At 33.1% G+C, this 70,671-nt stretch overlaps 6 protein-coding genes and 1 pseudogene across 10 annotated transcripts; 2 read left to right on the top strand and 5 right to left on the bottom strand.

Moving 5' to 3' along the window:
• Positions 1-18,472: 18,472 nt before the first annotated feature.
• On the bottom strand, positions 18,473-21,183 carry LOC107949875 (uncharacterized). The gene is made up of 2 exons (XM_016884643.1): positions 20,455-21,183; positions 18,473-18,637 (listed from the first exon to the last, which is right to left on the bottom strand). The coding sequence occupies exons 1-2, from the start codon at positions 21,181-21,183 to the stop codon at positions 18,473-18,475; spliced, it is 894 nt and encodes a 297-aa protein (XP_016740132.1).
• Positions 21,184-24,672: 3,489 nt separating this feature from the next.
• Positions 24,673-27,150, bottom strand: LOC107949877 (coiled-coil domain-containing protein 102A-like). The gene is made up of 4 exons (XM_016884644.1): positions 26,883-27,150; positions 26,466-26,783; positions 25,122-25,211; positions 24,673-24,824 (listed from the first exon to the last, which is right to left on the bottom strand). Exons 1-4 carry the CDS (start codon positions 27,148-27,150, stop codon positions 24,673-24,675), a joined length of 828 nt encoding a protein of 275 aa, XP_016740133.1.
• A 7,140-nt stretch (positions 27,151-34,290) lies between these two features.
• On the top strand, positions 34,291-35,878 carry LOC121215507 (bidirectional sugar transporter SWEET10). Its single transcript, XM_041090210.1, has 6 exons — positions 34,291-34,425; positions 34,522-34,558; positions 34,637-34,847; positions 34,932-35,093; positions 35,180-35,299; positions 35,381-35,878. The coding sequence occupies exons 1-6, from the start codon at positions 34,383-34,385 to the stop codon at positions 35,642-35,644; spliced, it is 837 nt and encodes a 278-aa protein (XP_040946144.1). The 5' UTR covers positions 34,291-34,382; the 3' UTR covers positions 35,645-35,878.
• Positions 35,879-41,386: 5,508 nt separating this feature from the next.
• Positions 41,387-56,108, bottom strand: LOC107949602 (RNA pseudouridine synthase 7). Of its 4 annotated transcripts, none has more exons than XM_016884321.2 (12): positions 55,946-56,108; positions 55,789-55,832; positions 55,591-55,668; positions 54,992-55,092; positions 54,637-54,724; positions 54,370-54,448; positions 54,154-54,236; positions 53,760-53,825; positions 45,722-45,778; positions 44,355-44,480; positions 43,679-43,911; positions 41,387-41,678 (listed from the first exon to the last, which is right to left on the bottom strand). In XM_016884321.2, the coding sequence occupies exons 1-12, from the start codon at positions 56,064-56,066 to the stop codon at positions 41,576-41,578; spliced, it is 1,179 nt and encodes a 392-aa protein (XP_016739810.2). In that variant the 5' UTR covers positions 56,067-56,108; the 3' UTR covers positions 41,387-41,575. The 4 variants fall into 4 exon arrangements, with proteins under 4 accessions (XP_016739810.2, XP_040946141.1, XP_016739811.2 ...); XM_041090207.1 differs by having other exon boundaries at positions 55,789-55,862; positions 55,946-56,081; XM_016884322.2 differs by lacking the exon at positions 45,722-45,778.
• Positions 56,109-56,283: 175 nt separating this feature from the next.
• LOC107949603 (membrane-anchored ubiquitin-fold protein 3) lies at positions 56,284-59,428 on the top strand. Its single transcript, XM_041090209.1, has 5 exons — positions 56,284-56,400; positions 56,476-56,708; position 56,936; positions 57,545-57,715; positions 59,005-59,428. Exons 2-5 carry the CDS (start codon positions 56,580-56,582, stop codon positions 59,058-59,060), a joined length of 357 nt encoding a protein of 118 aa, XP_040946143.1. The 5' UTR covers positions 56,284-56,400; positions 56,476-56,579; the 3' UTR covers positions 59,061-59,428.
• A 904-nt stretch (positions 59,429-60,332) lies between these two features.
• On the bottom strand, positions 60,333-63,222 carry LOC121215506 (glutamate-1-semialdehyde 2,1-aminomutase 2, chloroplastic). 2 transcript variants are annotated; one of them, XM_041090205.1, is made up of 3 exons: positions 62,809-63,222; positions 62,095-62,268; positions 60,333-61,701 (listed from the first exon to the last, which is right to left on the bottom strand). In XM_041090205.1, the coding sequence occupies exons 1-3, from the start codon at positions 62,995-62,997 to the stop codon at positions 60,634-60,636; spliced, it is 1,431 nt and encodes a 476-aa protein (XP_040946139.1). In that variant the 5' UTR covers positions 62,998-63,222; the 3' UTR covers positions 60,333-60,633. The 2 variants fall into 2 exon arrangements, with proteins under 2 accessions (XP_040946139.1, XP_040946140.1); XM_041090206.1 differs by lacking the exon at positions 62,809-63,222 and adding an exon at positions 62,359-62,788.
• Positions 63,223-64,057: 835 nt separating this feature from the next.
• LOC107949604 (omega-hydroxypalmitate O-feruloyl transferase-like) lies at positions 64,058-66,727 on the bottom strand (annotated as a pseudogene).
• Positions 66,728-70,671: the final 3,944 nt, after the last annotated feature.

Genomic DNA, 70,671 nt, shown 5'->3' with positions numbered 1-70,671 from the left:
ATAGTATAAAATCGCTTCTAGCAGGATGCTATTTGAGAAGAATTTATGAAATCGCGTCCTCGTGGACGCGCTTTTGCTACAATAGGTCCTGGAAAAATAATTTTGACTTGACGTTTTTGAGCAAATAGTATAAAATCACTTCTAGCAGGATGCTATTTGAGAAGAATTTGTGAAATCGCACCCTCGTGGACGCGCTTTTGCTACAGTAGCATGTTAGGGTTGAGGCTGTAAATTAGGTAAAAAATGTTCTCAGAATGCATAAGTCACAACAGAAACAATTTAGAGAGGCTAAGAAGGTTAGAGTTTCAAATATGAGTGAACGTATTAGAGCTATTATTTACTACGATGGTGAGGTTTTCCACACCGAGAATGGTGTTGTTTTTTTGTCGGAGAATACGATACGACTGGTTTTTAACCAGAACATAAATTTGACAGAACTTCGTAAAAGAATTAGGCGTAAAATTTTCAGAATGAAAGTTCTGTCTATTACGTATCGATTTTGTTCTTCTGTTGATCCGGTGACATATGACTCGTTCGACATAAAAGGTGCTCGTAGCTTGGAGGCAATTGTGCAGACTCATCTTGCTAGTGGAGCACCTTATATTGAGTTATATGTACAATTTACATCACCAAATGATGTACTTGCCACCGGTGTTCGAGATGTATACACGACCCCTGGCCGACATTCGGTTAGCGGGTTACAAAACACGGAACAGCCCATGTTTGGTAGCGGTGTTGAATGCACATCCCCCGCAAGACACTCTATCGGTGGATGGGACATGTACGTCGGTGGCTCGATGTTTAATACTGGAAATACGTACTGGGGAACGGCATCAAGTTCTAGTGGTTGGCAATCTACATCCAATTGGGGACGTTATGAAATACCCAGAAGAAGGGATGATGTACTCCCTACGATGTCAAACGGTGAGGGGACCTTATACACTGCAGATGATTGTAGGTTAGAAGATGACTCCGATGTGGATCCACCTCGAGAGCCCGGGCCCAGTAGTGTAGAGGTTGGCTTATTTTCTAAACCGGAGCCTATTCCAATAGAACCTGAAGATACTGAAAGGAGTTTAGATGAAGAAAAAAATCCACGATTCAAAGCATACTCACCTCCAGCCCACATGTATAATGTCGATCTATCTGCAGATGATGTGTTAGAGTTTCCAGATCTATCACACTGGTTGCGTGATCGTACAAGTTCAGGGCTAGACTCAGGTGAATTTGAAGTTGGTAATCAGTTTACCAACAAGGATAGTTTTATTGGTGCTTTGAAACAATATAGCATCAAAAATGGCGTTAACTACCACGTCGTTAAATCCAAATCTGATAAGTTTGAGGCGAAGTGTGCGATGCAAGACGACACATGTTCATGGAAAATCTACACCTCGCTAAGGAAAAGGACAGGGTTGTGGAAGATTAAAAAGTACAAAGGTCCACATACATGTGCTGCAGGTACAGTATTGACGGTATCTGAATAACACTTTTATTATGTAATGTTGCATTATTTAATGTACTCCGTTTATAGGTGTTTCGCAAGATCATCCCAAGATGGATTCAGCTATGTTAGCTAGCTTGATACCGCCCACGGTAAAAGCAGATCCTACGACTTCAGTGCCGGTGTTAATTGCCAATATTCGTAGCCAAATAGGGTACACGCCCTCTTACTGCAAGGCTTGGATAGCTAAGCAAAAGGCGTTGGAGAAGATGCATAGTGGGTGAGATGCCTCATATAATGAAATATGGCAGTGGTGTCAAGTGCTAGAGAGATACGTCTCAGGTGCCATCACAGACCTTGAAACAGAACATGCGTACTACAACGGTTGATTGCTACGTGGATGTTGAGTGTTCAAACGCCTGTTTTAGACCTTTAAGCAATGCCGAAACGCATTTTCATACTGCAAGCCATTGGTACAAATTGATGGTACCTTTATGTTTGGTAGGTATACTCATCGGCTATTGCTTGTAGTAGCATAGGATGGTGGTGGGAGAATTCTTCTAATTGCATTTGCAATAACACCGGGAGAGTCGTCTGATGACTGAGATTTCTTTCTCTCTAAGTTAAGGAGACATGTATGCCCCCAACCTGATATCTGTGTTATTTTAGATCGAGACGCCGGTATACTAGCTGCATTTGATCGACAGGGAAGCTTATGACAGCGCACACACCATCGATATTGCCTAAGATACGTTGCTTCCAACTACTACAGGAAATATCCATCTAAGAGCGAATGATGACAAGTGACCAACATGGGTATTTAGTCCATATCTGTGTTATTTTGTTTGTCAATTTGAATTAGTTTTATTGGTAGAATTGGTATGTAATATTCGCTATGAACTTATATTGGCAGGGTATGAAATAAATAAAGACTGTTTTCACGAGATGTTGACAGTTTTACGTTCAATTAACGGAGAAGGGGCGGATTACCTTTGTAACATACGTTTCGAACAGTGGGCACAAGCATACGACGGTGGCCTGCGATATGGCCATATGACGTCAAACTTGGCTGAATGCATAAATTCTGTTCTTAAAGGAACGCGTCATCTACCGATAACATCGGTTGTGCGAGAGACATATTTTCGTTTGGCGGCGCTATTTCTAGAGCGAGCAGCAAGTTATGTAGGCCAGATGTAGGGAGGCCATGTATGGTGCAGTAAGGTAGTTCAAGAAATTAACAAGGCCAAGGCGCAGGCAAACACCATGCACACAGTGTGTCATGATCGAAACAACTTATGGTTTTGTGTCACAGAGTTTGACAGACCGCACCAAGGTGTTGTTGGCGGGAAATATCGTGTACACTTGCGAAATAGGACTTGCGACTATGGGATGTTTGATGCACTTCGTTATCCATGCGCTCATGTTATTGCAACTTGACAGAATCTCCGTCTGGATCCGATTAGTTATGTGGACGAAGTGTACAAATTAGAAAACATGTACAACATCCGGAGACACGTCTTCCTACCGGTCCCAGATGAACGTAAGTGGCCGTCCGTATCTCTTTCTCCTTTTAAGCTATTACCGGATAGAGAATTGCGTCGCAAACTAAAGGGTCGACCTTGTTCGACTAGAATACGCAACAATTTGGATATTCGAGAAACAGCCAGTCAACAGAAGTTGTGCTGATGGTGTAGGAATCCAAGCCATACAAGTCGATCATGCCCTAATCGCAATAGTTAAATGTAATTGTAAAAAAATTATATTTGTAAAATTATTAATTGATAAATTGTATTAATGGTTAGTAAAATTATCAAATTATTAATTGTTAGTACCAGTCAAAATTTTTTTCCAAATCTAACATTATGTGAATGTAAAATTATTAACTAATAATTGTATTAATGGTTAGTAAAAACCTTAAGGTTTTTAAGTTAAGGGTTTAGGGTTTTTAAGTTAAGGGTTTAGGGTTTTTAAGTTAAGGTTTAGGGTTTTTAAGTTAAGGGTTAGGGTTATTAAGTTAAGGTTTAGGGTTTTTAAGTTAAGGGTTATGGTTTTTAATTTAAGAGTTAGGGTTTTAAATTTAATGGTTAGGGTTAGGGTTTTTAAGTTAAAGGTTTATAGTTTTTAATTTAAGGGTTTAGGGTTAATAATTTAAGGGTGAGGGTTTTTAATTTAATGGTTTAGGGTTTTAAGTTAAGGTTTAGAGTTTTTAATTTAAGGGTTAGTGTTTTTAAGTTTAGGGTTAGGGTTTTTAATTTAAGGTTTAGGATATAATTGTATTAAGGTTTTAGGGTTTTTAATTTAAGGGTTAGGGTTTTTAAGTTAAGGGTTTATGGTTTTTAAGTTAAGGTTTAGGGTTTTTAATTTAAGGGTTAGGGTTTTTAAGTTAAGGGTTAGGGTTTTTAAGTTAATGGTTTAGGGTTTTTAAGTTAAGGTTTAGAGTTATTAAGTTAAGGTTTAAGGTTTTTAATTTAAAGGTTAGGGTTTTTAAGTTAATGGTTAGGGTTTTTAATTTAAGGGTTAGGGTTTTTAATTAAGGGGTATTGTTTTTAAGTTAAGGGTTACGATTTTTTAGTTAAGGTTTAGGGTTTTTAATTAAGGTTTAGGGTTTTTAAGTTAAGGATTTAGGGTTTTAAGTTAAGGTTTAGGGTTTTTAATTTAAGGGTTAGTGTTTTTAAGGTAAGGGTTTAGGGTTTTTAATTTAAGGTTTAGGGTTTTAATTTAAGAGTTAAGGTTTTTAAGTTAAGGGTTAGGGTTTTTAAGTTAAGGTTTAGGATTTTTAATTTAAGGGTTAGGGTTTTTAATTAAGGGTTAGGGTTTTAAGTTAAGAGTTAGGGTTTTTTGTTAAGGGTTTAAGGTTTGTCAATTAAATGATATATTTAATTATAATTTATAAATTTATAAATTTTTAATAAGGTAAGGGTTTAGGGTTTTTAAGTAATAACTCAAAAAAATTTCTATTTTATTACATCAAAAATATTAAAATATTCAAAATATTTGAACAAATAAATTTAAATACAAAAATCCAAGCAATACAAGTCGATCATGCCCTAATCGCAATAGTTGAATGTAATTGTAAAAAAATTATATTTGTAAAATTATTAATTGATAAATTGTATTAATGGTTAGTAAAATTATCAAATTATTAATTATTAGTACCAGTCAAAATATTTTTCCAAATCTAACATTATGTGAATATAAAATTATTAACTGATAATTGTATTAATGGTTAGTTAAATTATCAAATTATATCAAATTATTAGTTGTAAGTACTAGTCAAATTTTTTTTCCAAATCTAACATTATGTGAATGTAAAATTCTTAACTGATAATTGTATTAATGGTTAGTAAAAACCTTAAGGTTTTTAAGTTAAGGGTTTAGGGTTTTTAAGTTAAGGTTTTAGGGTTTTAAGTTAAGGTTTAGGGTTTTTAATTTAAGGGTTAGTGTTTTTAAGTTAAGGGTTAGGGTTTTTAATTTAAGGTTTAGGATTTTTAATTTAATGGTTAGGTTTAGGGTTTTAAGTTAAAGGTTTAGGGTATAATTGTATTAAGGGTTTAGGGTTTTTAAATTAAGGATTAAGGTTTTTAATTAAGGGTTAGGGTTTTTTAAGTTTAAGGTTTAGGGTTTTTAAGTTAAGTTTTAAGGTTTTTAATTTAAGGGCTATAGTTTTTAAGTTAAGGGTTAATGTTTTTAAGTTAAGGGTTTAGTGTTTTTAAGTTATGGTTTAGGGTTATTAAGTTAAAGTTTAGGGTTTTTAATTTAAGAGTTAGGGTTTTAAAGTTAAGGGTTAGGGTTTTTAATTTAAAGTTTAGTGTTTTAATTAAGGGTTAGGGTTTTTAAGTTAAGGGTCATTATTTTTAATTTAAGGGTTAGGGTTTTTAATTAAGGGTTAGGGTTTTTAAGTTATGGGTTAGGGTTTTTAAGTTAAGGGTTTAGGGTTTTAAGTTAAGGTTTAGGGTTATTAAGTTAAGGTTTAAGGTTTTTAATTTAAGGGTTAGGATATTTAAGTTAAGGGTTAGGGTTTTTAAGTTAAGGGTTTAGTGTTATTAAGTTAAGGTTTAGGGCTATTAAGTTAAGGTTTAGGGTTTTTAATTTAAGGGTTAAGGTTTTTATGTTAAGGTTTAGGGTTTTAAATTTAAGGGTTATGATTTTTATGTAAAGGGTTAGGGTTTTTTTGTTAAGGGTTTAAGGCTTGTCAATTAAATTATATATTTAATTATAATTTATAAATTTATAAATTTTTAATAAGTTAAGGGTTTAGGGTTTTTAATTTATGGGTTGGGGTTTTTAATTTATGGGTTAGGGTTTTAAGTTAAGGTTTAAGGTTTTTAATTTAAGGGTTAGGGTTTTAATTTAAGGGTTAGGGTTTTTAAGTTAAGAGTTTAGGGTTTTTAAGTTAAGGTTTAGAGTTATTAAGTTAAGGTTTAAGGTTTTATTTAAGGGTTAGGGTTTTAAGTTAATGGTTAGGGTTTTTAAGTTAAGGGTTATGATTTTTAATTTAAGGGTTAGGGTTTTTAATTAAGGGTTATTGTTTTTAATTTAAGGGTTATGGTTTTTAGTTAAGGTTTAGGGTTTTTAATTTAAAGGTTAGGGTTTTTATGTTAAGGGTTTAGGGTTTTAAGTTAAGGTTTAGGGTTATTAAGTTAAGGTTTATGGTTTTTAATTTAAGGGTTATGATTTTTAAGTTAAGGGTTATGGTTTTTAAGGTAATTGTTTAGGGATTTCAAGTTAAGGTTTAGGATTATTATGTTAAGGTTTAGTGTTTTCAATTTAAGGGTTAGGGTTTTTAATTAAGGGTTAGGGTTTTAAAGTTTATGGTTTAGGGTTTTTAAGTTAAGTTTTAAGGTTTTTAATTTAATGGTTAGAGTTTTTAAGTTAAGGGTTAAGGTTTTTAAGTTAAGGGTTTAGTGTTTTTAAGTTAAGGTTTAGGGTTATTAAGTTAAGGTTTAGGGTTTTTAATTTAAGGGTTAGGGTTTTTAATTTAAATTTTAGTGTTTTTATTAAGGGCTATGGTTTTTAAGTTAAGGGTTAGTGTTTTTAATTTAAGGGTTAGAGTTTTTAATTGAGGGTTAGGGTTTTTAAGTTATGGGTTAGGGTTACTAAGTTAAGGTTTAAGGTTTTTAATTTAATGGTTAGGATTTTTAAGTTAAGGGTTAGGGTTTTTAAGTTAAGGGTTTAGTGTTATTAAGTTAAGATTTAGGGGTTTTAAGTTGAGGTTTAGGGTTTTTAATTTAAGGGCTAGAGTTTCTAATTAAGGGTTATGATTTTTAAGTTAAGGGTTAGGGTTAGGGTTTTTTTGTTAAGGGTTTAAGCCTTGTCAATTAAATTATATATTTAGTTATAAATTTTAAAAATTTATAAACTTTTAATAAGTTAAGAGTTTAGGGTTTTTAATTTATGGGTTAGGGTTTTTAAGTTATGGGTTAGGGTCTTTAAGTTAAGGGTTTAGGGGTTTTAAGTTAAGATTTAGGGTTTTTAATTTAAGGGTTAGGGTTTTAAGTTAAGGGTTTAGGGTTTTTAAGTTAAGGTTTAGAGTTTTTAAGTTAAGGTTTAAGGTTTTTAAGTTAAGGTTTAGGGTTTTTAATTTAAGGGTTAGGGTTTTTAAGTTAAGGGTTTAAGGTTTTTAAGTTAAGAGTTAGGGTTTTTAATTAAGGGTTATTGTTTTTAAGTTAAGGGTTACGTTTTTTCAATTAAGGTGTATGGTTTTTAATTTAGGGGTTAGGGTTTTTAATTTAAGGTTTTAGGGTTTTAAGTTATGGTTTAAGGTTATTAAGTTAAGGTTTAGAGTTTTTAATTTAAGGGTTAGTATTTTTAAATTTAGGGTTAGGGTTTTTAAGGTAAGGGTTTAGGGATTTCATGTTAGGGTTTAGTGTTTTTAATTTAAGGGTTAGGGTTTTTAATTAAGGGTTAGTGTTTTTAAGTTAAGGGTTAGGGTTAGGGTTTTTTGCTAAGGGTTTAAGGTTTGTCAATTGAATTATATATTTAAATTATAATTTATAAATTTATAAATTTTTAATAAGTTAAGGGTTTAGGGATTTTAAGTAATAACTCAAAAAAATTTCTATTTTATTACATCAAAATATTCAAAATATTTGTACAAATAAATTTAAATACAAAAATCTAAGCCATACAAGTCGATCATGCCCTAATCGCAATAGTTGAATGAAATTGTAAAAAAAATTATATTTGTAAAATTATTAATTGATAAATTGTATTAATGGTTAGTTAAATTATCAAATTATATCAAATTATTAATTGTTAGTACCAGTCAAAATATTTTTCCAAAACTAACATTATGTGAATGTAGAATTATTAACTGATAATTGTATTAATGGTTAGTAAAATTATCAAATTATATCAAATTATTAATTGTTAGTACGAGTCAGAACATTTTTCCAAATCTAACATTATGTGAATTTAAAATTATTAACTGATAATTGTATGAATGGTTAGTAAAATTATCAAATTATATCAAATTATTAATTGTTAGTACTAGTCAAAAAAAATTTTCCAAATCTAACATTATGTGAATGTAAAATTATTAATTGATAATTGTATTAATGGTTAGTAAAAACCTTAAGGTTTTTAAGTTAAGGGCTTAGGATTTTTAAGTTAAGGTTTTAGGGTTTTTAAGTTAAGAGTTAGGGTTATTAAGTTAAGGTTTAGGTTTTTTAATTTAAGGGTTAGAGTTTTTATGTTAAGGGTTAGGGTTTTTAATTTAAGGTTTAGGGTTTTTAATTTAATGGTTAGGTTTACGGTTTTTAAGTTAATGGTTTAGGGTATAATTGTATTAAGGGTTTAGGGTTTTTAATTTAAGGGTCAGGGTTTTTAATTAAGGGTTAGGGTTTTAAAGTTAAGGGTTTAGGGGTTTTAAGTTAAGGTTTAGGGTTTTTAATTTAAGGGTTAGAGTTTTTAAGTTAAGTGTTAAGGTTTTTAAGTTAAGGGTTTAGTGTTTTTAAGTTAAGGTTTAGGGTTATTAAGTTAAGGTTTAGGATTTTTAATTTAAGGGTTAGGGTTTTAAGTTAAGAGTTTGGGTTTTTAATTTAAGGTTTAGGGTTTTCATTAAGGGTTAGTGTTTTTAAGTTAAGGGTTAGTGTTTTAAATTTAAGTGTTAGGGTTTTTAATTAAGGGTTAGGTTTTAAGTGAAGGTTTAGGGTTATTAAGTTAAGGTTTAGGACTTTTAATTTATGGGTTAAGATTTTTAAGTTAAGGGTTTAGGGTTTTTAAGTTAAGGGTTTAGGGTTTTAAGTTAAGGTTTAGGGTAATTAAGTTAAGATTTAGGGTTTTTAATTTATGGGTTAGGGTTTTTAAGTTAAGGCTTAGAGTTTTAAATTTAAGGGTTAAGGTTTTTAATTAAGGGTTAGGATTTTGAAGTTAAGGGTTAGGGTTTTTTTGTTAAGGGTTTAAGGTTTGTCAATTAAATTATATATTTAATTATAATTTATAAATTTTTAATAAGTTAAGGGTTTAGGGTTTTTAAGTAATAACTCAAGAAAATTTCTATTTTATTACATCAAAAAATATCAAAATATTAAAATATTTTTACAAATAAATTTAAATACAAAAATCCAAGCCATACAAGTCGATCATGCCCTAATCGCAATAGTTGAATGTAATTGTAAAAAAATTATATTTGTAAAATTATTAATTGATAAATTGTATTAATGGTTAGTAAAATTATCAAATTATATCAAATTATTAATTGTTAGTGCCAGTCAAAACATTTTTCCAAATCTAACTTTATGTGAATGTAAAATTATTAACTGATAATTGTATTAATGGTTAGTAAAATTATCAAATTATTAATTGTTAGTACCAGTCAAAATATTTTTCCAAATCTAACATTATGTGAATGTAAAATTATTAACTGATAATTGTATTAATGGTTAGTAAAAACCTTAAGGTTTTTAAGTTAAGGGTTTAGTGTTATTAAGTTAAGATTTAGGGTTATTAAGTTAAGGGTTAGGGTTATTAAGTTAAGGTTTATGATTTAATTTAAGGGTTAGGGTTTTTAATTTAAGGTTTAGGGTTTTTAAGTTAAGGGTTATGATTTTTAAGTTAAGGGCTAGGGTTAGGGTTTTTTGTTAAGGGTTTAAGCCTTGTCAATTAAATTATATTTTTAATTATAAATTTTAAAAATTTATAAATTTTTAATAAGTTAAGGGTTTAGTGTTTTTAATTTATGGGTTAGGGTTTTTAATTTATGGGTTAGGGTTTTTAAGTTAAGGTTTAGGGTTTTTAAGTTAAGGTTTAGGGTTTTTAAGTTAAGGTTTAGAGTTATTAAGTTAAGGTTTAATGTTTTTAATTTAAGGGTTAGGGTTTTTAAGTTAATAGTTAGGGTTTTTAATTTAAGGTTTAGGGTTTTTAATTTAAGGGTTAGGTTTTTAAGTTAAGGTTTAGAGTTATTAAGTTAAGGTTTAAGGTTTTTAATTTAAGGGTTAGGGTTTTTAAGTTAATAGTTAGGGTTTTTAATTTAAGGGTTAGGGTTTTTTATTAAGGGTTATTGTTTTTAAGTTAAGGGTTACGGTTTTTCAGTTAAGGTGTATGGTTTTTAATTTAAGGGTTAGGGTTTTTAATTTAAGGTTTTAGGGTTTTAAGTTAAGGTTTAGGGTTATTAAGTTAAGGTTTAGGGTTTTTAATTTAAGGGTTAGAATTTTTAAATTTAGGGTTAGGGTTTTAAGGTAAGGGTTTAGGGTTTTTAAGTTAAGGTTTAGAGTTATTAAGTTAAGGTTTAAGGTTTTTAATTTAAGGGTTAGGGTTTTTAAGTTAATCGTTAGAGTTTTTAATTTAAGGTTTAGGGTTTTAAATTTAAGGGTTAGGGTTTTTAATTAAGGGTTATTGTTTTTAAGTTAAGGGTTACGGTTTTTCAGTTAAGGTGTATGGTTTTTAATTTAAGGGTTAGGGTTTTTAATTTAAGGTTTTAGGGTTTTAAGTTAAGGTTCAGGGTTATTAAGTTAAGGTTTAGGGTTTTTAATTTTAGGGTTAGGATTTTTAAATTTAGGGTTAGGTTTTTTAAGGTAAGGGTTTAGGGATTTCAAGTTAGGGTTTATTGTTTTTAATTTAAGGGTTATGGTTTTTAATTAAGGGTTAGTGTTTTTAAGTTAAGGGTTTGGGTTAGGGTTTTTTTGTTAAGGGTTTAAGGTTTGTCAATTGAATTATATATTTAATTATAATTTATAAATTTATAAATTTTTAATAAGTTAAGGGTTTAGGGTTTTTAAGTAATAACTCAAAAAAATTTCTATTTTATTACATCAAAATATTCAAAATATTTGTACAAATAAATTTAAATACAAAAATCTAAGCCATATAAGTCGATCATGCCCTAATCGCAATAGTTGAATGTAATTGTAAAAAATTATATTTATAAAATTATTAATTGATAAATTGTATTAATGGTTAGTTAAATTATCAAATTATATCAAATTATTAATTGTTAGTACCAGTCAAAACATTTTTCCAAAACTAACATTATGTGTTATTAACTGATAATTGTATTAATGGTTAGTAAAATTATCAAATTATATCAAATTATTAATTGTTAGTACGAGTCAGAACATTTTTCCAAATCTAACATTATGTGAATTTAAAATTATTAACTGATAATTGTATGAATGGTTAGTGAAATTATCAAATTATATCAAATTATTAATTGTTAGTACCAGTCAAAAAATTTTTCCAAATCTAACATTATGTGAATGTAAAATTATTAATTGATAATTGTATTAATGGTTAGTAAAAACCTTAAGGTTTTTAAGTTAAGGGCTTAGGATTTTTAAGTTAAGGTTTTAGGGTTTTTAAGTTAAGGGTTAGGGTTATTAAGTTAAGGTTTAGGTTTTTTAATTTAAGGGTTAGGGTTTTTATGTTAAGGGTTAGGGTTTTTAATTTAAGGTTTAGGGTTTTTAATTTAATGGTTAGGTTTACGGTTTTTAAGTTAATGGTTTAGGGTATAATTGTATTAAGGGTTTAGGGTTTTTAATTTAAGGGTTAGGGTTTTTAATTAAGGGTTAGGGTTTTAAAGTTAAGGGTTTAGTGGTTTTAAGTTAATGTTTAGGGTTTTTAATTTAAGGGTTAGAGTTTTTAAGTTAAGTGTTAAGGTTTTTAAGTTAAGGGTTTAGTGTTTTTAAGTTAAGGTTTAGGGTTATTAAGTTAAGGTTTAGGATTTTTAATTTAAGGGTTAGGGTTTTAAGTTAAGAGTTTGGGTTTTTAATTTAAGGTTTAGGGTTTTTATTAAGGGTTAGTGTTTTTAAGTTAAGGGTTAGTGTTTTAAATTTAAGTGTTAGGGTTTTTAATTAAGGGTTAGGGTTTTAAGTGAAGGTTTAGGGTTATTAAGTTAAGGTTTAGGACTTTTAATTTAGGGGTTAGGATTTTTAAGTTAAGGGTTAGGGTTTTTAAGTTAAGGGTTTAGGGTTTTTAAGTTAAGGTTTAGGGTAATTAAGTTAAGGTTTAGGGTAATTAAGTTAAGGTTTAGGGTTTTTAATTTATGGGTTAGGGTTTTTAAGTTAAGGCTTAGAGTTTTAAATTTAAGGGTTAGGGTTTTTAATTAAGGGTTAGGATTTTGAAGTTAAGGGTTAGGGTTTTTTTGTTAAGGGTTTAAGGTTTGTCAATTAAATTATATATTTAATTATAATTTATAAATTTATAAATTTTTAATAAGTTAAGGGTTTAGGGTTTTTAAGTAATAACTCAAAAAAATTCTATTTTATTACATCAAAAAATATCAAAATATTAAAAATATTTTTACAAATAAATTTAAATACAAAAATCCAAGCCATACAAGTCGATCATGCCCTAATCGCAATAGTTGAATGTAATTGTAGAAAAATTATATTTGTAAAATTATTAATTGATAAATTGTATTAATGGTTAGTAAAATTATCAAATTATATCAAATTATTAATTGTTAGTGCCAGTCAAAACATTTTTCCAAATCTAACTTTATGTGAATGTAAAATTATTAACTGATAATTGTATTAATGGTTAGTAAAATTATCAAATTATTAATTGTTAGTACCAGTCAAAACATTTTTCCAAATCTAACATTATGTGAATGTAAAATTATTAACTGATAATTGTATTAATGGTTAGTAAAAACCTTAAGGTTTTTAAGTTAAGGGTTTAGGGTTTTTAAGTTATGATTTTAGGGTTTTTAAGTTAAGGGTTAGGGTTATTAAGTTAAGGTTTATGATTTTTAATTTAAGGGTTAGGGTTTTTAATTTAAGGTTTAGGGTTTTTAATTTAATGGTTAGGGTTAGGGTTTTTAAGGTAAAGGTTTATAGTTTTTAAGTTAAGGGTTTAGGGTTATTAATTTAAGGGTGAGGGTTTTTAATTTAATGATTTAGGGTTTTTAAGTTAAGGTTTAGAGTTTTTAATTTAACGCTTAGGGTTTTTAAGTTAAGGGTTAGGGTTTTTAATTTAAGGTCTAGGGTTTTTAATTTAATGGTTAGGGTTAGGGTTTTTAAGTTTAAGGTTTAGGGTATAATTGTATTAAGGGTTTAGGATTTTTTAATTTAAGGGTTAGGGTTTTTAATCAAGGGTTAGGGTTTTTAAGTTAAGGGTTAGTGTTTTTAAGTTAAGTGTTTATGGTTTTTAAGTTAAGGTTTAGGGTTTTTAAGTTAAGGGTTAGGGTTTTATGTTAAGGGTTTAGGGTTTTTAAGTTAAGGTTTAGAGTTATTAAGTTAATGTTTAAGGTTTTTAATTTAAGTGTTAAGGTTTTTAAGTTAATGGTTAGGGTTTTTAATTTAAGGTTTAGGGTTTTTAATTTAAGGGTTAGGGTTTTTACTTTAGGGTTATTGTTTTTAAGTTAAGGGTTATGGTTTTTCAGTTAAGGTTTAAGGTTTTTAGTTTAAGGGTTAGGGTTTTTAATTTAAGGGTTAGTGTTTTTAAGTTAAGGGTTAGGGTTTTAAGTTAAGGGTTTAGGATTTTAAGTTAAGGTTTAGAGTTATTAATTAAGGTTTAGGGTTTTTAATTTAAGGGTTAGGATTTTGAAGTTAAGGGTTAGTATTTTTAAGTTAAGGGTTTAGGGGTTTTAAGTTTAGGTTTAGGGTTATTAATTTAAGGTTTAAGGTTTTTAATTTAAGGGTTAAGGTTTTTAAGTTAACGGCCAGGGTTTTTAATTTAAGGTTTAGGGTTTTAATTTAAGGGTTAGGGTTTTTAATTAAGGGTTAGGGTTTTTTGTTAAGGGTTTAAGGTTTGTCAATTAAATTATATATTTAATTATAATTTATAAATTTTTAAATTTTTAATAAGTTAAGGGTTTAGGGTTTTTAAGTAATAACTCAAAAAAATTTCTATTTTATTACATCAAAATATTCAAAATATTTGTACAAATAAATTTAAATACAAAAATCAATGTCTGTGCCCGCGGGATTTAGTGCCACATGGCGGCCGTTGACGGTGACGCGCTGGATTCCTCTTTTGTCCAGCTTCTCGCGGCAGTTGTGGTTCTTCCTGCGGGGATCCTGGTTCTTCCAGTAGGGCATCTGGTTGTCGGAGTTGGGACGATGAACCACCTTGATAGAATTGTGAATGTGGAGGTGTTTGCATCACCAACGGCAATGGTGTTTGAAACCCATACGGTGGTGGGGATTGGTAAAAAGAAGAGCTCCTCGATGGCCCCTCTTGCGATCCCTCGTGTGTCGCTGGCCTATACATCGGCGGTCCACTCTGCGTAACAAGAAATGGAGCTGAACCAGGCCATTGGCTCCAACTTGCCATAGGACTCAGAAAAGGAAACATATAAGTGTTAGGATACATAAAAGGGCTAGGAAACGCACCTGGCATCATTTGAAAAGGCTGTTGCGTGGGTATCATCGGTTGAACTGCTTGATCGGGTGACTGTGTCTGTACTCCGGCTGGGCCTGGTGATTCTATGGGCGCTGATGATGGGCTGGGCGAATTTCTGGGCATAGTTGATGGGCCTGCGTCATCGTCCCTTCTTCTTGGATTTAAAGGGCCAGGTCGTTTCCTTTGGTTACGTAATTGCCGCTGCCTCTCCTCTAGTGATAGTAAATACGGCTTGCCATAGATCCTAAACCATGGCATGTACTCTGGTACCCACGCTAACTCCGGAACGATGATCGGTTCCCTATTAGGTATATAAGCATACCTATCTTCCCACATTTCGATGAACTTGGACCAGAATCTCGGTCAATCCGTATTCAATTGCCGAAGGTCGATTTTGTGGTGATCATCAAACACCTCAGGTTCCACGGAAATCGGTTGTCCACATCCAAATTGCCGTTGTCGAAACCATTTCTATTTTGGAAAAAAAAAACAAAAATTAGTTGTCGACTTTAAAAAAAAAACAAAAATTGAGAGTCGCCACCAATCTTTTATTGAGGTGTGATTGGATCACCTAAAAAATAGCTTTGGTCTACGAGTTTTAGAAAAACAGATTCGGGAGTCAGTTACGTACGATGATGGATTAGCACCCTCGTAACGCCCAAAAATTGGTACCAAATTGATTAATTAATGTCTTAAAGTCGAGAGTTTTAAAAAAAATGCGATCCTTGATTAAATTAAATTATCTATTAAGACTTTTTCATTTTGAAAAAAAGAAAAATATCACACCCAATGCGTTAGGGCTCAACATTTTATTCTCTTCAAAATGAGTTAGTCAAAAATACTCGTGTAATAAAATTTAAGAAAATATCTAATTGTTTAAAATTTATAAAGAAATTGCAGACCAATACGTTAGGGCACAATTTCCTAAATTCCCAAACATTCAATATTTCCTTTATTTTTAAAAAATCTTTGTCTCGAGAAATCAACGTGTCACATCCAATACGTTAGGACACAACCTATTAAATTCCCGATGACAAGTTTTATTTTGTTTGATTAAAGAGCAATCCTCGATTGTTAGATTTTACGAAGAAAATCGGAACCCAATACGTTAGGGCTCAATTTTCTTGAAACTCCTAAATACAAGTATTATATCTATTTTGAAAAGTTCTACTTTTAAATTCGAGTGAAAAGATGGCGTAATGTTAGATTGTATGTACAAATGCCGGAATAATAAATACAACAATAATAAATACATCAATGGCATAAAAATAATATAAACAAATAAATAAACGAAACTAATATGCATAAAAAATGAACAATGACGATGCAAGAATATCAAATAAATAAACAAGATAAACAATAATATAAATGAAAACACAAATTAATAAACAAATGAAAGAATTAAATAAAAAAAGAATAAAAGGTACATAATATACATATTGAACCCTTTTTTTTAAAAAAATGCACGTGGATTTACATATAAAATCTAGAATTATAAAATTTATATACATAGCAAAATCTATAATGTATTTATGAAAATAAAGAAGAATACGTAATTATACGTATATATAAAAAATAAAATAAAAAAAATATTTAACCATTTTAAAAACATAAATATATACGAATAAATACAAAAATATTTATTAAAAAATGAAATATAGAAAAATATTCATGAAAAAAATATAAATATATACATATGTAGATAAAATAATAATAATTACATATATATATAATAATTACATTATCAATTAATTAAAAATAAAGAAGAAGAGAAAAAAAACTAAATTGAACTGTAGACAAAAATCTAGGGGCAAATTCGCAAATAATTGGAGGTAAAATGACTAAATTGAACGCACGAATTACATAGAGGGGCTGGAAGGGAAGTTTTCTCTTCTCCTCTAAAACGGTGTCATTCAAGTAGGGTTAAATTGAAATTCAAAATAAATTAAAGGGCGAATTAAAAAATAAAAAAACTAATTGGAAATATATTAAAAGGCAGAGGGGCCAAAAGCGCAATTTGCCCCTCCGCATAAAAAACACGCGGATACTGGATCCGGGTCGGTCGACGCGCGGATCGGCCCTCCTTCAAACGGTGTCGTTTTTAGTAGGCTATATAAGCCAAAATTTAGTTAAAAAAACTTCATTTTCATTCTGTTTTTAAAAAAAGAACCTTCAAAACTGTTCTCTTCCCCCAGTCATCTGGCCTCCTATCCGGTCATCGGTCGGTCATCAGGCCACCAGCCACCGGCGACGGCGCTGCCATATGCGGTGGCCGAAAAGCCGCAAATCTCAAATCCGACCCTTTCGAAACCTCTAAAACTTGAATCTAGCCCCAAAATTGCCAAAATATTGGCGGAAAGGGCCCAAATCTCAAGAAACCTTTCGGTTTCCGGTCGTCAATCCTCGGAGACAACTTCCTCGGCCATCCGCAACAGTTAGGACTCGAATACAGGTTGTTTTACTTCCTTTTGTATTTATATTTATTTATATACGGATGAAAAAATAAAAAAATAAAAACAGTAGACTAAAGTAAAACAGAAAGAAAGATATAGACCTTTGAATCTATTTTTCTGCTTTCCTAGTATTGAACTTTTTGTTTTTATTTGCTGTGAAAATAAATGTTTCTCTTATTGATTTCGAATCCGAATCCCTTTTACAGAGTATCAATGGCTTTTTTATAGCCATAATAAAATGGAAAATAAAGAAACAAATCGCTTTTGATTCAAAATCTTTGATTTTTTTCCTTTTTTGCTGTTTCTTGCTGTGCAGCTGAAGATCGGGGACGCGGCTAGTGTGGATCCTGGCTGCTGCGCGAAGGTTTTCTTAGAAACCCTAGGGTTCTGCAACTGATTTGGGCCACGAAGCTTTGGGCCTCTGCTTTATTTCAATTTGGGCCATGTATTCTAGGCCAATTACTTGTTTTGGATTCGACTTTGTAAAACAAACTGGACTTTTTATTTTATTTTTATTTATTAAAGGGCCGGGCAAAATTTAGGTATTACAGCTGCCCCTCTTTGCTCATTATCGTGTAACGAGAATGGAACAAAGACTTTTAAAATTGCCAAATTTGGCCCGGTCATGCTATCTTTTGGTACTCTTCTTCAAGTAGCCTTATGTCTTCCTACCACATCTTCAGGGGCATAGGAATTAGTGCTTCAATCTACTCCACTGCAACTTTCAGGGAGATAAGACTTATAACTTCAACTTGAGTCTGCCCCACTGTAACTTCAGGGAGATAAGACTAGATGTGATCTGCTCTCTGCAACTTCAGAGAGATAACATCTAAGTTTTTAATCTACTCCACTGCAACTTCAGGGAGATAAGATTTGCCGTCGTGGCTTCAATCTGCTCCGCTACAACGCCAGGGAAGTAAGATTCACTGCCGTGGTTTCAATCTGCTCTATTGTAATGCTAAAGAGATAGAATTTGCTGCCCACAGCTTTAATCCGCTCCACTTCAGCTAATCCAAGCCTTAACGCTAGAAAGATAAGATTCACCGTCGTGGCTTCAATCTACTCCGCTACAACGCCAGGGAAGTAAGACTCGCCGTCACAGCTTCAGTCTTTTAAATTGATATGTTGAGGAAATAAGATTCGCCGTCGTAGCTTCAATCTGTTCTACTACACCGTCAGGGGAGTAAGATTCACTGTTGTGGTTTCAATCTGCTCCACCGTAATGCTAAAGAGATAGGATTCGCTGCCCACAGCTTTAATCCGCTCCACTTCAGATAATCCTAGCCTTAATACTAGGGAGATAAGATTCGCCGTCGTGGCTTCAATCTGCTCCGCTACAATGCCAGGGAAATAAGATTCGTCGTTGTGGTTTCAATATTTTCCATTGCAATGTCAAGGCGATAAGACTAAATATCTTTGATCTGTTTCACTGCCAGTACAGGAAGGCAAGATCTTCTATTTTCAACCTGCTCCACTACAACCTAAGGAGGCAAGGCTGGTGTCTTCGATATACTTCACTGTCAATGTTGGAAGGTAAAATCTGTTATCTTCAGCCTGCTCCACTGCAAACCAAGGAGGCAAGGTTTTGTGATCTCACCGATCTATTCTCTGAGAAACATGACCTGTATAATGAACTTAAATATGCCTAAGATTAGGATGGCATGATCGAAATGCATCAAATGCTCCTAACTAGACATGTGTGAATGGTGTTTGTATGAATGTAGAATGTTATTTTTGAGAATGATCCATTTTTCGCTTAAATTATCATTGCTCAAAGTTTATTAAGGCTTTATCACTAATGTGCTATAGCCTTTTGTTTGACTGGCGTCTCCAAAGAAACACTTGACCAGATTGCCCCGCATTGTAAACCTCTAAGTTTGATCCACTGTGATGCAAAATTTGTACCATCTTTCTCCCGTTGTAACCCAAGAGTAAAAAGATTTGGCCTTTTCTCAATCCTCTGCTATCACAATTTAAGGATACCGAATGTGAAACTTTTTGGTCTCTTACACCATTCCCAAGGTGTCATGCCAAATGCTCTTGCATAAACAAAGAATTTTCTTTTAAAGGGAACTTCTTCTTGGTGATTAAAACTTTGCCACCCACAAGATATCTTGACAAAATCTTAGACATTTCAACTTTCAAACTTGGCATGTTCTAAACAATAGTCCTGCTTCAGGTTACTGTATTATTTAGAATCTTCTAGAGTAATATGAAAAAACTTCCTTTGTGAAAGTATATTAGTCCATTAACCATTATTCTAATGCAACATGCTCGCACCGAGATTATGAAAGAAAAAGAATTTATTGAGAGAAACTGTCTTAAAAAGAAAAAGATATTCAAGAATAGTGAAGAATAAAGTATTACAAGAACAAAGAAATTCTGTAAGTAATATGAAGACTAGATGCCTTGGATATCGCAGCTTGAACTTCTCCATGCAAACTAAGAATCATTTTGAATTTAACATGTGTTTAGGAGATCTACAGTACTTCATTGATGCCCCAAGATGTCGCCTACCATTTCCTGTTGATTCAAGTATATCAAGCTCATTACATGCCCCAGTCTGGTCAATATTTGAGCCGCCCTTTTCGGGTTTTCAACTCAAATCCCCTTCGGGCTAGAGGGGCCCTTTGCGGATTTTCACATTGGCCTCTCCCTTTTTTTTATTTAAATTCTCTTTGGGAGTTTTCACTTTGATCCCTCCCCACTCTTCAGGTGAAATATTTCTTGACTGAATCCGAGTTCACAGGATTCGGCAAATTCTCTGGGACGAACCTTCTTATTATAAACTCGCTTCTGGTACATTTGACCGTGACGAATAGCTTTTAGTCTTTTCTCTTTTATCAGGTTCAACTGATCATACCGAGATTGAATCCATTCGGCCTCATCTAGTTTTAGTTCAGCCAATACTCTGAGAGAAGGAATTTCAACCTCAATGGGTAAAACCGCCTCCATCCCATAAACCAAAGAAAAAGGCATTGCCCCAGTAGAAGTTCTGATAGATGTTCGATAAGCAAGAAGAGCGAACGGCAACTTCTCATGCCAGTCCTTGTAAGTTTCAGCCATTTTTCTCACAATCTTCTTGATGTTTTTGTTGGCCGCCTCCACTGCACCGTTCATTTTTGGGCGATATGGTGATGATTTATGGTGTTTAATATTAAACTGATTGCAGACTTCCGCTATTGTGCTGTTGTTCAAATTCAGTGCATTATCAGATATGATCCTTTCAGGCATTTCATATCGACATATAATCTCTTTCTTCAAAAAATTACTGACTGCTGACTTCGTGACATTCGCGTATGAGGCTGCTTCTACCCACTTAGTGAAATAATCAATAACCACAAAAATGAAACGATGCTCATTAGAAGCCTTCGGTGATATTGGCCTAATGACATCCATAACCCACATGGAGAAAGGCCATGGAGAGGTCATAACGTGAAGAGGTGCAGGAGGTGCGTGCATTTTATCCCCATAAATTTGGCATTTATGACACGTCTTGGCATAATTGATGCAATCTCTTTCCATGGTAGACCAGTAATATCTAAATCTCATGATCTGTCTAGCCATGGTGAATCTGTTGGCGTGTGTTCCACAAACACCCTCATGGACTTCTTCTAAGATTTCCTTAACCTCTATAGCATCCACGCATCTCAACAGTACTCGATCTTTTCCCCTTTTGTATAGAATCTCTCCATCTAAGACATAGTCAATAGCTAGTCTCCTCAATGTCCTCTTATCATTCTTTGTTGCTTGATTAGGATATTTGCGATCCTTCACGTATTGCAATATGTCTTGGTACCAAGGGCAATTATCGTTCTCCACCTCTTCAATGTTGTAGCAATGGGCCAGGATATCATAAATACTGATTTGAATGGGCTTCATGTCTTCTAATTTATTCACTTTAATCATGAAGGCTAGTGTAGCCAGAGCATCAGCCATCTGATTTTTTTCACGTGGGAGATACCAGAAAATGATATTGTCAAACTCTTCAATCAAATCCAAAACCAATCTCCGATAACGGATTAACCTTGAGTCTCTCGTTTCCCATTCTCCTTTTAGCTGGTATATTACCAATGCCAAGTCTCCATATACTTCTAGTGTCTTGATTTTTCGCTCTATGGCTGCCCGGATACCCATGATGCAAGCTTCATATTCATCTATGTTATTGGTGCAATCAAAGTCTAACTTACTGGTGAAAGGATGATGATCTCCGTTTGGAGATACCAGGATTGCCCCAATCCCATTGCGCAACGCATTTGAAGCTCCGTCAAAGTTCATCCTCCAAGAATGATTTTCTTTAGTATCCTCCTCAGAATTTGCTATATGCATCAAGTCTTCATTCAGCAAGTCAAAGTCTAGAGGCTCATAGTCTTCTAAAGCTCTGCTAGCCAAGAAATCTGCTATTGCACTCACTTTGATGGCCTTTTGACTTATATATACTATATCAAATTCGGAGAGTAAGATTTTCCATCTAGCCATTCTTCCATTCAGCACTGTGGACTCCATTATATACTTTAAAGGGTCTAATTTTGAAATTAACCAAGTCGTATGATAGGGTAAGTACTGCCTCAACCTCTTTGTCGCCCAAATCAAGGCACAACATAATTTTTCGACAGATGAATATCTCGTCTCGCAGTTAGTGAATTTCTTACTGAGATAGTATATCGCCTTTTCCTTCTTTCCAGTCGCATCATGTTGACCCAACACACATCCCATGGAATTGTCAAACACTGTTAAATACAAAATCAAGGGTCTATCGGGGCTAGGTGGTGACAGAACTGGAGTATTGGATAGGTACTACTTTATCTTTTCAAAATTTTCCTGGCATTCTTTATTCCAAACTCCAGGATTATGTTTCTTCAGAAGGCGAAATATGGGACCACATTTCTCGGTCAACTGTGAAATGAATCGAGCAATATAATTCAATCTTCCTAAAAAACCTCAAACTTCTTTCTGAGTACGTGGTGGCAATAAATCTCGTATTGCTTTAACTTTGTTTGGGTCAATCTCAATTCCTTTTTCACTAACTACGAAGCCCAACAACTTTCCTGACCTAGCTCCAAAAGTGCATTTCGTCGGATTGAGTTTGAGTTGAAACTTCCTTAGACTTAAGAACAATTTCCTTAGGACCTGTACATGTTCCTCCTCTGTTCTGGATTTGGCTATCATATCATCGACATAAACCTCAATCTCCTTGTGCATCATGTCATGGAACAAGGCTACCATGGCTCTCTGATATGTTGCACCCGCATTCTTTAATCCGAATGGCATCAATTTATAGCAAAATATTCCCCACAAAGTAATGAATGTAGTCTTTCTCATATCTTCAGGATGTATCTTTATCTGATTATATTATGAGAAACCATCCATGAAAGAAAATAATGAATATCCCGCTGTATTATCCACCAAAGTATCAATATGTGGCAATGGGAAATTATCCTTCGAACTTGTTTTGGTCAAATCTCTGTAATCCATGCACATTCGTACTTTTTCATCTTTTTAGGGACTGAAACGATGTTGGCTACCCATTCAGAATATTTGACCTCCGGCAAAAACCCAACATCAAACTGCTTTTTGACCTCTTCTTTTATCTTAAGCACAATATCAGGTCTCATTCTTCTGAGCTTCTGCTGAACTGGCTTACAATCTTTCCTTATAGGTAGACGATGCACTACAATGTCCGTGCTCAACCCAGGCATATCTTGGTATGACCACGCGAAGACATCTTTGAATTCCTGGAGTAATTCAGCAAGGTCTCGTCTTGTCTTTGCGGAAATCTCTGTTCCAATTTTCACTTCTTTCCCTTCTTCTAAGCTCACAGTTTCAATTGTTTCTTTGTGTGCCAGGATCTGTTTCTCTTCCTGTTCTACCATCCTCAACAATTCCAAGGATAAACCACAATCTACTTCACCTTCAAAGTCATGCGATCCCTCTAAACACATGTTTCATTCAAAAGGAAACTCTGAATTTGTAGCGGCGCCATTCATGTCATTGATATGCAAGGACCTAATATGGTTACAAAAGAATGTATGAATTTATGTACCATTATTCGTGCGATATGATTATGAAAGAATGATTAATCTATTTACTTATATGGAAAGAATAAAAGAATATTTGCTTGAAACAATTGTAAATATTTATTTTATTAAAATACTAATATCTGAACATAAGCCTTTTTCACAAAGGAGTTCTTATTATTTCTATGCTAAAATAACAAGTTTGTTCTGAACATTACTCTGAGAGAGTTCTAAAGACTTCAGGTATTTTTTCTGCAGTCCAATTATCTAAAACACTCCCAGGTTCAAAAGGGCAGATATCTAACATGCTCCCTTTATCATTGGCTTTCTCATATATGACATTGATGTGCACATTTTCCAACGTCTCTTCAATGCTTTCTTCAATCAGTACCCTTCTCTCAGAATGAATGGTCCCTCCGGATACAAAGGTTTTGGATATGTGAGGAATGATCATTGGCTCTCATTTGATGTCCTCCCCATTCAAACGCGCCATTCTTCTTTCTTGCCTCCTTTCTAGCTCATTCCTTCTCTGCCCTCTATCTGGCTTGTACCCTAAACCAAAGTTGTCTTGTTTCTCTTTTAGTGCTGGGACCCTAATTCTTCCTTGCAGGTATTTCCCTAATCCTCTTCTGGGTAAAGCTCCTTTTCCTACCAACAATTGCAAACTCATCTCTGTAGTTCTGGATATTTTAGGTACCAGAATTTTGCTCCCTTCAGGAACAAATATTGCATTTACAAACTCTAGAAACCGAAAAGAGCATTCTATCGATTCGTCATTGGTCTCCACATACGGCGCCTCGTCAGATACAGCCGCTATAATATCCTCTTCGGCGTTTATTATCACAAGTAGACCTTCTAATACTAGCTTTAGCTTCTGATGTAATAATGACGGTACAACCCCCGCCGTATGTATCCATGGTCTCCCCAATAAGCAATTAAAGGAGGGTTTAATGTCCATCACGAGGAAATCCATCTCACAAACTGTTGGGCCAATCAATAGGGGTATCTCAATTATTCCCATGACCTTTCTTTCGGTACCATCAAATGCTCTCACTATGTTTTGGCATGTTTTCGTGTGCGAGCTGTCTATGGGAAGCCTGTTAAGTGTGGATAACGGCAACACGTTTAAAGCTGATCCATTGTCAATTAACACACCTGGCAAAGTATACCCCTTGCATCGTGTAGTGATATCCAAAGCCTTAGTGAACCCCATGCCTCCAGGTGGTATCTCATCATCGTTGAAGAATATGAAGTTATCAGCACTGATATTATTGACCAACCGATCCAATTTATTGACAGAAATATCATTCGCTACATAGGTTTTGTTCAACACCTTCATCAACGCACTACGGTGTACTCCGGAATTCAAGAGCAAGGCTAGTATGGATGTGCGAGCCGGCTGTTTATGCAACTGTTCAACCATATTATACTCACTATGCTTCAAAAATTTAAGGAATTCCACAGCTTCTTCCTCTTTTATTGGCTCGTTAGTGGATGACACATGCTCAGATATTTTCCCCTTTTGCTCCACTGTTACGTCCCTTTCTTTCACCAACTCTGCATAGGCATCTATACCCCGATCATCTGTAATCTCTTTTCCAGGGACAGTTGTATTACATTCTTAATTCTATGGTACTTTCTTACTATCTTGGTAAAGAAAGACTGCAGGTTTCTTTATTATGATCCTTGGCATTACTGGCGTTCTCACTTCATCGTTCTTTGGTCGCGAGATAATGACCACAGGCTGAGTTACCCTTGGAATCTTTGTGGATTCAGATGTGCAGATACTCTCATCTTCCTTAACCTCTTCGTAAAACTCTATTTCTTTGTCATCCATCAGGCCTTAAACCAAGGCTTTGAATTCTGTACATTCTTGAATCTCATGTCCCTCCCCGTGATGGAACTCACAGTAGTTTTTCACCCTTTCAAAGCTTCTCTCTGAATCCAAAATAAACAATCCCCTTTCTACCATATTCCTTCAAACCCATCTCAAAGGAATTTTCACTTCTGCTATGTCTTCCTTGATTTTTCTACCCATGCTCCCACCTATCATGTTCACTCCATTATCATTATGATTAGGTAACGAATCCTCTGTATTGGGCGAATCATCCAATTTAACGACGTCCATGCCTATGAGTTTTTCAACCAGCTTTTTAAACACCGTACAATGTTCTATGGAATGCCCCACGATTCCCGCGTGATAATCGCATTATGCGTTTGTATCATACCACCAGGGGTACGGAGGCTACAGAGGTTCTAGATAAAAGGGAGAAACTACGTGTGCATTGAATAACTTTTGGTACAACTCCTTATACGCCATTGGAATGGGCGTAAATTGGGGCTTTTCCTTGTTTTGCCATGTGTCAGCTCCTTGTTAGTTAACAGTCACCTTTCTTGGCTAATTTACCATAATCGTCTTTGAGTAACTGGAGTTATTGACCTCGTTTTCCTTTTTCTTCGATGCTGACCTTCTGCTACTTTCTCCCGCATCTATCTTCCTGCTTCTAATAGCATTTTCTATCATTTCACCATTCATAATTATGTCAGAAAAGCTTTTAGTAGCACTTCTCAACATGTGAGTAATAAATGGGGCTTTCAATGTATTAACAAAGAGCATTGTCATCTCCTTTTCTAGAAGAGACGGTTAAACTTGGATAGCAACCTCCCTACACCTCTGTGCATAATGCCTAAAACTTTTACCAGGTTTCTTCTCCATATTTTGTAGAGTGATTCTATCAGGTACCATATCAGTCACATGATTGTATTGTTTTATGAATGCCTATGCTAAATCTCTCCACGAATTAATCTTGGTACGGCTCAATTGATTGTACCACTTGGACGCTGCCCCTGTGAGGCTATCCTGAAAGCAATGTATTAGCAGTGGGCCGTTATTAACATGCCTAGTCATTCGCCCTCAAAACATGGTAATATGAGCTTCGGGGCTACTAGTTCTGTTGTACTTCTCAAACTCTGGCATTTTGAACTTGTAAGGGAGTACTAAATCCGGAACCAGGCTCAATTCTTTAGCATCCATCCCATAGTAGCTCTCTGCACATTCTATCACTCTAAATTTCTCTTCCAACCATTTGTACTTTTCCTCTAGCTGTTTTGGCAATTCATCATTCATTTTCTCCTTCCCAATTGTCACATCGAAGTCAGGGATAGCAGGATTAACAAGGTTAACTCCGGGGTTAGAGCCTGATCCAGCCTGAAGATTCCTTAGCGTCGCAGCGTCGTCCTGAAACTGCTGAGGCTTAATGGTAACAGAGGACCTGCGCGGGTATATCTCAACTTGCTGGGGGGTAAAATCTGGAGGATAGATATGCCCCTCATTGTCTCATTCTTCAACATTAAGCACTGAGCCTTTTCCTTTATCAGTTCCCTTGTTCGACCATTGAGTTAACTGGGCCATCATACTCCCTTGAGATTCCATCATTTTGTCTATCATTTTTGCTAAATTTTCTCAAACTGCTCATTCATTTGATGTTTAAGTTGCTTCTGCATTTCCTTTTGGAACTGTTCTAGCCTTTGGTCCATGTCTTTAGTTTTCGATCGAGTACCGTAGCGGTGTTTGGTAGGTTGGTTGGTTTCCAGATTATCTGAGAAATTAATTAAAATCTTTTAGTATTTATTATTATTTTTTAATGCATGCAATGCATGAAATGAATGCAAAAAGGCATCAATTTTGATTCAATTCCATTTAAGAAAACTTTACTAGAAAGCAAATTTCTTTACATAAAGTGAATTAAAAATAAAGCTTTGCCCTATTACTCAGCATTCTAATCTTCCTAAGTAGCACAACTAACTCTTGCCCCCGATCTGATTCTAATTCATACTCCACACTCAGCATGTCTGCATGTACTGCCAAAGTTTGTACGTGATCAGCTACTTCTCGGATCTGGACCACAGCTTCCTCCATAATATGATCTCTGCTCCTAACTTGGTTCTGAAAGTAGTGTAGCTGTTCATTATTACGATTTTCATTTACTTCCAAGTGCTTGATCCGAATTTCACAATTTTGTAACGCTGTTTCTAGCTCTTCGATTCTTTTCTTCATTTCTTCAATCTTGCTCAAGCATGCTTTCAACTCTATTGTAGAATTTCGATTTCGATACTGATGAAGAGATCTTTCCAACTCAGTCACCTTATCCTTTAACTCGCCCTTTTCCTTTTAGCTTTCTAACAAACTCTTTTCTAAAGCCTCGTTTCGCCTCTGCATCTCTTGGAATTTATGTCCCCATCTATCGGCTTTTTCTTTTTCTTCTCGAATTTCTGCTCGCCACTGTTCTGAAGTTTTTCTCAGCCCCGCAGTTCTCATTGACAGACGCAACTTTTTATAATCCATCTTCAAACTACCCAGCTCCTCCTCAGCCTTGTTTTTCTCTTTCCTTAATTTCTCAGTTTCGAGCTTCTGAACATCTATGTCTAATCTCAAGTTCATCTTTTCTTCCTCCATCTATTCTATCCTCTTTCCTAAATCCGCATTCCTTCTTTCAAAATCCTGCCTTATAATTTCCAACTCAAAAGGGACGACTCGCAAAGATTCCTCTATTGACTGGCTGTTTTCCTGATTTAACTTAGGTGTATTATCGTTAATCCTCCTAACCCACCATTCATGATACTCAGGAGTTGCCATCGGACTCACAGCTAACCTATTCATTCGGCGAGTCTGTTTTTACGCACTAGACATCTATTGAATCTTCTTTCTATAAACTGCCTTGACCTATATTTCCTTAGCTCCAATAATAGGGCATATCCAACAGCTCCCCAAATACCAAGCAAAGGAACCCAATCGAAATTACCACACCTATACAGTATCTCATCTGGAAACAACCAAGGAGCTCTCCACTCAACGTCCTCCTCCTAAAGATTTTGAAGAATTGTCATCCACTTCTCCTTCGAAATATCATCTCTCCTCGGCGTAGCTACTATCTCCTTTAGTGGTGAATAATTTTCAGAGAAAACCCAATACGAAACCTTATCCACCTTCCAAAAGTGACTGTGAAACCATGCGAGTAGAAGCTGTGCACATCCAATAAATCTACCTTCACCCGTCTTTCGGTATGCACTCAATGACCTAAAAGTTTTTGCCAAAATTACTGGAATCAGTGTAACCTTCTTATCAAACCGGTTGAATAAATCAGTAACTGCTTCATCCACATGCCCCAATGCTTTAGGGAAGACAACCAAGCCGTATATACTTAAAGCAAAGACATCTAACCTCTTTCTCACGTCTGAGTGTGTTAGAATTGCATCTTCCAAACTTCTCCAAGAAACGCACTTACTATCCCCCTTTTGCTTAATTCGTGCAGCAACCCACTGCTCACTCATCCCTGTTATACTCATCAGTTTCTTTGAAAAGGTTGGCATATTTATCGCTCTCGAGTAGACCCTGTCTACTTGAAACTTTAAACATCAGAGTAAAGCCACATATTCCTCTATCGTAGACACCAAATCGACCTTCCCAAATGTAAAGCAGCTGTAAGCAGGATTCCAAAACTGGGCGAGGGCTCGAAACAAATGCTAGTCTACCTTCACGTCAAGCAAATAAGGCAAATCCTCATAATTATTATAAAATAGTTGTCTAACCTCGTCATTCCACTGATCCCAAATTTCCTTCAATTCTTGCAAATTATTTTGAGTTACACTGATGCGCGTAAAGTCCCATAATTCTGATACATATCCATCGGCCAAACTATCGCTTTTTTCTCGCTGCATTGTTTTAGACCAAGTTCAGACAGCCACATTATCCTCCACTTTATCAAGAAACCCTTTTTCCATGACAAGCTTGCTATCTAGCAACTGAATATGAACTGATGCCTTTTATGATGAAATGAAATGCCATGTCATGCAATCAAAATAAAACACAAAATTCGGTATCAAATATAAGCATATAATCAAGGAAGAGTAAAATGTCTATTAGGACATCTACTAGGGTTTAGTGTGGTTCTACTTAAGGCAAGCTCCTAAGGCTCATTATATGCGGTTTGGCTCTAAAGTAAAGGTACCCGAACCAGCAGATTCCTCGATCTTCACCCATTATAGGCTCATATAGATCAAGTTCAGTTCAGGGGAATACATTTTCCCTATGACTATTACGAGATGAAAATCTCACGAAGGCATAGGTAACAATGTATTCCGAAAGCGATCCACTATCCTATATGAAAGTGAAAACCTCACGAAGGAATAGTTTCTCACTCCCACTTAGAAGGGTAAAATTATCCAACACATGTAATGTGCAATGCAAACAATATTTAAATCAATTAAGTAAGAAAATAATGAATGCAAAAGGATATCATGAAATTTTTTTAAAAAAATATTTTCTCGACCATAAGACAAGAATTAATCAACTTTGTGGCTCGACTCTCTTATCTTTTTTTTTAAATGTATCCCCAGTGGAGTCGCCAAGCTGTCGAAACCATTTCTATTTTGGAAAAAAAACAAAAATTAGTTGTCGACTTAAAAAAACAAAAATTGGGAATCGCCACCAATCTTTTATTGAGGTGTGATTGGATCACCTAAAAAAATAGCTTTGGTCTACAAGTTTTAGAAAAACAGATTCGGGAGTCAGTTACGTACGATGAAGGATTAGCACCCTTGTAACGCCCAAAAATTGGTACCAAATTGATTAATTAATGTCTTAAAGTCGAGATTTTTAAAAAAATGCAATCCTTAATTAAATTAAATTATCTATTAAGACTTTTTCATTTTGAAAAAAAAAAAGAAAAATATCACACCCAATGCGTTAGGGCACAACATTTTATTCTCTTCAAAATGAGTTAGTCAAAAAAACTCGTGTAATAAAATTTAAGAAAATATAATTGTTTAAACTTTATGAAGAAATCGCAGCCTAATACGTTGAGGCACAATTTCCTAAAATTCCAAACATTCAATATTTCCTTTATTTTTAAAAAATCTTTGACTCGATAAATCAATGTGTCATATCCAATACGTTAGGACACAACCTATTGAATTCTCGATGACAAGTTTTATTTTGTTTGATTAAAGAGCAATCCTCGATTGTTAGATTTTACGAAGAAAATCGGAACCCAATACGTTAGGGCTCAATTTTCTTGAAAATCCTAAATACGAGTATTATCTCTATTTTGAAAAGTTCTATTTTTAAATTCGAGTGAAAAGATGACGTAATGTTAGATTGTATGTACAAATGCCACAATAATAAATACAACAATAATAAATACATCAATGGCATAAAAATAATATAAACAAATAAATAAACGAAACTAATATGCATAAAAAATGAACAATGACTATGCAAGAATATCAAATAAATAAACAAGATAAACAATAATATAAATGAAAACACAAATTAATAAAGAAATGAAAGGATTAAATAAAAAAAGAATAAAAGGTACATAATATACATATTGAACCCTTTTTTTAAAAAAAAATGCACGTGGATTTACATATAAAATCTAGAATTATAAATTTTATATACATAACAAAATCTATAATGTATTTATGAAAATAAAGAAGAATACGTAATTATACGTATATATAAAAAAGTAAAAAAATAAAAAAATAAGTAAGTATTTAACCATTTTAAAAACATAAATATATACGAATAAATACAAAAATATTTAATAAAAAATGAAATATAGAAAAATATTCATGAAAAAAATATAAATATATACATATGTAGATAAAATAATAATAATTACATATATATACATAAAATAATTACATTATCAATTAATTAAAAAAATAAAGAAGAGAAAAAAACTAAATTGAACTGTAGACAAAAATCTGGGGCAAATTCACAAATAATTTGAGGTAAAAGGACTAAATTGAACGCACGAATTACATAGAGGGGCTGGAAGGGAAAATTTCCCTTCTCCTCTAAAACGGTGTCGTTCAATTAGGGTTAAATTGAAATTCAAAATAAATTAAAGGGCGAATTAAAAAATAAAAAAAACCTAATTAGAAATATATTAAAAGGCGGAGGGGCCAAAAGCGCAATTTGCCCTCCGCATAAAAAACACGCGGATCCTAGATTCGGTCAAGTCAATGCGCAGATCCCCCCTCTTCAAACGGTGGTGTTTTCAGTAGGCTATATAAGCCAAAATTTAGTTTAAAAAATTCATTTTCATTTTGTTTTAAAAAAAAACCTTCAAAACTGCTCTCTTCCCCCAGTCATCCGACCTCCTATCCGGTCATCAGCCGGTCATCAAGCCACCGGCCATCGGCGACGGCGCCGCCGTATGCGGTGGTCGAAAAGTCGCAAATCTCAAATCTGACCCTTTTGAAACCTCTAAAACCTGAATCTAACCCCGAAATTGCCAAAATATTGGCGGAAAGGGCCCAAATCTCAAGAAACCTTTCGGTTTCCAGCCGTCAATCCTCGGAGACGACTTCCTCGGCCATCCACGATGGTTGGGACTCGAATACATGTTGTTTTTCTTCCTTTTGTATTTATATTTATTTATATGCGGATGAAAATATAAAAAAAATAGTAGACTAAAGTAAAACAAAAAGAAAGATATAGACCTTTGAATCGATTTTTCTGCTTTCTAAGTATTTTTGTTTTTATTTGCTGTGAAAATAAATGTTTCTCTTATTGATTTCGAATCTGGATCCCTTTTACAGTGTATCAATGGCTTTTTTATAGCCATAATAAAATAGAAAATAAAGAAACAAATCGCTTTTGATTCGAAATCTTTGATTTTTTTCCTTTTTTGCTGTTTCTTGCTGTGCAGGTAAAGATCGGGGATGCAGCTCGTGTGGATCCTGGCTGCGGCGCGAAGGTTTTCTTAGAAACCCTAGGGTTCTGCAACTGATTTGGGCCACGGAGCTTTGGGCCTCTGCTTTATTTCAATTTGGGCCATGTATTCTGGGCCAATTACTTGTTTTGGATTCGACTTTGTAAAACAAACTGGACTTTTTATTTTATTTTTATTTATTAAAGGGCAGGACAAAATTTAGGTATTACAGCTGTAACACCCTGTCTTACTGGTGCCTCTCCACGGTCGCGTAGTTGATCAACGCGACTTTCACCTGCCAAGCGTTCGGATTTTGTAAGAACTCTTTCGAAATTACTGCCCGAATTGCCGGATCCTCGTATGGTGTCCATTGAAACTATATGAACATGATAGAAATATTAGTTATATACATAATACTAAATACTAAATACCAATCGACTAGCGAATGATGGAATATCAATTTTATTTAATACTTACATGTGCTTCCGACTATTGGTCTATTAGAAGCCGTATATCTTCAAGATAGGTAGGTAATCGAGCATGACTTGCCGGATGGTTCCACCTAATTAAATAAATTTTTAGCATATTTTTATTTTTAAAAATCTACATAATAATTGTAAAATCTAATATAAAATTTACCTCGTTATGATTGGGAATGTATATTGGTAGTCCACTCGAGGATGTAGAAATAGAAAGCGAAACCGTGCCCATGATTGCAGTAGTGACAGGCAACCTCCGATTTTTGCTCTCCTCGGTCGCGTCGCCCCGCACATCTCCCGATATAATGTTGCCAAGACAACAGACCCCCAACTCAATTCACCAGTTGCTCTAAAATCAACAAGTTTCAGCAGCCATCTTAGATGTACACAGCTCTGTGACAAGTCGGGCATCAAATAACCTCAAATTAATTGAAGAATGTATGCACGAGCATATCGGATTCTTTCAATTTCGGTTGAATCTTCATCTGGTTCAGGGAATGTGTCACGTAACCAGCTCATCTCGATCTTACCTCCGTCCATTTTCTCCGGAATAGCGCCCAAAAGCTCGTAGCACACCGCTCCCCAATCGCTAGATTGGGCAGACCCGGTGACTGGGTACCCGTCCACTAGCAATCCCAATTGCAGACTGACATCTTCCAGAGTGATAGTGCACTCTCCACATAGAAGATGGAATGTATGCGTCTCGGGTCTCCACCTCTCGATCAACGCACTGATTAGTTTTGGGTCCACCTTGCATCCCCGGCCTACCGTCGCCACGTGCCAAAACCCGCTTCCCGCAGGTAGTTCTCTACCAAAGGTGATGGAGGACCATGCATATTCCAGATATTGCATTCCAATACCCGATCTACAGACTTTTATAACAAATAATTAATTAATAATTATCTAAAAATGCATAAATAAAAAATTCTTAAATAATATTTAAAAATTAAATTTAACGCTTACCATTTTCATTTGTTCTACCGATATGTGATGCTTATCAAGACGAGTCAATTCTCCGGCCATTGCTGAAATCGTACAAATTTTTACGGTTTAAAAAAATTTTAAAAAATTAAAATTATTTAAAAAAGGGATTTAAGAGAAATTTAAGAGGAACTTGAGAGCAAATTGAGATTAAATATGGATTTGAGAGAAATTTGGAAGGAATTTGAGAGGAAATTTGAGATAGGATTAGTTTGTGAAAAAAAAGGGTGGGGGTATTTATAAGTTTTTTTTACCGTTGCACTGTTCACGCGCGGGACAAGTCGCGGCCACGTCAGCATGCTTTGCTGACGTGGCAACAAATCGCCCTCTCGTGGACGCGATTTCTTGGCACGTCTCCTGACATCGTGCTGACATGGACGCGATTTGCCGGAAAAGACCCATTCCGATAAATAATAAAATATCGAGCCTATTTCGGTAATTTTTAAAAAAATTAGGCTTTTTTTTAGTAAATTACCCCATATTTTGAAGTAAATGAAGCCTTAAAACTTGATTAATTGTATTCCAACTTTTGGCCTAATCCGACGTGGCTGGGGGAGGTCTTACCGGGACGAAGAAAAGCAAAATTTCGCAACAAAGAATGTGAAGTATGAGTTGTAAACCTTAAAAACCAGTTGTTGGAAGACACATCATAAAGACACAATGGTGGGTCCCCAGTGATTTTGTGTATGTACTAGGAATGGTACTCTCGAGTAGGGGCTTTGGTGTAAATTGCGGGCTGCTTCCATTCAACACCAACCACCCTTTTTGGGATAAAAAACATAACCCTTTTAACTAATTTTAGAGTTTAGGGGAAGGGACTTTACCTTGCAAATGCTTATTCACAACCAAACCAAAAAGGCTTATCTCTAAATCTTGAAAAGTTCACTACTACCCCTTGTTTTTTCTTTCAAAAACCTTCCGTATTTTTTTTATTTCCAACTTCACCACTTTTCTCTCTCCCTTTCCAACTCGGATTATATCGAGATATGATTCGTTTTTAATATAAAGGTATTTTTCTGGCTTGAATGTATAGCTCTCGATAGGGTGGATTCGAGTCCTCAACCTCCCATGTAAAATTTCACTTTCTTATAAAATTTTAATTTAATAAAAAATAAAATTACATTTTATTTCGTTAAAATAATAAAATTTTGATTTAATCCTCTAAAAGACTATTTTAATTCTAGTACAATATACAACTTAATTTCAAGTTTACCAACAAAAATTGCTAGCTGTGACAAAGTGAATCACGTTGAGTCAACTTAAATTTGTAAGATCCTTGTCCATTCAAGTCAAGTGAGTCCAAATATTAAAATATTTGGAGGAATAATATTGAGAATCAAAATGGAATCTACTGCATATTTGCATGAAAAAAAAAGTAGAATAAGCCGTAAGCCTACCCTTTTCCATCACTATAAATATCGACCCCAAGAGTGCATTCATCACTAGAGACATCAATCAAAACTTTGTTTTTGAAACAAAGAAAGGAGAGGGAATTTACAACAGATATTATGGCTCTTCATGTCTCTTGGGCTTTCGTTTTTGGCATTCTGGGTATACATATTTGAATTCTTTTAATGAAGGTTTCAACTTCAAATCACCATTTCTTTCTCAATATCTGATATTTCATATTTGTTTTTCTTCTTCTAGGAAACGTTGTTTCATTTCTGGTTTCCCTTGCTCCCCTGTAAGTCACCATTTTTGTCAGCTTTTACTTCAGTGTATCGTTTCAACGGTTGATGATATTATATATATAATATTTCAGGCCCACATTTTACCAAATATACAAGAAGAGAACATCGGAAGGGTACCAATCAATCCCTTACGTGGTATCACTCTTCAGTGCGATGCTTTGGATTTACTATGCACTCCTTAAGAAGGATGCTATGCTTCTCATCACCATCAACACTTTCTGCGTTTTCATTCAGACTTTTTACATTGTTGTTTACTTTTACTATGGCCCAAAGAAGGAAAAGGTACTATATTATATACTATTATATATAGTTATATACCTCTTTAATTTCCCATATTTTGATTGTTTACAAATGGTTGGATTTCAGTTGGTGACACTGAAACTTATCCTCCTCTTCAATGTTTTCGGGTTCGGAGCCATCTTTTTCTCAACTTTCTTCCTTAAAAACCCTTTGATCCGTCTCCAAATTCTTGGATACATTTGCATGGGATTCGCTTTGTGTGTGTTCGTTGCACCTCTCGGCATTTTGGTAAGCATAAAACAAGCCAACCCCAGATTTAATCTAATTGATTTCCATTCAAAACTAACTAAAATTCGCTGTTTTCTTTTTTGCAGAGAAAAGTGATAAAAACCAAGAGCGTGGAGTATATGCCATTTACTTTATCAGTTTTCCTCACTCTCGGAGCAGTGATGTGGTTTTTTTACGGCCTTTTGTTGAAGGATATGAACATTGCTGTATGTTGTAAAGCATATTTCATGTCTTGGAATTCCTTTTAACATTAGAAACATTTTCTTGACATCTAATCATCTTAACAGGTTCCCAATGTACTTGGGTTTATCTTTGGAATTCTTCAAATGATTCTTTACGCCATATACAAGAACTACCCCAAGAAAATGGTGGAAGATCCCAAGCTTCAATTATCGGCTCAGCAAGTAGTCGTCGACGTCGTCAAACTGGGATCGACGACGGTGTGTTTGGAAGTGAACGCGGTGGGTCCTAACCCCAACAATGGTGAGGGAACCGATGAAGCTCAAAATAACAAGACTAACAACACTACAGATGCTTCAAACGAAGTCTGAAAGTGGAATTAGAATATTCAAAGCATGCAACGTCATATCTTGAGGTTTTTGCATGGGAAAATCTGGGTTGAAACCCATGCAAAAAAAAATCCCCGGATTTATCTTAATTAAATTAATATGTTTAATGTGTTCTGAATCTTTCAATTTATGTCGTCTCTTAGTATTAATCTTTCATCTGTAACTCTGCTAATCATGTTTTTATCATTAATGAAATGTTTATAGTTGGTAGTGAAATGTGTTCATGACTTGCTTTAAGCCTTTTATAAGAAAGTTCATTATGCCCCAAAAAAAGGACTGTCCATTAAGCTGGCCAAAATAGAAGATCAAAAGTTAAAGTCAAACTGGTATCAATATCTTGGATTCAGTTAATATTTTAAATTTTATGCCTTTTTCTCTCCGATTCTGGACTATAGTTGGGTTTGAGCTCTCCCAGAATTTAGCGCTGACTTTTTAATTTTATATTTTATATTTTATTTAATTCATCCTTTGTTAAAATTTATTGACATGATAGAAAAATAACATGTAACGATCTCATATCATAAGTTTTAATAAATATTAAAGATATTTAAATTTATAAAAAAATATTAAAATTATTTTACATCGAGAAACAACATGAAAAATAATTGTCTATATTTCTTTGAACCTAGACTTCAATTTATTCTGATTCATTTTCGACTTACTTTTTAGTAATTTTATATATTCTTAATTCTTTCTATAAAATATTATCTTTTATATTACTATTTTGAAATTAAAAATATCTAAAATATATAACATCTATTTTTAAGAATATATATATTTAGTTTTATAAAAATTACAAAAATCATTTCACGTCTAGAATGAATATTAACAAATGCTTGTTCAAATGCAACTGAACCTGGACATTAATTTATTCAGATTCATTCTAAACTTGTTTTTTTAAATAATTTTATATATATAATTTTTTATATTATTATTTTGAAATCAAAGTATTTTAATATTTTTTTTTAATGTCCAGAATGAATATAGACAAATAGAAGTTCAGGTGCTGATGAATTTTATCCAAATTCATTCCAAATATGTTTTTAGTAATTTTTTATATTTTAAATTTCTTTCATAAAAGAATTGATTGTATGAATATGGAAATATATAAAATCAAATATTGGTAGACGAATACTTTATAAAACTTTAAAGAATTAAAAAAATCATGACATATTATATCAATTATAAATTATAAATTATTAAAAAAAGCTTCATCTAGAATAAACTTGGACAAATTGACGTCCAAGAGTATTTGAATATGTACTTCCACTTGTCCATGTTCATTTTGGACGTAAAATAATTTTTATATTTTTATAAATAATATATTTTTTCAAAAAATAAATTATATATTTTTTATTTCAAAAATAATTTAGAAAACATGTATCTTATTAAAATAATTAAAATATATAAACTTACTAAAAAAAGCAAGTTCAAAATGAATATGGACAAATAGATGTCTAGGTTCATCTACATATGGACAACCATTTGTCCAAGTTCATTTTAGATGTGAAATAATTTTTATATATTTTTCATTTCAAAATCATAATATAAAATTGATATTTTATAAAGAAAAACTAAAAATATATAAATCTATTAAGAATAAAATCTAGAATGAATCAGAATAAACTGTTATTCATGTTGATTCTCAATGTAAAATAATTTTAATTTCTTTTTATAAATTTATATATTTTTAAAATTTACTTTTTTATTAGGTATTACCACCAGCAAGTGGTATCTTTCGATTGGTCGTTAGTGTCATGTTAGGGAATTTTAATAGTGTTACTATAAATGTACCAAAGTGTATAACAAAATCCCAGTATAAGTAAATAGATACCAAATAAGTATAAGTGGACAAATTCAAAAGCCAAAATATTTATTAACCTTTAAAAAAATTAAATTAGAATGTGATCCTTAAAGAAGAGAATGTGATCACCAAACAAAAATAGTTACTCCCATGAGGCTAAAGTCACTCAAATTTATCGCTAAAGAAAATTTGGTATAATAGTTTTTTGGCCCTTTAAGTTTACAAAAAGTTATTTTAGTATTCTATTTAATTTTTCACTTTTTTAGCTTTTTAACTTATATTTTTTTATCAAATCACTCGAAAATGGATAAAAAAAGTTTACGCTTGTTAACTTTATTGATGTGACATACACATGGTTGTCATATAGATGACGCATAAACATTTAATTAATTTTTTTAAATTTAAAAAATTAATCAAGTGCTGATGTATCGTCCATATGGCAATTTACGTGTACGCAATGTCAAAAAGTTATAAATAAATAAATAAATTATCCATTCCTTTGGAAGCGATTTGACAAAAAAAAACCCACAAATTTAAGGGTTACAAAAGGTGAAAAATGAAATTGAAGAGTAAGATAATATTTGTACAAAAAGAAAATAGAAAGGAAGATGTGGTGACAAAATGTTTTGGCACCTAATTAGAATGCCAAAAGTGAGCAATACATTGAAAATGAATGAGAAAAGAGTTTGAAGTTGTAAATAGAATCTTTGCAACATACAATTCAACAGATTCTATGTATTTTGGTTTGAGTTATGATGAAGAAAATGCAAATTTGATGTGCCAAAGCCTTGCTTTCAGAAGGGGTATTAGATTTGATAATAGCAACAACAATTTTTGGGTCCTAAAATAGGATAAGTCAAGAGCCAAAATAAGAAGTAGGATGGCATTTTGTCATTGTAAACCAATCCTTGTTTGATACCCCTTCATTTTTGATCTTCCTCTTTTAGTATTGGCTCTTCCATTCAGTGAATGAATAATAAATGGAGATAATTTTATCCTTAATCATATAACACCCTGGGGAGGTAAGATTTAAATGTAAAACCAGATTTTATATCAATTAACAAACCATTTCAAGTACGCAGATTCATAAGAGATGTAATTAAAGTAAAAACGTGTAGTGTTATGTAATTTAATCCAGAGCCTAAAGTAGGGTAGTAAAATATAACAAAAAGTTTGGCATGGGGTTCCATTATAAATGCTTACCTCTTGAAAACAATACAAACGCTGCCATATGTATTAAATAGGGTAAGTTAAAAAAGGAGAAGTGGGCATAAAATGCAAACAAGGTCCTACATATCTCAACATTCTATCTTTTTAAGTAGGTTAAGACACAAAATATTAATTTCAGGATGTGTTTGATTCAAGGAATGCAAGATTAGAAGATGAAATGTCAGATATGTATTTTAAATATTCATTTGGTTGGAATGTAAGATATTTGTGTTAGATTGACTACTCACAAGCATATTTTACTAAATTTTTCTTATTTTGTCTCTCATAAAATTATATTTCTATTACAATTTAATATATAATTTTGAAATAAATTTATAAACTATAATTCACAAAAAGTGAATGCATTATGGATCCAAAATTTGAGACTTCACGCGTAATTCATGGGATCGATAATATAGCATGTTGAGACTATAGAGTAAATAAATTAAGAATTAGTGAGATGATGGGTGTAATGTTATATAAATATGAAGGCAAGCGAGGGTAGGGTAAAGTAGATTAAGGGAAGGCGGTCCACTAACCACATTTTGCCAATATGAAGTTAGTACCTCCTGAAATGATTCTTTTATTCCTCAAGGGATGTTTTTACCTTTGTAGAGAAGTAGCCCAAAGGTTTTGATGTTTAGGAGCAAACAAGGGTTGCCTCCAAAATCTAAATAGTGGAGAATCATAGATTCCATGATCTTTAGTGTCCAATGACTCGAAAGTAGAGAATCAAGTCAGTCTGATTGGCCCACCATGTCAGTTTTACATCTAGGCATCGGTGAAAAAGAAGGTTTTGGCGCACAGGAATTTAGGGCATTTACAAATGGTATTCCAATACCCAAGAACATGCTTAACTCAGGTCACCCAATTCAACTTTTCCTAAACCTTAATGCAGTTCGGTAATTTTGTTTACATCTAGTTATTAATTGGGTCACATTGTTTCCACATATTTGGCACTCGTTTTTAGGTCCCCAAGCATGAAGCCATGGTGTCCCTACAAACCTTAGAATTCAGTGGGGCAATGGACTTCAAATTAATTACATGCACAAATTATTGGGATATTTTTTTAAATATTTATAATATTTAATACTCATTAGTAATTCAAAAACTATAAATTGTTAGTTATATGTATTAATTCTTCAAAGGTACATCACCTATTATTAATCAAGAGTTCCAACACCTGCTTGGACGATTCGAATTTTATTTGGAAGGCACATAAACGATGTTCATTTACTTCTTTCTTAATCTTCAAAAATTCAAAGATTGTTGTATAAAGAATTGTTGCAAAATTATTATTTTTATTATACATTATTCAATGAATTTTTTGGATAGTGCAAAATATAGCACTAATTTTCTTTATATTTTTGAAATTTATTTGTTAATAATTTTTTTTCACACCACCATATACTAGGAAAGTTAATAAAACTTTAAAAAAATGATCTTACTATTAACCCATGTGCAAACAAATGCATTCCCATAATGAAAGAATGTCTGTAATTAATTCAGGATTGTCGATTCTAATTAATTTACGACTACATATTTTACATAATCCCAACCATGAAAATAAATAAAGTTCTCCAAACTTTAAATTGGGATTATATTTTACATAAAACGTGCATTTTATTTAAAGTATTATAATTTACATTAGTTTGGATACATTTTATATTTTATATCATAGTTTATAACCATACAATTTGTGCAGTGTTTGAGGATAAGATTAGGGGACTAATAGCTTTATCTCGTTGATCCAAATAACAAAAGGGTTCTAATAATTGAGATTGGCATCAATGAATGATAGGCAAATATGATCTCTTTTCTCTTTATGCAAGATAAGATTTATGGGGAGCTCTTCCTACTCCATATTTCAATCGCAACGACCTTCCCATGCATAAAATAATATGTATTAAAAGTTGATACTTTGATACATGATTGACATAAAAGTTAGAACGAGCTAGGGTCAACTTCAAACCAAAACAAGTTCGATTTTCATTCAAAATTGGAATAGGTTATTTATGTTTCGCTTTTAAACTTTAGATTTGAGTTGGAGTTCAAATTGAGATTTATAATATTAGTTAATAAAAAAGAGATTAAGGTACTTAAACTCAACTTGTTGGGTGAATCCAATAGCTTGCGCGGTTTATAGTGTAGAAATAAGTGAAAAGCTTTTATTATTAGTTCTTTAGCAATGATAAGATGAGCAAAAGGTAGTGTTTCTCAGTGGCATTGTAGGTGAAGTCCATTCCTGTGCTGCCTGTTTGGATCACCCAGAACCAAAAAACAATGCAACAAAGTCGTTTTCTTTATATCTGAAATTTGATTCATTTAAGGCGCCCCACCCCAGCTGCACTCCATGACATCACTTACGCTAATGACTTTCATCGTCTTTTTATTCAATCATTAAAAAGTGCACAAATTTAAAACCACATGCACTCAACTTTTGTCGCCATCTAAAGTTTATATTCTCCCATATATTAACATATTAACCATAATTACTGTTTCAACTATCCAACCCAATCATAAAAAGCTTTTATTTTTATAAAACAATAAATATTATTTTGGAAACAAATTCTTTTCATATAAAATCTAACACGATTTTAACATTACAATTTTTTTATAATAAAATCCTGTACCATAATCTATATATAAATACTAAAGGTTGTGCCTCTTGATGTCCATTAAAAAATGATATAAGTGAAAGAAGCTTCAACTCGGCATGTAATTTTATGAAATACATATCAGCATTTGAATGATAACAAATAGGTTGTACATTCGCAGTTAGAAACTGAATCATCTTCAATTACTACAACAAATTTTCAAAATGAATTGTCTTTCAGAAAATTACAAGAATGGTTGGCACGGCACCGCATTTTCTCGGAAATATATAAAGAAGAGTGAAATTAAGTGAGTGATGCCCAGTCAGGATATGGGCATTCGTAAACCCATTCCGGTCCAGTGTAACGCACACAGTGTAGCCATAATCCTTCTTCATGCCCATCATACCTGTCGTAGAGACCATAACAGTCAGAGATGGTTGAAAGTCCAGCTATTGGATTCCGTACTTGGAAACATATCAAGTTGGAGGTAATATAATATTTAAAGTAATCATATCTAACACTAATGCTGGACCTATATTTGGACATGATTATAAGTAGGATGCTACAAATAAATAAAAAAGCTGGTCTCAAGCACGTCCTGTCCCTAGTATCTCAAATGTGCTTTGGTAAAAACACAACCTAACTTTTATTAACCATGATTCAGATTTAAACAAGAATGATAGTTAAGGCTAAACAACCTTGACATTGAGGCAGGACCCAAGTTGACTAGTTAAGGCTCCATTGAAACCAACCTCATTCTACATTAACAGCAAGTAGCACCCTAAAAAAGAATGATTTGAATGAAACAAATCACATTCACCAACTTAATCCACTACCTTACTACTCTCCTACAATAATAAGGTAATAGACTGGCAAGTAAGTGAATAGTTATTGCTGTTTAAAGTACGAATCTTAGATCACAAGACACAAGCAATACTGGTTTTTGAAGCTTGCCTTCAATTCTGGCTTTCTACCCTACTTAATAAAATCAAAGACTAAAAAAGAAAATTAAGGTTTATGCTGTTCTAGTGAGGAACAATTTTTTTTAAGTTAAATGAATAATAAATGGAGAACAGTTAATCATGCATATGAAATTCAATAAGAGTAAATGGTTTGAATTGGCTGAAGATTCTTTCCCCATCTTTTTTCAACTTTCATTTTCTATATACACGTTAAAAAAAAAACCCAGAACCATGGTTTTTTATATATATATATAAAATTATAGTAAATTTAAAATTTACTAGGAGAAATAGGGCAACTTTTTGACTATCTAAAAAAATAGGTTAGACTTCGTCAGTGATTCCACCACATCAAATGGCATGACTAATAAAAAAATTGACATGTGTCAATCCACTGAAAAAAAAACTCTTATTCCACTATCAGACGACGGAATCAAAGTGATGGAAGTAAATAGAAACAGGGGCAGGTAAACTGGAATGCGTGAAGGGTAAAAGAAATTTAGAAGTGGAATATATTTGTCATATTTTTATTTTAATCCTTTTAGTAGGCTTAAATTTGAGATTTAATCATTATACTTATCATAATTATCATAATTTTAACATTATATAAGTATTAAAATAAAAAATTGACCATAAATTATGTTAGAAGTGGAATATAATGGTCAAATTAAATTTGATCCTTCATAATGTTAAAATAATGATAAAAGGATCGAATTAATTTACTTTGATAAACTAATTCGAAAATTTGCTAGAAGTGATAAATTAAAGCATTGAGATTAAATATCAAATTTAAACATTAAAAGGATTAAAACAAAAATTTGACCAATATATTTCACTTCTAAATCTCTTTTACCCTTCACGTGTAATACTTTAGCTGCCCCAATTTCTATTTACTTTAATCATTTTGATCCAGCCATGTGATAGGGTGGAATCAGAAATTGTTTAAAGTGGACGGTCACATATCATTTTTTTATTAATCCCGCTGGTCACAGTTGGACAAAGAAAAACTATGTACTTTTCTGAATAATCAAAAACTTACCTTATTCCTCTAATTTTTTTAGTTTACCAAGTTCTTACAAAAAAAAACATAGAACTATGGACAATAGAATGACCGCCCATGTTATTTTATCACCTAATTGTCAGAATGAATAACCGCCCATGTTGAATTTTGTACACATTGTAGTCAAAGGGAATAAGAAGTGCACTGAAGAATATTTTTGACACAGTTATGGACCAAACAAAGATTCTGTCCGACATCACCCAATGATTCGCACAGACGTTTTATGGTGTCATCACATGGAGGAAAAGAAACAGTACGAAGCAGCATATGTCATTTTGTGTAACCAATTTTTCAAATATAAGATTACGACTAATGCATCATTGACAAGCATAGATGGGGCTGCAATGAGAATGGGATAATTATAATGAACAATCAGAAACGTCTTACCCGTTTGGAGCTAAATTAGGACAGTGCGTACACATAGGATCGATGCTGAAATCTTCACTACAGTACTTGTATTCTTCCTTATGACTCTCACAACTGGTTTCAGGAGAACCTCCAGAAAGAGCTGCAGCTCTATCAGCAGTTGTTCCTAACGTAGAGCGATTAACAACATCGTCCGAAAGATAAAGCATGTCATTGGCTATTGGATGACCTGTACACTGCAAATGCACACGAATCTACAAACCGAAAACTTTAGTCACAAAAATATGCCGTTATTCGAAATGACAAAATGCAAAATTATTTAGAAAAATATGATGGAACCTTCAAGTGTTCCTAACTAACAAAACCTTGATAATACGACATATGTATTACTCATCCAGAAGAAGACATAAATGCAAAATAAGTTCACTATGGCATTCACAAATACAAACTATTTTCTAGATTGTCAAAGACATAAAAGTAAGATCCCTTCCAAGACACACAGTCACTGAAAACAGTTTAAACATTAAAAGCCAATTGTGAACAGAATAAAACATAATTTTAGAAGTGACCTAGAAAGTATGGTTTCGTGTCCAAAGAGGCGTGTCCAAAAGTATCCGCATTCCACTAGAACAATTACGAACGTCTCCTTTAACCGTGTTAAAAAAGTTTCCTATTGTTTTCTGTTCATTAATCTTACTTGATGAGTTCGGCCGGTAACTGGTTCACACAAGACAATGCTATGAATCCCATTGGTGCTAATCCTAGTAAACTTTGTACAAGCAGCCTTTCCCTTCAAGGTAGTATCACCATTAGAGATGCCAACCTGCATAAAAAGGAAGACTCTCTATGATTCAGTACAGCAGCGAACCACTTTCATTTAATTGGGTAAATTTCTAATCAGATAATAAACTAATGGATAAGAAACTTCCTCGGAAACCTCACGAATTTTCCAGCCTTAGGAAAGGAGAGATTCCTACATAATTAGAGTTCAAAGATTTATGGATCACCTACAGCCTTATTGAGTCGTTCAAAGCAAATGACTTTGATTAACAATAATGAGAAATGCCACTATAATTAAGTCAAACAGAATATTAAACACACACAAAAAAAAAGGAATTATGGCACTACAGTGCCATTTAAGGAAAATCAATAAAAGGGGCAGCATTTAGTTTTGAACATGTATTAAACGCCAAACATTTTGCGTCTTTCATGGCCATGAATATATCTAGTATGCAAATCATCAATAAAGAGAGAAAGGAGTGAAGTGTAATGTATCAGTTTGCAGTAAATATATAAGTCACATTTATAAGAAAACCGATCTTATTTTCCTTTGTATTTTCCTCTTATCTTATGTATCTTCCTCTTATCTTACACATGGTTTACATCTACTATAATCATATATGTCTGGAGTAGAGTTGTCTATGGGCTGGGCCGGACCCTAACAAAGTTTTAGGCCCAATTGATAGGCCCGGGCCAAAAAAATGGGCATAAAATTTTGCCCAAGCTTGAATAAAAATACTAAAACTCAGGCCCGACCCAATCCGCCCATATTAATTTTTTAAAATTTTATTTTTTCATATAAAAATTTAAAAAATATATAATACACCAAATACACTAAAAATATTAAAATAACTGTTTCCCAACAAATTGAAAATAGATTAAAAAAATCTTTATACTTGAATAATAACACTAAGATAAGTACAACTTAACAAGCAAATGCCACTAAAATAGTAGAGAGATAACAACAAAACAAGTGTTATATAATATCCAAACATTAACAACAAAACAATAGCAAACATAATAGTAAAATGGCAGCAAAACAGTGACAAAAAGTGGGAAAACAACAGGGCTCTTTTTACTGCAAATTTTGGCTACGCCAAAAGAACCTTTACTCGAGGGCTGACCCATTTTCTAAATTGGCTTTATTTTTGCCCAAGTCCATTTTTCGGGCCTATATTTTTGCCCAAATCCTCCCAGTTTTTAGGCGGGCCTTTGGGACAACTCTAGTCTGGAGGAAACACAAACACAATAATAATCCCATTAGAACATGTAGAAAAAACACACCTCTGCAGTGCTCCTTCCCTCTCTAGCATTGTAATCTATGTTGGCATCAACAACTTGCTAAAAAAGAAAACCTTTACAGGGTCAAACGGGAACATTTTGCACATCATGAGAGGACAGTGCAGAAATATTTAACAACTACTGATATTAATTTACTGTCACACCAGATCTCAATAAAACTTTGTTACGTCTGTGAATTTGGGATTGAGTCAAGGGTGATGAACGGGAAAACCACTCAAACTCGTCAAAAAGAGCCAAAAACCTTTAGGATTCATCAGAAAGACCTATTTAGCCTCTAATATTTTAAACATTATTTGAATTTAATCCTAATTCTAAAAATTCAACAAATTTAACCCTAACGTTTATACACTTTATTAATTTGGTCATGATTCTAATAATTAAATTTTATAATTATAAAAAATTTAAAAATAATAAAAATCTATAATCTACTATAAAAGATCTCCCCAATTAAAAATTTGACTTGCTTTTGTTTTATTCATCGTCCCTCTGAATAGATATTACAATAATTAAAAAAAGCATGTCAAATTGAATAAAGGCAAATCTTAAAGAAAGTACTCCAACATTAGAAGCATATCAAACTATTTTAAGAGTCGCTTAAGTGTTGCAAAAGCTTTGAAAAATATTCTTCATACGGATTACTTTGTTGAGGAGGGTGTTATAAGTTGAAAATATCTAAATGAATTAGGAGTTTGCTAAAGGTAAATTTCTCTAAAATTTTTATTATGATAAGGGGGGAGTGTTACTTTTGATCAACCAAGCTTTCGAAATAACAATATTTAAATTAAGACTATAAATTTCACCTTAAACCATTTTATGAAAATTTAAAAAAAAAATCTTGTAAAATATTTCCAAGTCTTATAAAATCTCAAAAACACTTGTTTAAAGTAGTTAGACATGTTTTAATGTTTATAAGTTGGTCACAATCTGTTTTGAGTTCTTTTAAACTTGTTTTTACGAATTTTGACTCTAGGGACCAATCTCGAGGGTAAAAATAAGTAAAAACAAGTTAAAACCTTTCTCCTTGTTCAATTTCAACATTATGAGGGATCAAGCAAGATCAAACCTTATTCATAAAAACAAGTTTAAAACAATTTGAAACGGATTTTGACAAACTCAAAAACATTAGAAACATGCCAAACTATTTTAAGCAAGTGGTTTTTGAGATTTTTAAGACTTCATCTTTATTTACTTTATTGAATTACCATAATCTCTATTTAAAAGGGGGAAATTAATAAAACAAAGGCAAGTTATCTTTTTATCAAAACCCTAAAAAGAAATTTGGATGTCTCTTGACAAGTCTTAAAAGTTTCAATCTTCCTTTGATGAACTGAACTATTGTTATAAGACATAATTTTTAAGGGTTAGAATAGATTAGAATTGCAGTAAAATCTAGAAATTATAGATTGTAATATAAGCTATTATCTTACTTATTCCTTTTTTTATACATTTTATTACAATCTAAAACCCCATCCCAGCTTGAGGGAAAGATCAAGCTAAAATATTGAAATTCAACCCCTTCTATTTCTCTTTACTATTCCTTTCTCTCTCACGTCCTATTTCTTCTTATCATTTCTCTTTCTTCTTAATTCACATGGTATTAGAACCCATTTCTTCTGACTACCCTTTCCATTAAAAGGGCCAACTACAAGCCATCTGGTCAAATATCATTAGAAGCACGTGTGTCAGCTACACGCCAATGTTGTCAAGGGCGCTAGGCGCGCTCAAGGCGGAAATTCCTCTTATATAACCTAAGGCTGGATTCATTTCCGGCCACCATTTTTCACTCCCAACATGCTGGCATGTGGACTCATTTTTGGCCACCATTTTTCGAACACCATATTCTGACCTCATGCCTAGTCATTTCGACACTAGTGATACATTCAATTTGGAATTCTACCTTTCTTTATATTTTGGTATTTCTTAATTCTCTCAACATGATTGAAATTTCAATTCATGTTCTATCAAACCTCCCTTCTCTATTTTTGGTTCACATGCTGTCACTATTACCAACTACAAGATAGTAATAACTATATTTCTTAGGCTGCTTTTACTGAGTTGGGGTTTATGGGACAACAGTACAGAGATCATTTAGAAAGGACTTAATGGTATCATAGGCCCGTAGACTATTTTGAAAAAATCAATCAAGTCTCTCCAAACCATTTGCACCCAATTGAGCCATTGAACTTACAAGAATGACCAAACCAAACCAACCTTTTGACTGACGCTAACCGGCAGTTTCTAACAGAATTACCAATGTGCTAGTTAATAGCCATTGAGTCTACCAACAAATGCTGACATGGCACTACCATGTTAGCTAAAATAAAAAATTCAAAAAATAAAAATTATTTAAAAATTTTAAGTCTAGAATGAATCAGAACAAATAATTATCCAAGTTCATTTGAATTTGGACACCCATTTGTCCAATTCATTCTGTTTGGATGTAGTTTCTTCAAAATTATAAAAGATCATAAAAGATTTATAAAAATATAAAAATCATTAATAATTAAAAAATTAATAGAACTTGTTAAATATTATAAAAAAACATTAAAATTTTAAAAATAAAAAGAACATTTTTTTAAAATTTTATAATTAATTTTTTAATTATTAATATAAATTGAGGTGGTCAAAATTTATAAAACTTTTGTCAATACTCAATTTGGACAAACCTAACATTGGCTAAAAAATGAATCTATTGAGAACATATAAAAAAAATTATGATAGAAAGGGAAACCACAGTTGAAAGAACAAAAAATATTTCACATGTCTTAGAATGCAAATCACAAATTCAAACATTTAGTGCATCAAGACTAGGAAAGATGGTAACTTGATCTAAAGGATCTATGATTAGGATTTTGGTAAAATCCATACTTGAAGGCATGCATGAAACCTTAGTACTTTGTGTTGTAATTTTTATGATTTTTATAATTTTTAAATTATATTATAAGTTTTGATAATTTTTATAAATTTTTTTATAATTTTTATAATTTTTAAAATACTACATCCAAATAGAATAAATCTAGACAAATGGGTATCTAGGTTCAAATCTTGACATAAATTTTTAAATAATTATTTTAAAATATTTTGAATTTTTTATTTTTGTTAATGTAGTAATGACAATAGTTGCTAATATGGCACTCCCACACCAGCATCCGTTGGTTGACTCAATGGCCATTAACGACCATGTCAGGAATTCCATTAGACACCAACAGTCAATGTCAGTCAAATTGTTGGTTTGATTAATTTTGTGAGGTTTAGAACTCAATTGGGTGCAAAAGATTTGGAAGGACTTAATTGATATTTGTGAAATAGGTAAAGGGCTTATAATATCATTAAGCCTTTAGAAATATTATGCTAATAAAAACTATGAGAAAAGTAAAGATGTCTGGGTCAACTTTGATGCACAACTATGTAGCTTATAGCGACATTGTCTCAAGCCAAAGTTACATTGTTTTGGTCCTGCAAAACTTGTTATAAAGCCTAGGTTAAGGCCAAGGCTTTATATACCATATTGTGTTAGATCTTGCTCATTGCAACAAAATCTACAAGATATGACTATTTCAATAAAGTTGAAACTTGGAAGAATTTAACATTCTTATGGCTCTTTTTGAGGAAGTTACTGATAAAAAACAATAGAGAAAATTTTCAAGGTACTTGCCTTGATAGGTCTACGAGCAAATATAGCCTTAGCCCAAGATCAAATTCTTACTAGCCCAGTAATTTCTACTTTTGAAGATGTGATTGCTCATCTAGTTCACATCTCCTCTAACCAGGTTAAAACTAAATCCTCTATGTTAGCCATATCGAAAACGAGCCAGCAAAGAGGTAATCAAAACGGAAAAGCAAAGGATTCAAATCCCATTGCACATTTAATGACAAGTGGTCACACACGTGACACCTATTGGGCTTTACATAAACAGCCTCCTCGCAAAAATTAGCCTACTACCCATATAGGCCAAGTTAAAAGAGATGGACTTCTTCCACTACCAACTACCTAAGCACCCCCAAACCCCAAATCCATCACATTAACCGAGACAAACTATGATGAGTATTTACAATATCAAGCCTTGAAACAACAAGCTTCCTCTATGGTTTCTATTGCTCAACTAAGTAATTATTTTGCTTGTCTAACACAATCTTCCTCCTATGGTCCTTGGATACTTAACTTACGCGCTTTTGACCATATTTTATTAATCGTAGGCTATTTTATTAATTGTATGTTTTTCTCTATTTTGCAGAACCAAAGTCCTTATTCTATTGAGTTTTAGTACAACCATTTTATCCTCATCTTACACGCCTTGGTTGTACCTGGTTTGTCATCCTCTTTCTTCTAACATCCTCTTGCAGTTACAAAACAAATGTATGTTCTAAGTGACTCATCCCTTATACTATCATCTTTGTTTCAGATTCTTAGGATTGATTTTGGGGTTTAAATTTATTTTCTTTCTTTATTTAACCTAAATAGACCTGTATATAAACACACTAACTAAAGAGATGAAATACAAGTAATTTCTCTCCATTTTATCCTCCTATATTTTCTTTTCTCTATTCCAGATAACATGGCATTAGAGCTTTTCGATTCGGATTTATGTTTCAATGTTTTGCTTGAATTGCGAAGGGATTAGGTATTTTTTCGTAGGTTATTTTTAAGGGGGCTTTTAGTCTACACCGCCGGCACGAAAAGCACCACCACTTCAATAAGCATTCTATAGTTTTTGATGGCTTGAACCACCGCTTGTGGGGCTCACATGCCACCCAAATAGCAGCACCTTCCTTCCACGTGTTGGCACATGGGGCCGAATGAGTGCTCTGGTCACCAAACTTTGACTCCAACGCCGACTCAGGGTTCCGACCAAAGCCCAATGGTTGAGTTAATGACCAGAGGTGGTTCGAGGCTACTTTTTAGGTCCTATTCAACATTTCGAGAATTGTTTTAAGATTGTTTTTTTGCGAGTTTTGCTGCCTTTCGTTATATGATTGCGTCCTTTGCTTTGTTTGTAGATTCAGGTAGAAAAGGGAAATTTAGGCCTAGTAGCACAGTTGATTCAGGAGCTACAGATCATATGACAGGAATTCCCAACCTTTTCTCTACCTTTCAATCACAAAATTCACCTCCTGTCACTATTGTTAATGTATCCACCTATAAAGTTGTTGATTTTGGTAGTATTAACCTAACTTCATTCATCACTTTATCATTGGTATTAAATTCACCTAACCTCGCTTTTAATTTAATATCTATCAGTGAACTTACTCGTGACCTAAATTGCACCATCTCATTTTTTTCCCAATCACTACCTTTTACAGGATCTTGTGATGAAGCACAATATTGGTAAACGACATGTATTTGATGGTCTTTATATTTTCAACTCGTGGGCTCCTCGATCTGTGGCTTGTCCTACTATTCTCTCTCCGATCGAAGCACATAGTCGGTTGGGACATCCTTCTCTTTCTTTTTTGAAGTTATGTCCATAATTTCAAAACCTACCATTGTTGGAATGTGAAGCATATCACTTTGCAAAGCACTGATGGAGACCCTTTAAGCCGAGATCTAACAAACAAGCCAATTACACTTTTGAGTTAGTACGCTCAAATGTTTGGGGACTTTGTTCGGTAGTATCTAAACTTGGATTTCGATACTTTGTTATGGATGATTATTCTCGAATGGCATGAATGTATTTTATGAAAAATCGGTCAAAGGTATTTTCTCATTTTTCTACTTTGGGCTGAGATAAGAACTCAATTTGTGGTGTCTGTCTAGATTTTGCGCAACAATTATGCTACAAAATACTTTTTTGACTCATGTGAGGCTTTTATGACCAAAAATGGGATTCTTCGTCAATCCTTTTGTGTTGACACGCCATCTCAAAATGGTGTTGCTAAAAGGAAGAACAGACATCTCCTAGAGACAACCAGAGCTCTTTTATTTCAAACAAAAGTTCCTAAAAAATTTTGGGCTGATGCTATTTTGACAGCTTGCTTTCTGATCAATCGCATGCCTTCTTCCGTACTTGATGGTGATAGCCCATAAAATGTTCTATCTCCATCCAAACCATTATTTCCAGTGCAACTAAGAATTTTCAAAAGTACCTATTTTGTTCAAGATGTTCGACCTAAAGTCATTAAGTTGGATCCAAAATTGTTAAAAGTGTTTCTGGGATACTCTCACCTTTAAAATGGGTACAGGTGTTATAGTCCATATCTCAATAGGTATTTGGTGTCTATCGATATTGCATTCTTAAAACAAGTGCTATCCTTTTAAGAAGAAATGCCTTCGAATCTTCCAAAACAGGGGGAGGAAGATGATTGATAAATTTACACTATCACAAATCAACCACGAAATTCTAATTCTTCAACAATTGTTCCAACAAAGACACCAATTACTCAAGTTTATTCCAAATGTAAAAAGACTCGTGATACATGTCCTATACCAGTGTCTTCGTCATCGAATCTAACCCCTTTACCAATGTATTCGTCTTCTAATCCAACCCCAAGTGACCTTCACCTTTCCATTACTCTACGTGAAGGTAAACACCCACTGTACCTATCCTATTTTTAATTTCTTCAAGATTCATGTCAGTCATTAAGATGCAACAATACATATTCCCAAGTATATCAAAGGTGCTCCTAGACAAGGCCTATTCTTTGAAGATTGGGGAAGTACACAAATTGTTGGATACTCAAATGTTGATCGGGGAAGATCACTCTCAAATAGAGGGCCCACTTCAAGATTGTGTGTTCTTTTTGGAGGAAATCTAATTTCAAGAAAGAGTAAAAAGCAAAAAGTTGTAGCAAGATGAAAAGCAGAAGGAAAATATTGAGTTAGTTCCTTGTGAACTTATTTGATTAAGACAACTCCTTCAGAAATTGGGATGTGAAACTATCAATCAAATGAAGTTGATATTTGATGATCAAGAAACACTACACATTGCCTCAAACCCAGTGTTTCATGAAAAAACAAAACACATTAAAATAGCTTGCCTCTTTATAAGATAAAAGAACAGTTAGCAGATGTTTTCACTATGGCTCTCAGGAAGCCTCGAATTGAATATATATGTAACAATATAAGAGCCTATGACCTATACGCTACAGCTTGAGGGAGAGTATTATGATAGATGTAATTTTAAGGATTAGAATATATTAGAATAGTTGTAAAATCTAGAAATATATATTCTAATATATATTGTAATCTTGCTTATTACTTTTTTGTACATTCTATTGCAATATAAACCCCCTATCCAAGCTTGAGGGAATAATCAAGCTAAAAATTCAAATACAATCCCTTATATTTCTCTCTCATGGCAATCTCCTATTTCTTCTTCTCTCTTCTTCTCTTTCTTCTTAATTCACAACTATCAATCCAAACTCACAAATGTAACACTTTGGTATTCAATGCCAATGATTCTCCACAATGGCAAAACAATGGTCGACAAAATGATGACCAAAAATATGCAAGTAGCTCGAGTATATGCAAACAAAGATGGAACAAATATGCAAGAAGCATGTGGATGAATGTTTTGCTAATAACAGAACCCAGGTGTTTGATCAAATATGCTTGAAGGAATGGACAATTAACCAAAGGCAAATCTAATTTTATCAAAACCTAAACAAGAGATATAGGTCCGTCTTTAATGAGTCCTAAAGGTTTTAGTTTACCTTCGATCAGCTAGACTATCAATCCCAAAATCACAAGCGTAATAATACGACTCTTAGAATAAAATAAGTTGTTTTAGGACTCTTAAAATAGTTGTGTTTGATAGGATTTTATTCAGTTTGGTATAGTTTATTTATTGTAATCTCTATTTAAAGGGACATAATAAAACAAATGTTGATAAAAGAGATATGGGTCGCTCTCTAACTAGTCCTAAAGGTTTCAACTAATGAGCTTGAGTGATTTTCCATCCATTGCTCATAACTAGATTCCAAACACATAGATGTAACAAGACATGATCAAATTTGAACAAGCAGAATGATTCAAATTTGAACACAAATTATGTGAATCATCTGGCTTGAACGAGAAGTATACCTCAGCATCCAGAAACACTCCAACAACCTTTGCAACATACTGTTTCTGCACTAGTCCAGCTTCGATCTACAACCATCACATTCAGATTAAAATGAAAATTTTAGTAAGGTAAACAATTTCAAATTTCCAAATCAAGCATATCAATAAAGAAACGAAATTTTTATCTTTGATAAATGGAACAGCTAGTGTTCCAGGTGTCATTCTACCAAATCATGCAATATAGCACAACATCCAGCCATATTGCTAAAATGATTTTACATAGACAATCAAATGGTAATGCATGCCAATTGTCTGTAATTCCATATTACCAACATAGTTGTAACAAAAACTGCAAAAACGTTTGCCTACAGACACACACACATACATAACATATATATAATTGTAGATGACTTACATGCTGCCTGAAACTGTCAGCTTTAGCTGGATTTTTGGCCATGATAAGCAGTCCTGAGACTAGACGATCTAGTCGATGAATGGCTAACATGATAATGTCAAGGAATAAGTAGAAACCTCTGCTTTTAGAACTTTATCAAACAGAATTGATTTGCATGTAGAAAATATAATAGTCTACAATGAAATTTTTGTGCCATATGGAGCTAGTTTTGGATACGATACAAAGGAGCCAATCCATACTCTGCTTGGAGAATACCCAAAACTGTGTTTTTACGATATTGACCACATGGATGTACCTACATACATATTAGAAAAAAATCAACTCCAATAAAATTAAATAAAGGCATATAGTCACTGACATCATATGATATAAAAGGAAGAAAGGTTCCTCCTCTCCTCATCTAATGAATAAGCACATTTGAGATGCCCCAACAATCATGCAAACTCATAAAGTTGAAAGAAGTTTGCTTCACCAAAGACTTACAGGAACTGATGCAGGTTTGCAAACTGTCAGTACATCAGGTTCATTTTGAAGAACTTCAACATCCCAAGCCATCACTGGTGGTTCATGCCTATAACCTTGGGAAAATCAATTACAAGTTCCATAACTTCAAAATGAAATCATGAAGCACAAAAAACAACTTAATTTAAACAGAGCAAACAAAAAAACAAAGACAAGTCAAAATAAATTAGAAAATATGAAAAGATTTTCCAAACAATGTATGTATGAACAAAAACCAACTGCTTTTCGAAACATTATTCCCACAAAAAAATGTGTTGTCTTCTAAAAATTCAGTGAAATTCCATTAGATCAGGCATTGGATGCAAATGTGATGAACCTATGTAAGAAGTGGCTAATCTTCTGGCATCGTTTAACTATGTATGAAACAGGTATATTCTCTCCATCCACTTGTATCCGTCCACATTTGACAGCACTAACCTACAATATTTCCACAATAACAGAAAACGTAATATATAAACATATTCAAACAAGTGCAAATTATAGGTAAAGGAAGCAATTGCCAGAAGTTTATAAAAAGTTCGTTTCTTGAAACTTGCAACACATTGCAATCACAAATTCAATTAATTAATACAAACTAACCAACACTATAGAGTCTAAGATATCACTACCATTGTGTTCGGTAAGAGAAAAATAAGAACAAGAAAAGAAAATGAATAAATTTTCACATATCCTTTCCCCAAATCAATCCTTTCAATTATGAAAGGAATCATTCATGTAACTTAAATTAACAATTTTATTTACTAGTTACGACTTCACTTCTAACCCTGTATCTCTCTCTATTTTCCATCCTTGTACCAAAACAATGAAGGAAATATATTATTATTAACCATTCTTCCACTGCTCTCTATTTTACATCTTTCCAATCAAACAAAGATTTAGCCCAAAAGAAAAAAAGGGGAAAGAGTGATGACTTACATAGTAATCTCTAGATCGACCTCTGAACTCTTGAGCGAACAAATCCACTATTGTTTTACCTTCCCATCGTTTATTAACCTGTGCCAAATCAACAATTAAAATCGTACTTTTTTATTAGATAAGCAGAATTAGGGTTTAATTAGGGGTTTTAAAAAAACTTGCTAACAACTGAAATCAGGAAAAAGAAAGAAAACTAACATGAGAGACGAACTCAAAGTAGTAAGGTCGTACATGGCGCTTCCCTGTCAAATTCCCGCCAAAAAATTGAGCTTCTAAACTTTTTTTGGTTAATAATAATAATAATAATAATAATAAAAGAAGTTATTTCTTTTATGAAAAGAAACATTTAATTTACCGTTGTGAAAAACATAATCTTGTTTCTGAGCAGGATGAGCAGGAGTTTGCCAAACAATCTCCATTTTCCTTTTGTTTCTCTCTTCGTTTCCTTCTTCTGCTTCGTCTCTATCTCTTTTCATTTTTTCGGATGAATTGTTTTTTGAATTATCTATCTATGCTCAAGAAGTAGACAAAACGAGACTTGGAAACGACGCCGTACTTATACAGTAACGACAAGGACGTTTCTACCGCTTTCGCAACGAAAACAGTAAAGGAAACGGCGCCGTTTCAGGTTTAGCGGTCGCGGTTGCGGTTGCGGTTGCGGTTGCGGTTGGGGCATTTGAGACTATGGCAAGACTTATTTGTCTTCTTCAGGTCACCAAACACCAAACTTTCAATTTTGAAATAAAAATATTTTTTTTTCTTTTAAAAGAAAAACCCTTCAAGTCAATCAATTACTACTCTAGAATTCAGGTTTGAATTTTAATCCTTTCTTTTTTCCGTCGTAATTCAATTTTATTTTAGTTGAAATTTCAGTCTGCCTTTCAGTTTGTGCTAATTTAGGCGGCGGGATTCGATTTGATGAACCGCTGACGGTGGTGACCGGTGAGTCGATTTTAGAACGAATTGAACAAACGAAAGCAGGTGCAGAAATGCCGGAGGAGGATTTGGTGGATATAAAGTTCAGGATTTATGATGGCTCAGATATCGGACCGTTTCGATACTCCGCCACATCGACGGTGGATATGCTTAAGCAAAGAATTGTCTCTGATTGGCCAAAGGTTTACTCTGTTATTTTCTTTCATTTCTTTTCTAATTGCTTATGGAAGTTTCTGATATTGGGCTTTGTTTTAGTTATTGAAATTTGTATCTGTTGTAAGATTACTAGGAGAATTTCTGTTAAATTTATATGCATAATTATCTCGTCCACTGCCCACCGGTGGCAACGAGTGATCGAGGCCAGAGTTTTGAACCTAATTATTGTGAAGATTAGTGAAGAAAGCAATAGGGTTAGTCATGGAATGCGGTAAGAAAGAGATTGTTTTGTAGTATAAGGTTATAGCATTGTTTTAGGGCAGAAATGAAGAGAGGAGATTCTCTTCTTGTATTGTTGTATCACATTTTTTTCCAAATTTGGTGCATGATCAATGTCAAAATGATTATATGAGCTCTAAATTGTTCTTATGAACGTATATTGAGAGAGAAGGCTAAATTTGGCTGTTTAAACAGTAAATATTAAAAGATCTGTTCGTTTTTCCTAAAATATTATGTCAGAGTATCCGACACTCACTCTCCAGTTCGGGCAACGAAGCTGTAAACGTCTGTTATAGTTGTAAATCACTATATATTGTTATACAACTTTTCAATTGATCTTATCCTCATCATGTTTCTGTTTTTTTAATAAATACATTGCAAAAAGAATGATCATGCTTTTGTTTATAATACAGTCAAGTATCCTCAAAGAATGCAATTTTGCTCTTTGACTTGTTGCCTAAATCTACAAACCCTCTTCATATTCTTTTTTTTTAATCATAAGAACCAGAAGGTAGCGTTAAGGATAATAGTTTAAAGCACTTTGTTTTATAATTTTCTTAAATGTTGTTTCTGCCTTCCTTAGGTAAGACAATTGTTCCAAAATCAGTGAATGAAGTCAAGCTGATAAGTTCTGGTAAAATTTTGGAGAACAACAAGACTGTTGGTCTGTGTAAAGTACCCTTTGGTGAAGTTCCGGGTGGGGCTATAATAATGCATGTTGTGGTACAGCCATCCCTTGCAAAAGCTAAAACAGGTCTTCTCTATCTTTATCTTCTCATGGGACTATTTTATGTTGCTCCGACTCTTTATATTTTTTTAAGTATTCGTCATGCTTGGATCCGATGTCCCAAACATATTACCTGAAACGCGGATGGATTCGGTATGAGGAACGAAAATGGGAATGCAAATCGTTAATTGCTTGGAACCTAATTCATTAGGGGTAGTCTTCTTCGAATCATTTAATAGGAATGAAATGCAGTTCTTTGGTACAAAATAGATTTATTAGGGTAGAGTATAAATCTTTATAATTTGTTATATATAATTCAATTTAATTGATAATATAAATCTTTATGATTTATTTTATTTTACTTTTTAAATTAACACTATCCCTTTTTTATTTTATCTTTTATTTTCAACTTTTATTAAAAATCTAAATTAATAAAAAGTAAGAAATAATTAAACAAAATTAAGATAATTGAAAAAATATATTAAAAAATTGAGGTTGCGTTAGAAAAGGAGCAAAGTCAGTAAATTTTTTAAAAGGGGGAATAGTGGCGTGAACTGTGAAGAAGTCCTTTTTGTTAAAAAATTAAAATGACAGAGCCAAAGACTTTTTTTTTTCTTTCATCGTCTTCATCCCTTCAGTCTTTACCACCAGAACACTCATTTCACCATTTTGGATTGCTGGCGATCCTTGATTGGGATCGAACGATCCAAAATGGAAATTGCACGAGAGTTGGGGATTTAGGTAACTTAGGACTGGTCATGGTGATATAATGCTCCAAGTAGTACATTATATAATTTGGAAAAAATTGAACATACCTAGTTTGAGTAACTTAGAGGCAAATCTCTTCGAATTTCACGATGTCTCATTTCGATTTAAGCTCGAGTTACTCAGTGAAGTGGGCGTGGATCTGTACTTGCTCTAGCAACAATCTACTTATAGGTACAACCCGAATTGCTTAAAACTGATAGCAAGTGTCATTGATATTGTCTTTCTGATGAGTATGATATAATCTGATTTTGAGGTGTTGGATTTTCGCTAGTTGCATAAAGACTTTGAAAACTAGTTCGTTGTCGTTATGCTAACTGCATTGTTTATCATTGATGAGCATGTTTCTTGATGATGAACATATCAGAGGCCATCTTTATCCTCTCTTTTTTTGCATCTTTCCTCATTTCTTCACACTGATAAGATCAACTAAGGTCCTGAACGCATTAGTTATGGGATTGCCTTTAAGGTAAAAGATCCATGAGTTGATGATGACGTAAAATTTCATGTTTTGACTTATTAACTTATGCTTGATTTTCTGTCTGAAACAGAAAAGAAGATTGATGATTCACCCAGAAAGACTGTCTGCTCATGTTCTATTTTGTGAAGGACAACATGCGGTGTTGGAAAAATCATACATGACGGTGAACCATGTTTAGGAACGTAAACGTTGTCTCGGAGTATTTATGTGTATGTTCGTCACAGAGCCCATGTGTGCAAGTTGGTAATGGAGTGAGTGATGAATAATGTGCAATTTTAGTTTCTTTGGTTCCTTTAAGACTTTTTATCTGGTTGGTTTCAAATATTGGCTTTGAATTATTTGTAAAGTTGTATAGACTACTCCACATAAAGACGAAATGTACACCAAATTGGAAGGATAAATGCCTTTGTATAAAATGCTATCCGTTACTAATAATGAAATATTTCCTATTCGGCCTGCTATGGAAGAATAGGCATTTTCTTGCAGGTGATAAATGCTTGGGTAATTTTCCTTATTAGTCCCCATACTTTGTAAAAGTTATAGATTTAGTCTTTATACTTGAATTTAATCAATTTTAGTCTTAGTGCTTTTCAAATTACTCAATTTTAGTCTTGAAGTTTTTCGAATTTTGAAATTTTAGTCATGACCCTAATAATAGCATTTAAATTTGTTAGGTTAAATTTTGTTATTACTCTTTGTAGATTTGGTTCATATTCTCCAATTGAATCATTTTAAGATGTTTATATATTTTGAAATTTGAAATTTTAGCCTTGATACAAATGTAATTGTTAATTCATTAAATGATTTTTTAGTCATTTTATAAGTATTTGGAAATGACAAATTGGCATGACATTACTCATGAGTCATGATATATTTGTTGCATTGAATTTTGACAATAGCATAATTTAATCAATTTAACTGTTCGGTAATTATTGAAATTTTAATTTTAAAAAATAGAAAAATACCAGAGTACAGACTTTGGAGCAAAATTTAACCTAAAAGCTTTTAATTAACTTTACATTATATCTTTTGTTCTTATTAAGCTCAATTGCAGGGATGAAATTTGTCTTGAGCTCGATTTGCCTTCACTATTCAATTGAGTTAAACTCATTTAGGGAAAATCTGGGTTTGAATTTTAAATTGGTTTTCAATATTAATCGGAAAGAAAAATATGAACATAAAACATAAAACTCCGAGTTATTCAAGCATTAGAACATTATAAAACAGCTCACTCAACTTGACAATGATGGAACAGAAATTGAGGTAAGTTGCTTAGGATTAGACCCTCAGGATTCAAATTTGTTAGATGTTACATGAACCAACTCTGCTACATCAGAATTCTTTTCCTTATTCTAATTAGATAAGCAAGATTTTGGTCAAAGGAGATGACAATTGAGGTGGTTGTAAACAAGCTTTAAATGCCTAAAATGGTCTTATACATTACCAACATACAAATGGGTTGATCAGTAAAAATACAGATTCCGAGCAACAAGAGATGACTACAGATCTTTTATCTAATGAACCATTAACTCGCGTGCAAAAAGCTCAATCATGCAAAGACAAAAGGAAGAACAAAAGGGCAGGACTAAGAACATGATTGCAAGACTAGTATTTCTCGGAAGTACTCATACGACTTGCCAAGCTTGTAAATCCAGCTTCAAACTGTGAAAATGTAATCAAAGACACTGCAATAGATACCTTAAATCTTGCTAAGAACGTTCTCAGCAGCTGCAACTGTCTTCTGGATGTCTTCAGGAGAATGTGCCAAGCTTGTAAATCCAGCTTCAAATTGTGAAGGAGCAAAGTAAACACCTTCGCGCAGCATTCCTTGGTAAAACCTGACAAATTTTGCTGCATCACTCTTCTTTGCATCATCAAAGTTGTGAACAGGCCCTTCTGTGAAGAAAAACCCAAACATCCCTCTAATATGCCCTCCGCAAATTGCATGCCCTGTCTTCTTTCCAGCATTTAGAATGCCTTGAACAAGTTCTCTAGTGATCCTATCTAAGTATTCATATGTTCCCGGTGCTTTCAACCGCTTAAGGGTCTGTATCCCAGCTGTCATTGCCAATGGGTTCCCACTCAAGGTCCCAGCCTGATACATTGGCCCTGCTGGTGCCACCATCTCCATAATCTCCCTCCTCCCTCCATATGCACCAACAGGCAGCCCACCACCAATTACCTTCCCTAATGTTGTTAAATCAGGAGTTATGCCAAAATACTCCTGTGCCCCACCATAAGACAAGCGAAATCCGGCCATCACTTCGTCAAATATGAGGAGTGCACCGTTTTCCTTGGTTAGGCGACGTATGGCTTCAAGGAAGTCTGGTTTAGGGGTAATGAAGCCAGAGTTGCCAACAGCAGGTTCAAGAATAATTGCTGCTATTTCACCTTCATTACTGTTAAAGAGACTTTCAACAGCTGCTATGTCATTGTAAGGGGCAGTTAGAGTTCCAGAAGTGGTTGCTTTCGGAACACCAGGAGAGTCAGGGAGCCCTAGGGTAGCAACTCCGCTACCTGCCTTGACAAGAAATGGATCAGCATGGCCATGGTAACAACCTTCAAATTTGATTATCTTTTCTCGGCCAGTAAAGGTGCGGGCAAGGCGGAGCACACCCATGCATGCTTCTGTACCAGAGTTTACAAATCGAACCATTTCAATGCTTGGAACAGCTGAGATTACCATCTCTGCCAAAACACTCTCAAGAAGACAAGGACTGCCAAAGCTGGTTCCTTTCTTCATTGTTTCAGCCAAAGCTTCAAGCACCTGCAGATATATGCAAATCCATGCAGAACTATTAGTTCAAGAGAGGGCAATATTAGCATTTAGAACTATTTTCTCTCTACTACTGACCTATTAACTCTTAGTTGAGATGAGTATAAGAAAATGACTCTCCAAATACATAGAAAAACTTAAAAATATATAAATAAATGAACATATCTGTGTCAGACACGTACCTATATCGACACTCATATTGAGTGTCTGACTAACATAGCATTGCATCTCATATAACAAAAATGAAGTTCAAAATCAGAAATGCATATAAAACATCAACTATAGAAAAACAAGAATGAAAGAGAAGGAACCATGTAAGATGGTAGGCACATTAAATCACAAAAATGCAAGGCAAACTTAGAGTAAAGGAAGAAATTCTCTAACCTCGTCATCCGCATGACCAATTATAGCTGGTCCCCAAGAGCCAACATAGTCGATATACTCATTACCGTCTATGTCCCACATGTGCGAACCCTTAACCGAATCCATGAAAATAGGCTGTCCACCAACAGATTTAAAAGCACGAACAGGAGAATTTACACCTCCAGGCATCAAATTCTACCACAAAAAGAGCTTGCAGGAGTCAGAGTTCCAAGGACTTCAACATATAAGTGATTCACAATAAGATACAAAAGGAAAAGGGAAAACCTATGTTATCTTTACTCGAAAGTGCCTGTCGGTTACTGGTATGTATCCGGTATGGTTATATATAATTGGAGAATCATCTCAACACCTATGTCTGGGTATAATAGAGGAGAAAACATAGTGATAGAACACTACAGAGGAACCTCTCTAGGTACAAATCCGTGAGGCATAGGTTGAAAATTAATATCAATGATACAGTTCAGATATCAATCTTCCAGTTAGCAATGAGCCTAGCCTTTCTTTACATTTGCCATGCATTTTATCGATAAGCAATGAGCTAAGACTTAAATTTTTACTCTCTTTTTTTCCATTTCATCATTTGACAAAAAAAAAACAAATCGAATAATAATAAAAAATGAATTGAAATTAAACAAAATTCAACAAATAAGCTTTAACTTGGCAAGATTCAAACAATCCACAAGTAGGCAAAGAAGGGAAAGAGTTGAAAATCACCAGGGCAGCATTGAAAGCCTCTTGTGACTTTTGAAGGGTATAATTCCTCTTCTTATCTTCAACAGGAACAGACATTTGAACACGGAAAGAAGAGGATCGTGAAGAAGGAAGTGGTGGAAGTGGTGTTTTGGTAGAACAAGTTAGGCCACCAAAACCAACTCCTCCGACTCCATTGATAGAAGCCGCCATCTTTTCTTTCTCTCTCACTCACAGCCTTTGTCTTCCCTGTGGCTCTTTATTTCTTCCTGATCCTTCTTACCAGACTGAAGAAGACGATGAAATGGTAAAAATAAATAAATAAATAAATTGAAAGAAGGAAGGATTCGCCGAAAGGCAGCACCAGATTTGGAATTTTGGGCTTATAATTGGCTGCGACTCAGAGAGTTGGTGGGTCAATTGTCAATTCGTCGTATCAAATATAATTCTTTTTGTTGGTTTTTTTTTAACTAAAAAAAAGTGATTTTTATTTGCTTTTACTGGTTGAAGTCTTATTAGTCATTTATATTATCGTTTTGTTACGGAGTGATCACTCTATAATTAAGTTCTGTTACCTCCTTAACGGCGGTTCTACATAACAATCTAAATGAGTTTTAAATGTTAACTTGAATATTTTATATGATAGTTCAAATTAAATTTATTTAATTAAAAATATATTTTCATACCAGCAACTAAATATCACATCAACAAATTTTAAAGACATCACATCCCAGTAGTCTAAATAAGTATTTTAAGAATATCACAGTAATTATTGGTGTTCTGTTTAATATAAAATTAAGGAAATAACTTATAATAAGATCATCTTAAAAACTAAAGTTTTTATATACCAATCAAATTTCATCACATCATCAAATTTTAAATATATGAAATTATTATCAAACACCCATCCATATTCAACCTACTATAGAAACTAATTATATTAAAATGAAAAAAATTCACTATTTAGAAATTAATTTTTTTTAAAAAATGATTGTACAAAAATAAAAAATATTAACTTTTAAAAAATAAAATAATTAAAAATTATAAAAAGAAAAAGAAAAAAAGAAAAACGTTTTGTTTATAATTTTAAAAATAATTAATTAAATTAAATTTTTTAAAGCTAGAAAAGATAGTAGATATAGACGAGTGTATATGCTTAGTATTTTTGAAATAATTAAATAGGTTACTTGAGTAGAAGTGAAATAAATTTAAATGAAAATATTCTTCTTTTTAATTATCATATTTCAAACCCAAATTTAAATAAAGAAGCAGGTGAATCACCAATGATCCTTTCAGGCTTTCTCATTCGGATACAGTAACCCAATACATGACTGAAACAAAGGAATATAGACGGAACACTTAACCACTTATAATTCAAATTATATGACTCAGAATTCAGAATCTATCTGATCTGAGGTTAATTTTGTTCTTCAATTTACCAAAAACCCACTGTCAGAAAATCCTCAGATAATGAATGCATGCAACATGTGAATCTGAGTATCTGACATAAAATAACTTGGTATAAAACATGTCTTTTTTTTTCTTCTGCTTAAACCTGCATCAGTTCTTCAAAGCTATTCATTGCTGAAACAGGCAACCCCAACAGTAAATTAATGCTTTTCTTATCTTTCTGATGAGGAAGGAAAATCAGAACTGGCTTTTCAGGCAAAGCAACAGGCCCTGTTGAAATGGGTTCTCCCCAACCAAAATCTATGGTGTAAAAAGATAGTTTAGACCAAGCTGTAATAAGAACAGTTCCATCCAAAGATGGCCTAGCTCTTGTCACTTCAAAATAATCAATGGCTGATCGCATAAAACTGTCTGTCGCCAATTTGACCGCCTGTTGGATCAATCCCACAGCAAATGATAATGGCTTCTCAGCTAACTCACCGGCAGTGGAGATTGAATATGTTAAAACAATCCCATTACCTGCAAAACCTTCAGGTAATGGTGGTATGAATCTTTTTCTCCCATCAGCAGCAAAGAGGAGCTTAGTTTTTTGCTGAGGAACCAAGTTTAATGCTTTGCATGGAGCTCTCCACACAAACCCTGCAAGGACTTCGAATGTGGTGCATTTGGATAAAACCCCATCTTCAAGGGCTTGTTCCTTGAGTTGTCCAAGCTTATCTGGATCAAACAGGAAGGTCTTGTAAACCATTTCTTCTTCTTCATACAACTTGTTTGTGTTTGATATATCTTCAATCTCATCAAATTCATGGTGCTCGAACTCTATCATAGGTGGGTTTCGGGGTTTCAGTATGGTTCTGTCTTAAAATGGAGGGGTCTTTAATGGCAAGCCTCTGGTAACTTCACCCCATCCATTCACAAATTCCATAGCAGCAATCCCATCAAGCATACAGTGGTTCATGCTCATCCCAATAGAAAATCCTCCACACTTAAATTTAGTCACCTGGAATCAAGTTTCTTACCTCTTACTTTTCTTAAAATGATAAAACTGAAAGCACATAAAGGTTATTTCATCATATGCTCTTTGTATTGTTAAAAATTGACGTAACTAACAAAATAATCAAACAATAACATGTGACATGTCACGTGTATTTCATGCTAATGTATAAAGATCGATTTTTAATAGTAAAAATAGATAGATTTTTTAACAAAAGGATATGTTTACTTTTTTATTTAATGTATAATGATTAATTTACACATTTTTAAGTGAAAAAGGACAAAATACAATCGACACTTAGTATAAAAACCTCCGTAATATTTTCACCTTCAAATTCAGGTATAAGATATATATTATATATCACATGTATATTCAATTCCCTAGATTTTCCATTTATCCTTTGCCTATGTTCAAGTATGTGCTGAATATGGATATTGGACACGGAGTAACGTGTATGTTAAAGTTTTTATAAATTTGATCATAAACTCAAAGATTGTACCTTAATTCCTGAGGCAGATATTTTAGGAAAAATGAAGAGTAAGGTAAATATGTAAAGGTCTTTCGAAAGAGACTAAGCATAGCACACAGCAGTAACACTAAGGTTAACAAGTTTTACTTGCCAAAAGTTCCACTTTGACATATGCAAGATAGACCAGAAACTAAAGAGTAAAGCAATCCCCAAACCTGAATCACCAAAAGAGGTATCTCTAGCAAGTTCTGAGCACCAGAAATTTCATAAACCAACTTTCCAAGAATGTTAGGGTCAGGCTTTGTTATGTCCCCCATCTCTTCAATCCCACAATTAGCTTCAGCCTCCACAAAAACAGCCCCCTCGCCGGTGCAGTCCACTATGAGCTTCCCTTCGGAGCTGATGGTTAGTAGCCCAGCAAGTGGATGATGATGAACAAGAATCCTTGACAAACCATTTTTAACTTGTTCCGCAGCATCTTCATTCCCTTTAGACTCTGACTTAAACAAGTAAATGGTTCGAATTATGACTGCAATGTTCTGGTCAAGGTTTCCCAGGTAATAAAGACCCTTCTTTGTCTCTTCTGCAGGAAGGACCCGAGTTGGTTCTCCTTGTTTCACTGCAAAACCTTTGGTACCATTGCTAATATCCGCCATTTGAATACCAAACCTAAATCACAACTGAAAACAAAGCTCATTTTCTCAAAAGTCATTATTTATGAATGGACTTGAAACATGTGTCGAATACATGGCATACATAGAATCAAATTACTGTAAAAAACAAACCTGAGAATAAGAATCAAGAGAAAGTATCAGCAGCAATGCAACTGTTTTTTGCATGTTATTGTACTCAGGAGAAGAAGTTATTATATAGGACAGAGTTGAGTTAAAAATATTGACAAAACTTCACTATATGAGAGGGACAAGTGTGAGTGTAAAGAGACAGAGAGTCCTTTCAATGGAAGGAACGCCATTAAAGGAAAGAGACAGAAAACTTTAACCTCATTACAAGACAAGGGTATTGTTCTAAAGGATGAAGTACGGACATTTTAGTTGAGTTAGGCTACTGGTCCATACACCAATACATTACCTGAGAGACCTCCCTGGGGTTGGTTGGTTGGTTGGTTGGTTTAGTTGGCTTGCACGAGTAGGTTACTTTATCTGACTTTTATCGGAGATTTTACTAAATCATGTCAGTTTCCTGAATTTCATGCTCGAATCCCTACTTTTACTACAAATTATGAGATGGCGTGTTATAATATGGCAGTAGGCTTATTATGGCTGATTAACCAGAATACAAGAAAACCTGGACCCCTCCCTTTGTCAAAATCTCCTTCCAAAATCATCAATAATGCATGTTTTCTTGAATCATAGCCTTCTTTCTTTTATTTATATATATATATATACATGCAAAAAGAAAAAAAAACAAATGAATGAAAGACATTTTGGGAAGGTGGAATGGATTGATAAAGTGATTTTGGGAAGGTTGATTTCATCCATTGGATAGATTGGATGATATTAAATGGATAAACCTAACCTTGCTTGAATATTAAAGGGTGGTTAGTTCAAAAACTTCAATCAAAACTTTTGGTAGAGAAGTGATCATAATCTTGATAAGAATCTTACCAAGCTATTGATTGAGTTTTTTAATGTAGTATTTATAGATAAGTGACTTGTCAAACGAATGTAATTTTAGCTAAAGGGACCTAAATTTACTGGCTTAATTCATTTTTTTGAAATAACCTAAATATATTTTCAGCAGAAAATGTGAATTAAATCTTAATTCGATTAATATAAATATAATTATTCAAATGTAACACATAATAAAATTATTTAAAAAAATTAACACAAATAACAAAATTTCAAATTAATTATGAATTTTCTTTTTTAATTTAATTCAGGTTATTCTACTATTAATTGCACCAGCCGGTAGGAAAACAGTTTCGAAAAGCATATGATGGGCACAAAAATAATTAGAAGCATATTTTTGTATATGCTAGTTTTGATTAAAGGAATACATCAGAATTGTTAATAAGGGGAGGGGTATTTTTATAAAATATACATGTTTAGATACGTTGGGTATTTTTGAATTAAGGATAATATTTGTCCCAACCATTTTTTGAAAACAAAAATTTTAGTTGTCGACTTTAAAAACAAAAATTGGAGTCGCCACCGATCCGTGATTTAGGTGTGATCGGCCCACCTTAAAAATAAATTTGGTCTACGAAATTTAAGAAAACAGGTTCGGGAGTCAGTTACGCACGAGGAAGGGTTAGCACCCTCGTAACGCCCAAAATCGGTACCGAATTTGATTGTTTAATGTCTTGGTGTCGAAAATTTAAAAGATTTTGTTAAACTCAAATATTAAAATCTAAAAGGATAATTAATTATTCAAGTCATACGAAGAAATCGAGACCCAATACGTTAGGGTACAATTTCTCAAAATTCCCGAATTTTAAATATCACTTTTGCTTTATAAGTAAATTCTCATTTCGAGGAAACCATTATACCATGCCCAATACGTTATGACATAATAAATTAAATTCCAAAAATGATTTTTACTTATATATTTAAATAACAAATACTCTCGGTTATTTAGAATTAACAAATAAAATCGAAACCCAATATGTTAGGGCTCAATTTTTCTTGAAAATCCCTAACTTTGAATATCGTTTTTATTTTGAAAACCTTTAAATCATCATAAAAAAATTAATGTTTTGACAAAATCAAAATATATTTTGAAAATATGTTAAAAAAAGTTAATGCAATACAAAGTAAATATTTTAATTTAAATTATGTGTATATATGCATCCTCAAAATATAAATACGATACATAAATAGATTCTAAAACATGTATATTCATATATTAAAACAGGTATATATAATATACATATATAAGAAAATAAAATACACCAAACAAAGCAACCACCAACCAAGCAAAACTTATAATAATTCTAGAAAGTACACACATATATATATATTATAAAGAATGTATCAACAAATTATAAAATATGAAAATATAAATATTATAAAAATATAAATGTATATAGAATATAAAAACTATGAAAAGAAAAGAAAATATAAAATATATACATAATATGTGTATGAATTTAAAACGTTTAAAATATACCTTTATATATTAACATATATATATATATGCATGTAAATATAAGAATAAGAATAATATATGATATAATAAACAATATAACATATATGTATATAAAAAAATTGAAAGATATATTTATAAAAGTATGGAATAATGTAAGTATATATGTATACATATTATAAAAAATATTTATTTTTTGGATCATAAGACATAAAAACTATTATAAAAATATATACATATGTATATAAAGCTAAGAAAAATAAAATAATAATAAAATATATGATTTGTACATATTATAAAAATGTATAAACATATGAATTATAAAACATGAAAACATAAATAATTATAAAAATATGAATGTATATAATATATATAAATTATATAAAAAAATGATAATAAAATATATACGCACTATATATATATTTAAAACATTTATATAATATATATATTAACATATATATATATATGCGCACATATACTCATACAATAATAATAATATAATAATTATACTAAAAATAATATAAACAATATATATAAAAAACTAAAAAAACAAATTAAGGACTAAATTAAAAAGTCAAACAAAATTTGTGAGCCGAATTTAAAAATTAAACAAGGAAGGGAGTAATTTAAACACGTGTAACCAGGGGAGGGACCAAAAAAACAATTTACCTAACCAATCTAAAGCATTGCGCAATATTGGACTAAATCAAAACATTAATAATATTTCATGGGAAAATTTGAAAATAAGAAAAAGTAATTTTTAAAACCATAAAACATGAAGGGGCCTAAACTATAAATAACCCATCAATTTAAAACACGCGGATCTGATTGAGTTTTGGGTCGGGTCACACGGGTCACTAATACGGCGCCGTTTTGGGCTGTATAAAAACCGAATTTTAAACCCTAAAAAACATTTCCTCTCCACCATTTCAGAGATGCGCCGTAGCCCCTATTTTCTCAGTCATTCGAGCCCCCATCTTCGACCATCGACGGTAATGTGAGGGCACTCCGACGGCACCCCAACGGTAAGTCCTCCTTCCTTTACCCCTTTTTTGTGATTTTTAAAAATAAAGAACCAGCAAGAAACCAAAAAACAGTAAAAAATAAAATAAATAAATAACTAATCCGAACCTTCAAAAATCTTTTTATCTTTTTGTATTTTCTTTTGATTTTTTAGTACAAAAATTTGCTCACCCCCTTAACATAAGTCTATTCCCCCTTTATACAAAAAATCCTTCTTTTTTCTACCCATTTTTGCTATGCGTGCAGGTATGGGCCCATTGTGCGTGTGAACGTGCCAGCAAAAATCATGGGCGAAGTTGTTGCGGCGTGCGAGGGGCAGAATCGGGGGCGAAGTTGTTGTGGCGTGAAGAACATGCAAGGAAACGGTTGTTGCGGCGCAAGGGACCGACTTAAGGTTTCTGGAAACAAATTAACATTACGTTAATTTGGTTAGGCTAATATTTGGGCTTAAGTTAATGAAATTGGGCTGTAATTGGATTAATTATTTGGGCTTGTAGTTTTTGGTTTGGTGTATTGGGTCATTGGGCTTTAGGATTTTGGACCCCGGGCAATAATTGGGTATTACAGCTGCCCCTCTTTGCTCGTTGTCATGTAATGGGAACATAGCAAAGACTCTAAAAATAACCAATTTTGCCCGGTCATGCTGGACCTTGGTGCTCCTCTTCTTCAAGTAGCCTTATTCCGTCCTACTGCATCTTTAGAGGTATAGGAATTGGTGCTTCGATCCACATCACTACAACAACAAAGAAATAGGAGTTATATCTTGTAGCTTCTCAAAAGAATAAAATTTGCTATCTCTAGTCTGCTCCACTGCAACTTTAGGGAGATAAGACTGGATGCGATTTGTTCTTCTGCAACTTCAAAAAGATGAGATCTGTCATTTTAA

This window comes from Gossypium hirsutum, chromosome D03 (genome assembly GCF_007990345.1).
Source record: "Gossypium hirsutum isolate 1008001.06 chromosome D03, Gossypium_hirsutum_v2.1, whole genome shotgun sequence".
NCBI lineage: Eukaryota > Viridiplantae > Streptophyta > Magnoliopsida > Malvales > Malvaceae > Gossypium > Gossypium hirsutum.
This window is presented reverse-complemented; position numbering and strand designations above follow the sequence as displayed.

What these genes read in the sequence shown, in the direction of transcription:
- LOC107949875 (XM_016884643.1), bottom strand. Translation starts at nt 21,183, where the DNA reads ATGGAGTCCACAGTGCTGAATGGAAGAATGGCTAGATGGAAAATCTTA. An exon ending in ACCAAGACATATTGCAATAC is followed by an intron (nt 18,638 to 20,454) that starts GTGAAGGATCGC and finishes TTGTGATAGCAG; the next exon opens with AGGATTGAGAAAAGGCCAAA.
- LOC107949877 (XM_016884644.1), bottom strand. Translation starts at nt 27,150, where the DNA reads ATGGAGGAAGAAAAGATGAACTTGAGATTAGACATAGATGTTCAGAAG. An exon ending in AAACGAGGCTTTAGAAAAGA is followed by an intron (nt 26,784 to 26,882) that starts GTTTGTTAGAAA and finishes ATTCTACAATAG; the next exon opens with AGTTGAAAGCATGCTTGAGC. An exon ending in AAACGAGGTCAATAACTCCA is followed by an intron (nt 24,825 to 25,121) that starts GTTACTCAAAGA and finishes AAAAACTCATAG; the next exon opens with GCATGGACGTCGTTAAATTG.
- LOC121215507 (XM_041090210.1), top strand. Translation starts at nt 34,383, where the DNA reads ATGGCTCTTCATGTCTCTTGGGCTTTCGTTTTTGGCATTCTGG. An exon ending in CTGGTTTCCCTTGCTCCCCT is followed by an intron (nt 34,559 to 34,636) that starts GTAAGTCACCAT and finishes ATAATATTTCAG; the next exon opens with GCCCACATTTTACCAAATAT. An exon ending in TTGCACCTCTCGGCATTTTG is followed by an intron (nt 35,094 to 35,179) that starts GTAAGCATAAAA and finishes TCTTTTTTGCAG; the next exon opens with AGAAAAGTGATAAAAACCAA.
- LOC107949602 (XM_041090207.1), bottom strand. Translation starts at nt 56,066, where the DNA reads ATGAAAAGAGATAGAGACGAAGCAGAAGAAGGAAACGAAGAGAGAAAC. An exon ending in GTCGATCTAGAGATTACTAT is followed by an intron (nt 55,093 to 55,590) that starts GTAAGTCATCAC and finishes GAAATATTGTAG; the next exon opens with GTTAGTGCTGTCAAATGTGG. An exon ending in TTACCGGCCGAACTCATCAA is followed by an intron (nt 43,912 to 44,354) that starts GTAAGATTAATG and finishes TTCGGTTTGTAG; the next exon opens with ATTCGTGTGCATTTGCAGTG.
- LOC107949603 (XM_041090209.1), top strand. Translation starts at nt 56,580, where the DNA reads ATGCCGGAGGAGGATTTGGTGGATATAAAGTTCAGGATTTATGATGGC. An exon ending in CCTTGCAAAAGCTAAAACAG is followed by an intron (nt 57,716 to 59,004) that starts GTCTTCTCTATC and finishes TGTCTGAAACAG; the next exon opens with AAAAGAAGATTGATGATTCA.
- LOC121215506 (XM_041090205.1), bottom strand. Translation starts at nt 62,997, where the DNA reads ATGGCGGCTTCTATCAATGGAGTCGGAGGAGTTGGTTTTGGTGGCCTA. An exon ending in AGGCTTTCAATGCTGCCCTG is followed by an intron (nt 62,269 to 62,808) that starts GTGATTTTCAAC and finishes TTTTTGTGGTAG; the next exon opens with AATTTGATGCCTGGAGGTGT. An exon ending in TTGGTCATGCGGATGACGAG is followed by an intron (nt 61,702 to 62,094) that starts GTTAGAGAATTT and finishes ATATATCTGCAG; the next exon opens with GTGCTTGAAGCTTTGGCTGA.